This window comes from Ixodes scapularis, unplaced genomic scaffold (assembly GCF_016920785.2).
Source record: "Ixodes scapularis isolate PalLabHiFi unplaced genomic scaffold, ASM1692078v2 PGA_scaffold4__175_contigs__length_147842914, whole genome shotgun sequence".
Lineage (NCBI taxonomy): Eukaryota > Metazoa > Arthropoda > Arachnida > Ixodida > Ixodidae > Ixodes > Ixodes scapularis.
The window spans coordinates 108870114-108939719 of record NW_024609879.1 but is presented as its reverse complement, the minus strand read 5'-3'; the positions used below and the strand labels follow the sequence as shown (position 1 = coordinate 108939719).

The 69606-nt window shown below is 46.1% G+C and overlaps 6 protein-coding genes across 6 annotated transcripts in view; 3 read left to right on the top strand and 3 right to left on the bottom strand.

The window, feature by feature from the left end:
- Positions 1-10105, top strand: part of LOC8027772 (potassium channel subfamily K member 12) — a 167407-nt gene extending 157302 nt beyond the window's left edge. The window contains exons 3-5 of the mRNA XM_042293666.1: positions 2393-2692; positions 4060-4232; positions 9742-10105. Of these exons, the coding sequence (XP_042149600.1) occupies positions 2393-2692; positions 4060-4232; positions 9742-10105 (837 nt within the window). The remainder of the gene's footprint in view (positions 1-2392; positions 2693-4059; positions 4233-9741) is intronic.
- Positions 10106-16374: 6269 nt separating this feature from the next.
- Positions 16375-34027, bottom strand: LOC8027771 (tryptophan--tRNA ligase, cytoplasmic). The gene is made up of 8 exons (XM_002409459.5): positions 33726-34027; positions 33454-33562; positions 32939-33058; positions 31827-32009; positions 29259-29472; positions 27273-27446; positions 24087-24227; positions 16375-16588 (listed from the first exon to the last, which is right to left on the bottom strand). Exons 1-8 carry the CDS (start codon positions 33868-33870, stop codon positions 16427-16429), a joined length of 1248 nt encoding a protein of 415 aa, XP_002409503.3. The 5' UTR covers positions 33871-34027; the 3' UTR covers positions 16375-16426.
- A 278-nt stretch (positions 34028-34305) lies between these two features.
- LOC8027770 (calcineurin subunit B type 2) lies at positions 34306-49016 on the top strand. The gene is made up of 6 exons (XM_029981386.4): positions 34306-34422; positions 35544-35583; positions 39872-40048; positions 41125-41184; positions 45428-45612; positions 45876-49016. The coding sequence occupies exons 1-6, from the start codon at positions 34420-34422 to the stop codon at positions 45921-45923; spliced, it is 513 nt and encodes a 170-aa protein (XP_029837246.1). The 5' UTR covers positions 34306-34419; the 3' UTR covers positions 45924-49016.
- Positions 49017-51645: 2629 nt separating this feature from the next.
- Positions 51646-52820, bottom strand: LOC8027768 (proteasome assembly chaperone 1). The gene has a single exon (XM_002409456.5). The coding sequence runs from the start codon at positions 52639-52641 to the stop codon at positions 51817-51819; it is 825 nt and encodes a 274-aa protein (XP_002409500.3). The 5' UTR covers positions 52642-52820; the 3' UTR covers positions 51646-51816.
- Positions 52821-52852: 32 nt separating this feature from the next.
- Positions 52853-59275, top strand: LOC8027767 (G patch domain-containing protein 11). The gene is made up of 6 exons (XM_002409455.5): positions 52853-53046; positions 54049-54284; positions 55598-55833; positions 56898-57095; positions 58416-58497; positions 58575-59275. Exons 1-6 carry the CDS (start codon positions 52991-52993, stop codon positions 58634-58636), a joined length of 870 nt encoding a protein of 289 aa, XP_002409499.4. The 5' UTR covers positions 52853-52990; the 3' UTR covers positions 58637-59275.
- LOC115321121 (cytochrome c oxidase assembly protein COX20, mitochondrial) lies at positions 59201-61410 on the bottom strand. The gene is made up of 4 exons (XM_029981410.3): positions 61200-61410; positions 60985-61093; positions 59505-59568; positions 59201-59427 (listed from the first exon to the last, which is right to left on the bottom strand). The coding sequence occupies exons 1-4, from the start codon at positions 61269-61271 to the stop codon at positions 59292-59294; spliced, it is 381 nt and encodes a 126-aa protein (XP_029837270.2). The 5' UTR covers positions 61272-61410; the 3' UTR covers positions 59201-59291.
- Between the last annotated feature and the right edge of the window lie 8196 nt (positions 61411-69606).

Genomic DNA, 69606 nt, shown 5'->3' with positions numbered 1-69606 from the left:
ATGAATATGCCCATTTAACATGTAAGAAGATGTGAGTTCATATAAGAACTTACATACGCCTTATATAACTTATTATAACTTCTGGTATGATTATTGCACAAACCGCGTATATGAAATATGTTCTCTTTGATGGGGATTTTTGTTTTTTCTTCGATGGGGATATATTACAGGCGCCTTATATAATTTATATATATAAGTTCTGGTATGATTATTGCAGAAACTGTCTATGAAAGCTTTTTCTCTTAGATGGGGATATATATATATATTTAAAAAGAAAAAAATTACTGATATGATTGGCCCAATAAACATATTATAACTTACATAAATTATGTGAGGCATACATAAGTTCTCAAATCTGATATTGCCGCTTGCAGAGCCGAGAAAGCAACGCTTGGTCACGGTCTTCTAGAAGATTCCCGTTCATTCTCGCACCAGACGTGACTTTCCCTCTGCTTTGTTATTCTCGAAAGTGCCAGTTCATCCTCGCCCCGAGCGCGCGACGCTCGAGCCTTCTTTGCCGAACTTTCGAGATAGTGACGCACGGTAGATCAGCAGCTGCACGCGACCTTGTCGAGTCAGTCTCGCCAGCGCTCTGTAGTGCCGCCGAATCGCCGCCCGCTTTTCTGCTGCCTCGACGCTCTTTCGTTACTTATTTTTGTTTGGCACAAGTTCGCCCATTAAACCTTTATCCTTCAGTTCACTGTTCGGCTTCTCGTCGCCTCAATTCGTGACAATATGATCTGATATTATAATTTATGTTGTATGTTTTTTGGACACACTCACAAAACTCTTCCCTTTTCTTTTTTTTTTTTTTTCGCTGCCGATATTGTTAAGCAGATCGAGACCGATTTCGAACCGAAAATAAAAACAAATTGCTTTGCGACACTACGAGCCTACATCCACCGAGCTATAATATTCATCCAACCATAAAATGACATTCTGGACGCCCATAGCATTCATTTTTTCTGAAAAGAGCTTAGTAAAAAAAAAAATCAATATATTTTGTTTATTAATAAAATCCTTTTTTTTTTTTTTTTTTTTTTTCGCGGAAGTAAATTTTACAGGCGTCCATCAACATTTCTTGGTTCGATGAATATTAGACTTAAAGCTCTGCTATACTCCGACGTTCAGCGCAGCGAACGCAACGCAGCACAGAACGTGCGCCTTTTCATTGGCCGGCCAGCGGGAACTCGATATCTGCGACCAATCAGTATCTGTGTGCGCCAGCGCTACGCCGCGCTTTCGACGCTCGACGCCAGACAGAGCTTTTAGGTGAGAATTGGCCTATTTCATTTAAAATTTTTCTTTGGGTGACTCATGCTCTCGCACTTTCGTTTTCTATCCCTACAGCTATGACTACAGACAGAGCAAGAACGGCAGGGAGGAGTTCCAGTTGCCCCGCCCTCCGGGCGAGCGCAAGTTCGTCTGCTCCTTTTGTGGGGGTTGTGGTGACGTCAGAAAGGCGCCGAGCTCTGATTGGCTCTGATTGAAGGATAGTGGGTAGACCTCAGAGCAAGCTGCCTCGGGGTCTACCCACTATCCTTCAATCACAGCCAATCAGAGCTCGGCGTCGTTCTGACGTCACCAAAACCACCGGCAAAAGAAGCAGACGAACTTGCTCTCCGCATACCTTGGATTATGCGTCGGCGTCTCGCGGGCCTCGAGCGTGCATGCGCAGCCAGAGCACGGCGGAAGGCAACGGGCGCGTGCTAAACGCGAAGCATTTTGAAGAAGAAAAAAAAGAAGGCAACCTAACCGTTTTCGTTCTGTCAGTGATCATAGTGCCACATTCTCGCGAAGTTCCAGCTTCTTTCTGTAGTTTCTTTACGCCAACCAAAAAAAAAAAACGAAAAAAAAAAAACGGGCTTTTTTTTTTTAACGGACCGGGTATTTGGCAGTCTTCTGCACAGAGGTGTTGTATCGTTTTGTGGAGACACTTTTCGTGGACAACTTTGCAAGAACGCACGTTTCGTCCACACTAACGTTTCGGGAACACGGTCGGATTGGATTGGGTTACTGACAATTGATTTCCTCCGCTAGAATCATACCGGAACTAAAGCGGACTCAGCCGAACGGCTCCGACAGGAAACATACGAATTCGCACGGTCACTCATCGCTTCGCTCCGCTCAGAAGAAGAATACAATTTTTTTTATATAATCTCGGACCCCACCTTGCACCGGGCCTTATCGGAACCTCCGAGGATTCGGCGGTTCCGATGAGCGGTGTGCGCGGAAAGACGCTTTCGACGAGACGTCGCTAAGTGTATGTCGACAAAACGAGCGCACGGAAACCTCTCGGTGAAATCAACTGTCGATGAAACGTCGATGAAACGTGGTCGAACGTCGACGAAACGGCCGTTCGAATAAACCGATTTCCACCGCCCCCGCGCAGCTGTCGTTCGACGACCGCCTGGACGACTGGAAGCCCTCGGTGTACTGGGTGATGCTGTGCCTGTTCCTGGCCACCGCCGTGCTGTCCGCCTCGGCGTCGGCCCTGTACGCGAGGGCCGAGCAGTGGTCCTACCCGGAGGCGCTCTACTTCTGCTTCATCGCCTTCTCGACCATCGGCTTCGGGGATCTGGTGCCCAACCAGAAGGCTGCCTACCCGAACCTCGTCTCGGTAGGCGGAAACGCCACGGACTCCGAGGACCGGGACCTCGACGCTGACGACACGGCACTTCTCTACTTCCAGGTTAGCGTCTACGTCGAAACGATCCGTCGACGAAACGACGTTTGACAAACCGATTGCCACCGCTCCCGCGCAGCTCTTTCCACTTTAGCAGAGCGAACGCTGGATTGGAGGCTCTCCAGCGTTCGCTCAGCTAAAGTGGTAAGAGGTGGGAGGAGCTTCCATGTCACTATGATAATTACTTCCCGGTGCCCTAGAGAAATGCACAAAAATTTCACTAAAAGTTTGGAAGCTGATATGTGTTTTAAAACACCGTTCTCTTAACCACCCTAACAAATCACAGATCATCGGCAGTACTTCAATACTTAGGACAAACTTTTCAAAATTTCACACTTTGTCGTTTATGGCTGCTTGAGCGACTGGCTGAAATTTTATATAGGAAAAAAAAATTTGTGATCTATCCCTTACTTGTGATCTATCCTATATCTAAACTAAACTTTTTTCTCGAAATTGACAATTGTTGTTGAATACTAGACCCCTCTCCTGTGACCATGATTACTTCCCGGCCCGGAAACAACTAAACTTTTTTCTCGAAATTGACAATTGTTGTTGAATACTAGACCCCTCTCCTGTGACCATGATTACTTCCCGGCCCGGAAACAACTAAACTTTTTTCTCGAAATTGACAATTGTTGTTGAATACTAGACCCCTCTCCTGTGACCATGATTACTTCCCGGCACATCAGAAATGCAAAATGGTTTTGGTACAAATTCTGGACAGTGGTGCTGTGAAACACTGGTCTCTCAAACGCACCAAAAAATGCCGCCGGTCATGGGAAGTGCATTAAGTGTACAGAGGAGGCCTTTTTACTTCCTTATTTTGTCGTTGATGTCATGCTTGAGCCTAACCTGAAGGAGTGGCTGAAACTTTACTCAGGAGAAAAAGAAACTGTCCTGTTCTATTTAAATCTCATTATAAAATAATTATATTGTACAGAGCACGAACGTCTACTCTGTCTATTCTCCGACGAGAAGACGTACAAAAAGTTACAGAAGTTTTCTACAAAAAAAAAAGGCTTAGAAAAAATTAAAACAAAAAGCTACACTATGTAACCTTTTTGTGACACTCACATCGGCCTCTGAAATACTGCTGATTCCGGTAATACGGTGATGGCACAGTCGAACTAGTGTACATTCATCATTTTCTCAAACACCTGACGCAGGAAACGTCCAAAGTAGAAGAAGAACCAGAGAAAAGGCGTCAGAATCCAACGTTGGTTTCTGTCCTTTCTCTTTCCAACTTTAGTTGCTTCAAGTTTCTCCACCTAGTCTCGGGTCTGGAAAAGAAAAACGCGAATTCCGCCCCCTCCCAAAATAACGTCCGATACATGATTTGAGCCCAAGTTCCGTCGCCCCTTTCTCCTCTGCAGGTGCTGACCTGGTACCGAGCGGCCAACTTTGTCATCATGTCGGTGGGCTGCTGCTGCATCTACAGCCTCTTCAACGTCACCTCGATCGTCATCAAGCAGTTACTCAACTGGCTCATTCGTAGGCTCGACTGCACCTGCAAGCGGAGAAAAGCCAAGGGGCAGAAGCCTACCAGGTGGGCACGCTTCGCTCTTGCGACGTGTTACGTAATCGTTGGATTCGCACGCTTATCCTCCAGGGTCCAAAATATCAACATGACGACGACCCGTTTGAGTCGCAGGCTTGGTTCATGTGAAGCTTGTCATCCAATCAAAGATATTTCAATTCGCGTTTACGGAAATATGGACAGTGCCGCGATAACCAGGCCTCCTAGGGTTTAGAACTTTAGATCGAGAGAATGAAACCCGGTTTTTCAGCCCGTATAAATAAGCTACGCGTCGTAGTGTTAGGGGAAGCACAGATATGCATGCACGTAACATGGGCCGCACCTCTCGAATGGCATGGGCGACCACTGTAACCGTTTCGCGCCGAGCCCGAGAGATGGCGCAACGGCCGCAGACGGGAGCGGTGACGCGGGATGAGGAAGAAGGAGCCGTCGCGCGGAACGCGAGGCTTAGCGAGAGGAGCGATACCGCTGCGCGCGGGTACGCGAAAGAATAAAGGGTTTAAGAGATTTCTTGCGTGTGAGTACGATCGAGGCAACCAGTGACGAGGTACGTCACAGTAGAAAGATGACACTCCGTGAGAACGTGACGCTCGCGGTGGTGATGAAATACCAAAGTTTGAGTACACGACGTTACCTGGGTAAAAACATGCTAAAGACTTTTCCATGATCCGACCAACGTTAGATCCTACGTCCACCTAAGCCTAATATTCCTGAAATCATGAAAATTTAGATTGCAGGCGCACTTAGCATTTATTTCAGTAAAAGAAAAAAAGTAATAAACTTGTCAGTGAGAAAGACGACATAGATTTCTTTCTTGCTGACAATTTTTTTTTCTCTGACATAATTGTTACATGCACCCACAATCTCAAATTTCGGTTTGATGAAGATTAAGCATAGGTAGACGTCAGCTCATAAATAAATTTTGCTTTTCTTTCGTATTTTTTTTTTATCGAGGTAACGTGGCATGCCCAAACTTTCGCATTTTATCACCACGCTAGCGTCACATTCTCACCACCGAATTTCAGCTTCCTGCGATACGTAGTTTATTTTATGCAAGCCAAAAAACCGGGTTTTTTTTTTTTTTTTTTTTTTCTTTCGATCCCACCCTGTATTAAAGTTACTAACAATGTGAGAAGGGCAGGGCGTCACTTTGAACGCCTGGTCTCTCCAGCAGCACTTGTTTCTTTGCCTTCCACCGTGCTTCAACTGCGCGCGAACACAGCTATCAAGCTGCTCGTAAAAGTGGGTGTCGTCAGTTTGACGTCAGTGAATTCTGAACGTCGAAGTATAGTTTCGGGGTGTTATAACATATGGCACGAGGGGTGTAAGTACTCCCAAAGCTTGGCAAATCGCCACGAGAAGCGGGCGCCGAAATGGAAAAGATGGAGCGACAAACAACGGATGAGAGGAGAGCCACGTGAGGGGCGCCCCGCTACGGCGAGACGCCGAAACACATTTTCTCCGGAGCGAACAAGTGTGTTTCGGGTCCTCGCCACTGCAAAAGCTGTGCGCTGACGTCCAGGTTCCCCGAAAAATGTCTCTTTGATGCTCTGTGCTACCGATCCTCGCGCTCCAAATCTGCGACCGGACACTCTATGGCTCCGTCGTCGAACTGCCAGGCTTTGTGAGTATAGAGGACTCTATGGTACTACACTCCCTATTTCTCGGAGTGAACATGGACGACGCGTAGGGAACGCGTAATGACGAGGTGGCCAAGCTGGTGCCATCATTAGTTGATGTCGGGGGGGGGGGGGGGGGGGGGGGGGGGGGAGGGGAGGGGGAGGGGAGGGGAGGGGGGGGGAGGGAGGGAGGGGGAGGGGGAACAAACGCACCTGGGCGCATTTGATGGGTAAACACATGCACGAGAAGCGCAAGGGACATACCAACTTGCACTCTGAATGTTATAGTTACTGGCAAGGTGAGGACGGCAGGCAAGGACTTCAGTTATCCCGCCTCCAGCGCCAGTTACTTGCCTTCGACAATGCTTCGGTGTTTTGTGCATCTCAAGCGCGCGCTGGAGGTTTGGGCGTTCCAAAGACGCGCCATGTCGTTCTCATTCTGTGCGTGACTCTAGTAGGGTGAGGACGTGGCGAATATAGGCAGATGCATAAATATTCAAAGCAAATGCCAACATGTAATTAGTATGTGAATTAAAAAGGAAATGGTTAAAAGCGTCATGAAAGTAGCCTATCTTTGGTGATGATTGAGGGTCCATCTTCTACAACTACTGTCGGTGAAAAACTAAGAATTGAGTATACAACTTTCGCCTCCAGCACGTGATCGTTGTCCTCTGCCGGGCTGCGAGGGCGATGAAGCGTAATCAAACGCAGAAAGCTCGCGCTGGAGCCGGAGCATCCACTGAGTTCTTAAGTTGTCACCGGCTTGGTATATTATTAACTCTCCACCCACAAACACTGGGGAAACTTGCATACATGCTTTGGAGGCTTCAATAAACAGTGCGCGGTACTCCGCTGCATTGGAGCCGGAGTCGAGTTCGATGCCCTCTCGATCGACAGGCGAACGGGGACTAAGTTGATTACTTTATCTATTAGAATACAGGTAGACTTTTAAATGCGCTAGCATTTATTTCCCCGGTACGTGCAGCCGTCTTTGGTTTAAACTGAACTGGTTTAGCGAGGTTGCGGCGCCGTTTCCACCGTGCCCTTTCGCTTCGTTCGCTCGTTACGTCCACTTTCCTTCCTACGTAAGAGGGAAAGGGTCTTTTCGCACGCTTCAAATGACGCGCCGCTGTTGACGCGCCTTCCACCTCCGATGGCACCGGGGCGTAGGCACATGGTTTCGTTTCCCCAGTATATGCACAACGTACGCGACAACGTAAAACCGAGATGCAGCGACGGCGCCGTTTGCGCGAAAACGCCGACCACCCGGGAGGAAAGATTGGCTCCTCTAAGACAACGCTATGCGGACCGTAGGCTGCGATCGCGGGGAAACTGCGGTGGCTGCATCCGAAAGCGCCGACGCCCCGGAGAACAGACTGGTTCTCTGAAAACGACAGTATGCGGGCCGTTGTGAGGTTGTAATTTCCATCCTTCGCCGACTCGGAACCCCTCCGCTAAATGCTGACGCATTTCGTCGAGAGTCAGCGTAGCGACAGCAGCAATTTATGCATCACTTTTTTTTTCTTTTTTTTTTTTTAAGTTGGAGGTTGATTTTTTACGGTAACCAAAGAAAATCGAATAAAAATTTCCGAGCAGCCATCCGAGCCATTCCCCCGAGAAGGGTGCTCCTCCTGACGCACCGGTGCAATGTGGCGAAGCTCGACGCGCGCGCGCCAGAGCGATGCAGTAGAGAACTGAGATACCACGGTGCATGCAGACGAGTCTCCGGGACGCGTTCCAGACACCATAGCGATACCCGAGTGAATACACAACGCCCTCGACACCCGCACGCGCTGCTTTTACTGGCTTCACTCGACCGTTCGGCTTAAAAGTTACAGAATTTTCATCGAACGCAGTTTCGTTTCCAATCCCAATCGTGGTGTACCTGTTCAAATGTCTTTGCTGAAACAGAAGAGGCGGCCCCGAATCTTGATCATTATCACTTTCCGGAGGACGGAGAAGGCGGGTGATGAGGGAAGAAGGGGGATGAGAGAGGCTTAGCGGTGCCGCTGCAATCTACTTTCCTTGCCCTTTCTTGCTTTGCTGCTCTTGGAGCAGGTGTGGCGCAATTCGGCAAAAATGGCACCTCATCGCAGCGCGTTTTCGCCTGGGTGAAGCGTCGGAAAAGTGTACACAGGGTGTTTCTCTTTTTTTAGACTTAACTCATTGGTTTAACAAAAATGTGAAAGCTGCACTAACACGATTTGTGCAGGTGAGCTATACGTCCAGGAGGGATGGGGGGAGGGCAAAATATAGGGAGCTAATTGTCACGACAAATAGGATAATTAACTGAAATTTGTCAATTGTTTATTAGAGGAAAAAAACATGGTTTCAATTAGGAACTGGCCGAGAATCATAAAGATAGCGTTATACGTGTCCGTCTTTTTATTTACTTTCGTCGAAAACTGAGCACCGTTCAGCGTGGATTTTTAAGAGGTCGTTCAGTAGAAATGAACCAATATTCTCTCCTCAATTACACAGTGCCATTTGTTCTTACACGAGGGCAAGCTGATATTCCGTATTTGGACTTATCCGAGGCTTTTGATAGGATAAAACATGAATTACTTATGTATAAGCTCTCTTCATATGGCGTTTCGTCGTCTCTTACAAGCTGGTTTCATAGTTACCCGAGTGATGGGCAGAGCAAGACACAAATCTCAAATAGCTTATCGGATGTACTTACTCCAACTTCGGGTGTCCCTCAGGGCTCAAACTTGGGGCTGCTGCCTTTTCTTGTATTCATCACCGACATAGAATTGCGCATACTAAATGCGAAGTTGCTTTTATTTCCGGACGATATCAAGCTTTATTTGAGAATTCAGTCGGCAGATGATTGTGTTTTTTTTACAAGATGTATCGCGCATCTCAAACTGGTATTCATGTAACCTTTTGCTTGTCAATCCAAATACTAAAACAAAAGTGCTGTCTCTGTGTAGAAAGGGTGAAAGAATTTCTCATTAGTATTTAATTGGCAATAACGCCATCGAACGCGTGGAACAAGTTCGCGACCTGGGTGTTTCTTTTGACAATAACCATTCCTTTTCATATCATGTCACCCAAATTGTTGCTTCTGCCTTTAGAACAATGGGAATGATATCTCGTTTGATGCACGATTTTTCAAATCTAGTGCGCGTAGTTGGCTTATTTTGTTCCTCAGTACAAGTTAGACGAGTTTTGCGATTCGGTCTGGAATTCGCTGACATCGGCCGACGCTGCACGCATCGAAAGAGTTCAGAAACGATTTATATGCCTTGGTTTCGATAGATACTTTGATAGAAAATGCTATTATGATTTTAAATAGCTTCCTAAAAAATTTCATTGCACATTCATATTAATATTTATTTGAGCACAGGAGAGCCGCGGTGCCGCAGGAAGGCAAGTCGCCCATACAATGAAGGCCTGCGGTGCCGTGTGTAATGATGACGCGTCCTGTCAAAAAGAAAGATGACGCGTCCTGTCAAAAATATTTGCTCAACCTTTTATTTTTACACAATGTGGTTCACGGCCGCAGTCGTTATAGGCTCATGTATTTTACACTTTTATTCAAACGAGTGTCCCCTTTGGTTTGAATGTAAATTTGCTCAAATGAATTCCCGCCTCAAGTAGACCTTTTTTTTTTTTTAATTGTGTTGCATTCAAACGACTACTAAATGTAGATATTTTTTTCTCTGATATGTGAAATGGTTTAATTCGGGAGCCATTACAGTTTTACTCTTTTTTTTTTTTTTTTTTGTTCTTTTACGTGTTATTACATTGTGACCGATAAGGTTGTTCTGGGGCATGAAACAAATAAAGGATTATTATTATTATTATTATTATCAGATTTAGAGTGCGTAGGAAACGCGGTGGTTGTGCAAATATACATAAACACGTGCGTCAATGGAAATCTCTTATCCCAGGTCGCGGCGAAACGCACTCACGCCCGCCCAACTCCGAGCCCAAGCCAGGGCCGCCGCCAGATCCTCGAAGAAATCGGCACACAAGGACGACACGGTGTCGGACTCTGACTCGGACGCCGACTCCATGTTCGACTCCGATGGAGAGCGTGGTCACACAGGAGAACTCATCTGCATGTCGGACCTGCTTCGGGCCAACAAGGTGTCCCTGGCAGTCATGCAGAAACAACTCTACGAGACCGCCCAGCGGGGCACGCCGGTGTTGTTGCCACAGAGGGCTCTGCAGGAGAACGACTCGTTCAAGCCCGGTGCCGTTGGCCCGTTGGCCATTGTGTCCGAGAAGTTTGGTGGCGGCCGTCACGCGTGACACGTCATCGACGGCGTGGTCTCAACGTTGTGTGTTTGCCTCGGCGTGTCTACGGTGGTGACGGGTCGGCGTTGCTGCTTTCTTCAAAGTGTGTTCGGGGAGGATGGCAAGATGGCGATTTTTTAGGGTGTCCGCCGAAAACAGCGAGCAAAAACGGCGCCGTATTGCACCCCCGAGCGGCGTAGCCGTAGCAACTGCCGCTGATGACAACCCGTGGCGCGGCATTTGCCCATTTCCTGGCGTCAGTGGCGGTAGCTATAGTTACGCCACTCGGCGGGGCGGTTTCTTGCTCACATGTATTCAACGCTTTTAGATGGAGGCATCTTTTCGTGCATCAAGAGATGCTAGCGCTTGCCAAAGCGGATGCATAAATGAACTTCGGGCGGTCGGAGACCAAGTTCGTCTGCTTCTTACACACGGGTCCAATGATGTCGGAACGCCGAGCTCTTATTGGCTGATTGAAAGAAATAGTGGGTAGACCTCGAGGCATCCGGCGTTGAAGTCTACCCACTATCCTTCTGATCAAAGCCAATCGGCGTTCGGCGTCGTTAGGCGTTCGGCGCAAGAAGCAGACGACTTGCTCTCCGCATACCTTTTAAAAAAAAAAAAAAAAAACACCTTAAAGGGGCCACGAAACGAATTTTGGGCTGGGATAAATGAATTTAGATAGGGATTTTACTAATAGCATATCGTTTAGTGGGCCAAAAGAAAGAAGGCAGAAAGTCAAAAGTCTGATTTTTGGTACGAAAATTTGAAAACACAGCAGACTATTTTGTACCTCCTTCCCTTCGAAACCTCTCTGCCTTTTCGCTGCGATACATCTGCGGTATCTAACGAGAGTCATCCGGTCCAAACGCATGTCCACGACACCGGACCTCACTTACTCCCTTCACTTTTAAGCTAACAGTGAGGTGGAAAGTATGCACGTGCCAAACCAATCAGCCACCTCCCTTTCATCACCTGACCTCATTCTCTGCGCGTACGTCTGCGATAGGGAGATTGATCACGTGGCAAAAGTGTGACTGGCCCAAAGAGCCCATAGCGTCCACAGCACTGTCAGCTTGAGGGTGAACGGGGTGGGGAAAGCAACTTTTGTCCAAGTTTTGAGCGACGGGCTAATCTTTTAGGAGGAGGATGGCGGTGTCCGGGTACACAAACGAGGGTCTCAGCAAGAGGGGAGTTACTTTTTTCTGTCTTCTTGAACTGTTTGGTACAATACGCGATTTGTGAGTTGAGGAGAAAAGCTAAGAAGGAAAAAGTTGAAAAATAATTTCATGGCCCCTTTAAAGGGCTATGAAACGATATCTTAAGTTTTTCCTCCTAAACTCAAAAATCGCGCAGCGTACCAAGCAGTTCAAGAAGAGAAAAAGGAAGCACTCCTCCCTCTCTCAGACCAAATAAGTATTTGCTCAAAAGCTCGTTTGAGTACCAGGACACCGCCATTCTCCCCCTTAGAAGATCAGTCCGTCGCTCAAAATTCGGACAAAGATAGACCGACTTTGACTACGCTGCTGCAATGCATCGAGGGAACTTTAGTCTTTCTGCACGCGAGACAACCTCGCTGGAGCTCTGCACGTGTAGAGCACGAGACAGTACACAATGCTAAGTCAAAGTCGAAAGATAAAGCAAATATGTATAGAAAGGCAAGACCCTCCTCGCGCGTTGGCCGCGACGTCACAGAAACGATGGGAGGCTATTGGATGCGGAGGTGGCAGAGGGATTTATGATTCCCTTTAAAAGGCATTTGCCGCTACGTTCTTGACTTGTAACCTACTGTAGTAAAATCGCAATATAAATTTATTTACCCAGCCCAAAATTTGTTTCGTGGCCCCTTTAAAACGTACTGTCACAGACGTTCCGAGCCACGTTTGCCTATCCGGCGCTCCATGCATGCTACATGACCTCACACTTCAAGCCAGTTCCTCCCAACTGGAAGGTCACGGAATACGCCCCAAGCAATGAATAAGCTTCGGGAGCTTGAAACATCAGTTGCAGTACATCGCACCTCCAAACACCATGATCAATAATTGTGTGGTAAATTGCACAAGATGTCATTAGAAGGGAATTTATATAAGGCACTCAGAACCTACCAGGACCATTTTAAAGACAGTGCTTCATTGTTGTGACAAACCGCGAGTCGCCCAATTTTAATTTAGCCTCCGTCATGAACTCTGTTCTTAAATTGTCGATAAATAAGACTTACACAAAAAGCTCTATGTAAAATTAACTGTCTAAAATAGTAAAAAATGTGTCATTGCCAATGCAGCCAATGAACTCTACCGTTCCACACCAGAGGGAAATCACGGTAGCGTCTTGAGAACCATAAAGTTCACAAGGTCTTGGATAGCAGCGCTAAACAACGCAAGATTATGGAAATAATCCATGAAGAAACTTAGTACTAAAGTGCAAAAAAAAAAAAAAAAAAAAAGAAAGGCAAGGGAAATGAGAGCCAATAATGCTTGCCATGCAATTCACCCTTAATTTGCCATCCTCCCGATATGATCGTTGTGGTAGACACGGGCAGGTAGGGCGAGTTTTGCACGCCAGTTAGCGAAATCTGCGGTAAATACGCGCTCGTGACACGCAAGCTATGGTGCTTCTAGTCGTCCACGACGACGGTTTTCAAGTTTTGTTTTCTTCGGCACTACTACTGACTCTTGTTTGCCGAAGACTCGTGCTCAAAGGCCTAGGTTTTATCTTTGCGAAACGACCGCCGTTTGGACATCTGCTCGGTGCCGACGGCGCATCGAGGGGTGCCAGCAGTGCTGCAGACAAACCTTTAATCGTATCTAGCCCATAGCGTCTTTGTTCATAGTGACTACATGGCGACGCTTGGAACGAGCAACCTAAAAATAGAGCTAGCATCTTCTTTTTCTTTTTTTGACTAGAGCAGAGAGCTCGAAAAAAGAGCAAAAGAATAGCGTCCCTGAATAAAGAATAGAGCGACAATCTTCTATGAAGCCCCACCATCTCCCTCTTCTCTTCGTTTGCATGATGCACGTATCGTTTGATGCCTCTGCTGAAACTCGGTGGGAATGGCGGAGGCAATGAGAGAGGTGTGTGGTGGGCCACAAGTTGCTCAAGTGGCACAGATTTCGGCAAAGCATTGGGCAATGACTGGCGATCATCTTTTGGACAATGGCCAAAGAGTGGTTATTCATCGGCCAATGCTAGGCTGATGGTCATTGGCCAATGGCCAGAGAAAGGCCAGTCATCGGCCAGTGGCAGGCCTTTGTCAGCCATTGGCCACTGATTAGCCAAATCTGTGCAGCTTGACTAGTTACGCATTGGTTACTCGGCCACCATATGCAATTGCGCCAAGTGCAATTGCACCATTGCATTGTGCATGTGCAATTGTGTGCTATTGCTTTTAGAGCTATTGCTCTAAAAGCAATAGCTCTTGCAATCATTTAGCAAATTGACTAAAATTATGGCCATTTCACATCCATTTCATAAAATGTAGGAAATTCAGCTATAGGAATTACGGGAATTTTATACACCGACATGCGGCGCGTGCCGTTTACAAACATGACAGGAGAACTGCGCATGAGCAGGAGGGGTGTAGGCAACAGTGGCTGCTCTCGCCATGTTTTCACCATCGCAATGCGGGCCGTACATTCGCTAACCGAAGCTGCCGAGGCCTTTCTAGCTTTTTTTTTTTTTTTTTCTGTGTCGTATTCTGTTACTAGTTATGTCCGATTATTGGCACTTACTGTCGGAGCCCGAGCAGCAGCGATACAGCAAGAAACTGTGCGTCGACGGCGTCGTCTTTGAGGATCCCAACGCCGTGAGCAAGGAGCGCTGGCGCTCCGGTGTCACGTCGGCAAAGTTGCTGCCGCCAGCCTCAATGGCTGGTCTTTTCGCCGAGCTAATTTACGGCCGACATGGTGTGAGCGTACAAGTCTCTCAAGGCCGACAACTACTTTGAGTCTGGTAAGAACTGCTCGAGCGCTATGCATGCGAATATATCGGGAGTCGTTCGTGTAGGAAATTTAACTGCACTTTTTTACAACACAAGCTTGGTACGAGACTGCAAGCTCTGGATGCCTCAAAGCACTGCGTTGTGCGTCGTCCGAGCCAAGGTAATGCCGTTGCAACGGGCAGCTGCTACACCTTACGGTGCCTGGGTGTAGCGAGCAGCCGAGGAACTCTTGGGCGGCAACTTGTGTCATCTAGACGTCATCTGGATCAGATGACGTCCCTACGCAGAGGAATGCCTCAGTGCTGGAAACAATGATTGCAGTGGAAGCTACGCACTTACCTTCAGTGAAGGCTTACCACACAAGCGGTCGTCCCTGCGAGGCGAACATTTTTTCGATCCACGCAGGTTATCCATTTTCTGCGTCTGTCAGCACCTACCTGGAACTTGTTGAAGCTTATTCCACTACTTTTGCAGTACTTTTCGGTACAATCAACAGCCAAGCAGCTTTGCGGCATGCCGAAAGGTTATGTCGCACGTGCAAAGCACCCGCTGGTTTGCCAACAACTCGCCCGCCTGGCCGATCCGGCGCGATCGCACAGCGCCGCAGCTCAGGGACGTCAGTCCCGCGCGTTGGTGTATAAGCACTTGGTAAGCTGCGAGCATGACTGTAAAAATGTGGGTATGTTACAGTTGTGTCCTGAAATGTGGAAATGCCGGTATCTAACATTTCGCAGGTTGCAAAGAATGATGGTAACATTACGATAATGTAAAACGGCCATAAAGACGTTGGTTAACACCGGTACATAAATACAACAAACGAGAACAAGATGGGTACATACAATTTTTCAAAAATGCACTGGAATAAGCTAAGGTGGAGATAGAGCAACAAATAGACTAGTAAAGAGAAGGCCAACAGAAAATCAGAGAATCAGAGCTGTGGCACTAATGATCCAGGTGGGGAGGCACACAGTTCCCAGCCTTCCAGGAGTGCACAGCACTTTGGGATTTATGCGAGGAGCCTGTGATCTTTCGTGTCAATTTCATTCATTTAATGCAGCTAAAAGAAGCTGGACACACAGGTCTTTTGATAGGAAGGGGTCGCCTGTAAAAAGCTTCTGACAAACTGCAAGAAAAGGTAAGGAAATTCAGTAGTTTTCTAGTGGCTTGAAAAGAGTGCACTGGTACACGTTTACCTATACATGTCACATAAACTTATGGAAAGATATATGCAGGTAGTCATTAAAGCATTAATAAATTAGCAAGCACAGGGCCCTACCCTGACACTATGTTAGAGGGCTTCTATTAATATAACAATAAAAGGGGCCTCAAAATTAGACTGAGAAGGACATCTGCCTCAGAACTTATTTGATGCCAGTTGATTGCACGAAGGTACAACAGTTGTTCATATTCAATAGACTTCCGGTACTGCACTTATTCATTTTTTAATAGTGCACAGCGATGTAATAAAGCTATGTTTCTTTGAGCACTAATAATTGTAATGTGCATGAGATATATGCGAGTGCTTTGAGCAAGTTATCTAAAAGGACGCAAAAGAAAAAAAGAAAGCTGGAAGTGCTGAGGGGTCAACTGAAAGCGGCAGGTAGCAAGCTTGTTTACAAACACTAATGCATAAGTTCGTTGCAGTTCACAATTCCATGCAGCACCTAATAACCGACAATGCTTGTGCGGTCATGCCGCAAAAACAAGCACCAAGTTTGCTTAAAGGCCGACGTACAACCTCGGTTTTCTGCAGGGAAGATAATCCTCTTAGCGCTCCCCTCTCCTAAGCTGCGAGGGGGAGCCAGGCTGGGGCAAGGTAAAAAGTGGAGAGGGTATAGGAAAGGAGGAGGCGGGAAAAAGGGGAAGGCGCGAAGTGTACGTCGGCCTTTAACACAGCCAGGTAAGAAAGCACACATACCGTATTTACTCGAGTAATAGCCACACTGCTGGTATGTATTGGCTGTATATGTGTTCTGCGGGAAAGTAGACACAGGGGCTTTGTTCATAAATAGTGCGGCTATTGCTCGAGTAAATACGGTACGAGCCAGACATAAACCACACAGTAGAAAATAATAAACCAAAAAAACTGATCCAAACCGAAACAGTTCCAACCAGTGCCACGACAAAAGTTCATCTTCAAAAGAGACTGCAATAAAAAAAAAACTAAGAATGTGAAGGAAGCAACTGTCAAAAACCAAACCAGAGAGCTGCGACTGGCTACTTCTTCGGTCAAAGCTCGGAAGAGATGACTAAAAGCTAGCTCCACTGTCCATAGTTTTACACTTGTTCCACTCCACATTCCCTTGAATGTCACCAGCTTTAAAAGTATTTGGCAAAAAGAAACTACTGAAATTCAAAAACTTTATCCCTTGGAAAAGTAAAGCAACATGCCTACAGTTCTACTGCCTCTTGAACTGCAGTGGCCTAGGCGTAGTGAACTTGGCTATGACCTCGTCCGTGACCAACTTCCTGGCTGCCTGGTGGGCCGCAATCCGCTTCTGCAACACCTCTATGAGCTCCTTCTTGAGGAATCCGGTGAGGAGTTCCCCGCTGGTGTAATCCTGGAGAGAAGGTGCACAGCCCTCGGATTTCAACTCTCGCAGAGCAGGAGTAGGGCAGAGTAACTCCCAGAGACCCCAGAGCAATGTTGTGTAGTAACCACGGCAACACCGACAGGAAATGACCATACGACTACTTGCCCCACCCTAATGACCCCTTGCCTGTCGAGTTAAGCAGTCGAGTGTAAAACAAATGTGCAAGTAAGCATTGAGTGCATATTTGAAATGCCTTTTAGGAAGGCATGCTAAACGGGAAAACAATTTTTTTTTATTTACGATAACCAAATGAATCTTTTAAATTATAGTGCTTGATGTCCTTTTTTCTAAATCTGGCATTAGGTATAATATAGCTTGTTTTTTTTTTCTCTCCATGGAATGCACATGCAAAAATCATACCCTTGCAGACCACATAGGGCATGGCAACACATCTAAAAGAGCCTCATAAAATAAACTAATTCACACCACTTAAACCACTGAGTGCAATGAACAACAAAAATAACATGAGAGAGACATAGCTTATTTTAAAACAACAAAAAATCGCAAAAGTTTGTAAGGAGCCAACAAAAGTTTCTTAAATTTTTCATAAATTTAAAATATATTAGGGGTGTGCCAATATCTGAGATTTCAAATATGAATCGAATGTCTTTCGTATTCGATACGAGAATTGGATATTTGGAAATTTTTGAATATTCGGTTGTGGCCGAATATTCGGGCAAGGTATGAATATTTGGCCAAATAGCGAATAATCCACTCAAGGAAAATGTCCTGAACATTCAGAGCTTTCTTAAAAGCTGTGTTCAGTCGCTTAAAATTGCAGGTATCGTAGCCATTTTTTTATGAACCCTTTGATTGATTGATTAATTAGGGGCTTTCTGGCGCAACAGCGACGTGGCCATACTGCGCCAAACTTAAATATTTGCGCAAAGCAAAGGTAGAGTGTGTAGAAGTAAAAGTCAGATACTCGGGCAAAAGACAAAATGCTTAGAAGGACCTAATCACCTGTTGTGATCACATACTAAAGAAAGTGCATGTTGGAAAAGCTAGAACTTGTGCAAAAAATTTTTTCTCAAGGAACATAACAACACATCAAAGGGAATAATCGGCTGCTCACCAAGCACTAGTGCAGGATGAAATGGAATACAATACATTGCGAATTCCGGAAAACAGGAGCGTCTTTCTTGTGCGAGGGCAGAGCAGAGACCGAGAATATGCCAGACCGTCAAGATCTCACCACACTGTTCGCAAGAAGGTGGATCTGCCCCATGCAACAAGTAAGCATGGGTGGCATAAGAATGACCAAGCCTCAAGCGACAGTAATACCTCACGAGACCGGGTTTTATGGGAAGAGCTCTCCCATATCCCTAAAACAGGCTTGAAGGAGTGCAGCTTATTGTCATGCTGGTGGTTTCATTCTGTTTGCCATATTAGGAAAATTGCTGCCCTAAAAATAGGTTTCAGGTATTGATGTGGTAGCTGCAGACGTGTTTCCAGCAAGTTTTTGGAAGAGGCCGCAAGCCTGTCAGCCTTCTCATTGCCACTGAGCCCAACGTGGCTGGGTACCCAGCAAAATATGATGTCATGCCCCTTTCGTAGGCCCCTATTTATTTTTGCACGCACAAGCTGGATGAGATTATGCTTTGAATTTTTTACAGTGCTGATCGCAGTTATAACACTTTGAGAATCAACAAACACGACGGCTTTCAATATGGCTTTCTATAATATAATCCACTGTTGTTAATACACTTTGAAGTTCTGTAGTGAATATACTAGCAACACTGTTCAACCGCTGAACGCTCGCAAATGATTCAGAGTACACAGCAGATCCAACAAAAGAGGAGGTCTTTGCCCCGTCGGAATAAAACTGTGCATTATCTTTGTATTTTTTTAGTACCTCATGAAACTCCTGCTGGATGATTATTGAAGAAATGTTATGTTTGTTGAACCTGGTGAAACACCCACCACAGCTGACTGGCAGCAGGTCCCAAGGCGCAACAGTGTCGGTCCTTTCGAGTAAGCTTATGTCATTCAGTTCGAGACTAAGAGATTGACGGATGTCCTCAAGGCGAAGACTGAGAGGCCGCACAATACTATAGGCTTATTTTGAAAAATAAGGGAAGAACTAAAGTCATGCACACAGCGGTATGTTGGATGGTTAGGGTCAGACAGGACTTTGTAGGTGTAAATCAAGCTAATATATTGCCGTCTTTTTTCCAGCGACATCTGATTTGTCTCTACATATAAACTGAGGATTGGTGATGTCCGAAAAGCCCCTCTGGCAAGTCGAAGGCCAAGGTGGTGACCAGGATCCAACATCTTGAGTGCCGATGACCTTGCCGATCCGTAAACTACTGCTCCGTAATCGAGGCGGGACCTCATGAGAGAGTTATACAGGCGCAGCAGACATTTCCTGTCAGATTCCCATGACCTGTGTGACAAGACTTTAAGGATATTAGCAGACCTTAGGCATTTAAGTTTCAGTTGTTTCAAATGTGAAATAAAATTTAGCTTCCTATCAAAAATGAGTCCTAAGAACTTGTGTTCATTTCGGCTACTTATGGAAGTTCTATTGATCTCCAATGATGGATCAAGCGTTATTCCACGTTTGAGAGAGAATGGTACGCACAGTCTTCTCAGGAGGGAACCGAAAACCATTTTCGTCGGCCCACTTACTTATTTTATTTGTTGCGAGCTGCAGCTGGCGTTCACAGCTGGAGAGATTGCAAGAAGAAACTGATATTTGAACGTCATCAACATACAAGGAGTAAGACACGGTGCGTGGTATTACCTTGGAAAGAGAGTTGATCTTCACGGCAAATAGTGTAACGCTCAAGACCCCCCCCCCCCTTTTGTGGCACCCCATTCTCCTGAATAAAAAGGTCTGAATAGAAGAGTAGTAAGTTGGGCGAGTTGGTAAACGTTGAACATGGTTAAAATCGCGCACAAAGAGACGAGGACAAACGAGGAAGGAACACAGAACACAGACAGGCGCGCACTCACAACTCTAGCATATTAAGTGAAGAAGAGAAAGATGAAGCACTATTTTTTACAGGGGACAACCGTCGGTTGCTTTGAGTGAAAAAGAAGTTGCCTTCTTGAGATCATTTGACTGCGGATGATCTGTTTCCCCCTGGTGACGTTGTCCCCTGTAAAAAATAGTGCTTCATCTTTCTCTTCTTCACTTAATATGCTAGAGTTGTGAGTGTGCGCCTGTCTGTGTTCTGTGTTCCTTCCTCGTTTGTCCCCGTCTCTTTGTGCGCGATTTTAACCATGTTCAAGGTATGAATATGTGGCACCTAGTCTAACTTTGAATGTTCGGTTAGACAGAAAGCTTTTTATAACACAGAGCATGCGACCATGTAAACCACATGCGAACAGGTCCCTAAGTATTCCATACCGCCATGCCGTGTCGTACGCCTTCTCCAAGTCAAAGAAGACTGACACGCAGTGCTGTCTGTTTACAAAAGCGTTACGTATAGTCGTTTCCAGGCGCATTAGGTGGTCAACAGTTGACCGCCCTCCACGAAAACCACACTGGTTCCGATCGAAGAAACCCTGCATTTCAAGAAATTACACCAGACTCCTATTAATCATCCGCTCAAATATTTTGCCAAGACTGCTCGTAAGTGCAATAGGGCAGTAGCTGGATGGAACTGACGAGTCTTTAGCAGGTTTCAACAATGGGACAACATGAGCCTGCTTCCAGGCTTGGGGAAAGTATGCCTGCGTCCACAGATGATTAAAAAACCAAAGAAAAGTTTCCAGAGATTTTGGGGCCAGCTGACGAATCATCTCGTAATGAATCCTGTCAGGGCCAGGGGCCGACTGTTTCTTAAGACTAAGAGCCAACTTAAGTTCATGCATTGTGAAAGGTTTGTTGTATCCGGCAGTATTTCCTCCAGACATACTAATGCGATGGCGTTCTGCACGAGCCTTGAATTGTCTAAACTCTGCCCGGTAGTTATTGGAGCTGCAAACATTGTGGAACTGCTCTTCGAGGACTTTAGCCACATCTCTGAGCGAGGTTGTAGGAGAATGGAAAAGAGGTATCACAAAAACATGATAATCAAGCCTTGATTTTGCGGTATCGATCCCACACTTCCTTGGACGAGACAAAACTATTGACAGAAGAGACATACTTCATCCAAGTTCCTCGTTTAGCTTGTTTCCTCGTCCATCGAGCTTTTGCTTTTCTCCTTTTGAACTCTTTTCTATTGAGAGGAGTAGGGTACCGCCTGAACGTATCCCAGGCTTTATGCTGTTCTTTTCTTGTAGATGCTCAGTCTTTGTTCCACCATGGCTTACACCTCTTCGGCATGTTTTCAGAAGTCTGCGGAATAGCCTCAAAAGCTGCATTAGGAATACTATGTTCGGTGACATATAATGTGGCATCCTCTGGAGACAAACTGGCCAGGAGTGAAGCATCCAGCGTTGCCTTTAATTTAAAAAGCCCCCAATCTGCCTTTTCTAACTTCCACCTAGGAATGCGCTTTAAAATGGTAGGAAGTGCGACATTGCTTTTTAAAATTACCGGAAAGTGGTCGCTCCCAAAAGGTTTCTTTAAAACGTTCCAAGAAAACCATGAGGGTGATGAAATAGACAGGTCGATGGATGTGAAAGAGTTATGAGGTGCACTGTAAAATGTTGGCTCTTTGTTATTTAAAAGACACAAACCTGAAGACAGCAAAAGACGCTCTGTGACCTCGCCACGAGAATCAAGTCGGTCACTGCCCCACATAGGATTGTGAGCATTAAAATCGCCTAAAATTAAGAAGGGTTCTGGCAGCTAATCAACAAGACCTTCGAGTTCATGGATATGAAGTGGAACATGTGGGGGAAGATGTAACGATACAATGGTAATGAGACAGTCAACTAAAACACGAGTTGCAGCAGCTTCAAGTGGTGTACGAAGCACATGCTACTCCTCTCTGTACAACCACAGCAAAGCCACCAGAAGACTGGGCTGACAAACAATCTTTCCTAAAAACACAATGACGACGTAAAATATCAGTGTGAGTGTTCTTAAGATGAGTTTCCTGCAGACAGCGACCTGACTAGTCAAGGGAAATTTCAATTATATTCTTAAAAAAAGGTCACTACCATTCCATTTTTACATGCTATCTAGACATGTGCAGTTTTGTAGACTCTTAATTTTGTCAATTTGTATAACTAATCAGTTGCACCTTTTGCCTGCTTTCATGTACAGTTGACAGGTGACTACTAGTCTATAATAGCTGTGTTACCAGTTGCCTTGTTTTTAGGCTGCCTAGTCAGGCAGTTTCATTTACTTGAATTTGTTGACATCATTTTTGGTTTTGAAGGTAATAAGAAAAGTATTCTCATTTTTTTATTTTTTAGTGGTAGTACATTTATATTTGAAACATATTCGATATTCAAAGCTATAATTTTCAAATATTCATATTCAATTTGTATTTGAAAATTTCAATATTCGCACACCCCTAAAAAATATATATTTAACTGAACCTAGATGGTTGCATCCTACATATTCTAAAGTACATGCATGCCAAATTTGGTTGTGATAGAAGAGTATTTAAGACAGAAATTCTTGCGTGGAAACCGTAAAGATGCCCCCAAAAGAGAAAAGCACGTTCGAATGTTACCAGCAATGTTTTTTCGCGAAGGGGAAAACAACATTTTCTGCACAATTTTCTGTGAGAAATTGAAGCTACAGAAGACTGCAATGGAAAGCAGACAGCTAGGTCTACTTGTAAATGTAAACGCGATGGCAGCCAACATGACAATTTGAAAAACCACGCGCAGAAAAATGGCTCAAATATATGCCGTTCCGGGTTACCAGAAGTCTTCCAATGCATATTCGACTAATTTCGCGGTCATAACTGGCACTGGTTATTTTTATACATAAAATATTTTTAATGCTTCCCTTCATTTTCCGGTCACAGAAAACGCACTCTACAACGATGCAGACGTCACGTGGCGAGAGGTACAAGTCGGGCCCCGTTTAACCAATTCTAAAGCTGGCATGCTCACACAACTCTCCCATTATAGTCACAGACAGGGTTAGAATGGCAGCGAGGGGCTTTCCCACCTCCAGTGCGAACTTCGTACCTTAGACAATGCTTCAACATCTCATGCACCTCTAGAGCATGTGCACAGCCAATGCATGGCGGAAGGCATAAACCAAGTTCTGAAAGTCGGACGTTTGAAAGACATGCCCTGCCATTGCCATCCTGCCAATGACAATAACGTATTTAATTAAATAATTTTAAATAAATGTGGATGGTTACACAAAGTGTGTTGTGATTGACAGCGGTAGCTGCTGCATAGTGAAAAGGAATGTTGAAGGAGATTTCTTCTCAGGCAGTGTGCTGTACAATGTTTGCGGTAGGTTCTTTGCTATCAGAGGAATTGACGTGGAACACGCGTGTGAGGAGATATGAGCTTCGGTGGAAAAGATTGTGCGTGATGTTGCATGCGTTAGAGAAGGACGCAGAGACGCATTTTTTTTTTTTTGGCTGAAACACCCTCGAGGAAGGGGGGTACTCGTGACCGCGCCCGCAGGGGAAGAAGCAAAAGTACGTACGAGGGCTGTTCTGTAGGGGCGCGGAGTGCACACGAGAACGGAACCTGGGGGGCGGCAGTGCGGTGGTGAGGGAGCGCGTGAGCAAGGTACAACTACACGAATGTTTTGCAACGGTGGCAGCCGGAGGGGTGGGGAAGGAAGCAAAAGCGCTCCCCCCGCGATCACGTAGGTTTTTTGAAACAGTGGCAGCCTACAGGGGGGGAAGGGGGCGAGGGGGTCGAAAGATATATCCTTGCCGTATGCGAGGAACAACAGGGAAAGGGGGAGCAGTGCCTTTGCTGTAGAGCGGAATTTTCTGTTTGTACATGAGCATTTTTTGGCCGGGAATGGGCACTAACACCTACCGCTGTAATTTACTGCACATATTTGCAATTCCACCCCCCCCCCCCCCTATTGAATAAGGTACCCCAGGCAGCGTGCCAGAGAGACGCCTAACTTGGCACAAGCTTGGCAATCCTAGGGGCCCTAATACGGTTTCGCTCCAAGGCATTAGTTAGTTCCAGAGCATACTTTTCTTTGGTGTTTCCATGGCTTTCTAATGGCTCGCCAAATAATTGCCAAAGTGCCAGGCTAGGAGATGCCAGATGATAGCAAAACTACCCGCAGTGAAGCCCAACTTTGTCACTCGTTTGGTGCATTAGGGCAAAGACACCCAGGCTCTGGCCAAGGAAGGTCGAGTTTGGCCCTACCTTGATTTCTTTGGGTATTTTAGGGCCTATAACATTACAGACAAAAGAACAAAACTTTGGCCCAAGGAGCTGCGCTACCTAAGAACTGCTCCCCCTGCACTTCAGGCTCGCCTTTTTAAAAAATTTGTCGATGCTCATAGAGCAAATGAACGTCACCTTAGAAGTGCAGAACACAGACTGAGTGTGAATGCACGTTAAACTCGGTTCTTTCGGAAGCCATTTGGCTTCCCTTTGGAAAGGTCAAGGTCAGTACCTGTCGAATCTTTTCTAGCCGCTCGTCGTCCTCGAGGAAGAAACGCAGGTACTGGTAGGAGATGTCGACATCGCAGTTTCCTCCCTTCTCCTTGTGCTCCTCCACCGTGGCGCCACCCCCCGAAAAGGCATACTTGTTGATCTGCGCACGAGGGAGAGAGAAAAGCGATTGCAATGATGCTGCGACTCTTGCGTGACTACAGGCAGGTTTGTAAAGGCTGCCACTGTCAAAGTGATGCTGAACCGAAAGTTGGGATTTCGCAAAACATGGCCGCAGAAACGTCGAACGAGACACTACAAACTCCCAAATATCACTCATGCATCAATATCTCAAACGGATGGCCATATTTTCGGAAAAAAAGGGTGCAACGAGTGAGGAATGTGACGTCGCAATTCTCCTGAACAGTCGAGAATGAGGGAAAGTGGCCTAGCCTCTCTCTTCCTTGCCTCGGTTCACTTGTTTGAGGGGACAAAGCGAAGAGGAGAGGGAACGACAATCGCAACATGACATGTCTCGTTGTACCTCGTCAGCCCCGTTAATCGCATGCTTCTTTTAGGAAAAAAAAATATGGCCATCCGTTAAAGCTGTTGCCGTACGAGCAATGTTTTTGGGGCTTTGCAGTGTCTCCGCCCGTCGCTCCGGCCTTGTTTTGGAAGCTCCAAATTTTGGTTCGGTGTTCCTTTAAGGCACAATCACACAATTGTGTTTGCTTGCGATTGAGGTCTTGTGACCTTTTAGGATGAGAAAACATACTGGCCTTATCTATGAGCTGACCCCGGAACTGCATTTCACTAGACCAAAGGTTTTGCTGTATTCGCGAGATGAGATATATGTACTGTCTACAAGTAATGGTTGTTTATAAAATTGTAAAAAGTTTTTTGAAGTTGTAAGGTACACGGCCGTAAAAAGTCGAGCCGATGCGTGGTTAATAACTGCTTGCACGATGAATCCCAGAATGGCCAACATTTGTAATCGAAAAGGAGAGGAAACACGACTACTGTGCCAGTTCCGTTACTAACACAAAGTGAGAGCACCAGAGTAACGTCACGATTGCCGCCACGCGGGCAAGTCCCACATTGGGTCCTTTTCAAAGTTTGGTCTGGCAACTTTGACCACTATCGTCATCTCGGTGTATGGTATCTTAAAACAAATGGTGACCTTGAAGCTGGCGAAAGAAGAAGTCAAAGACACCAACGAGCGGAGGAATGTAGTATATGAGAATATATGAGGCCTGTACGTTCGAAACTGGTATGAGACGACGCACAAATTAGATACAGCGGTTGCATAAGCGCTCGATTCAGAACGTGGTGCAATCAATCTCTCGGCACAAATTTGGCTTTAAAGCCCTTTGACGGCGGAAATGTAATCGAAGGGCTCATAAGTCTCTGCTTCGTCCTGGTCGCTTCTTACGTTCACACCATTGAAACACGTGCGTAACTTTCAAACTTCAGTCCAACTCTTGTCAAATTTGCGTAAAAAGTTAGAAAGAAGTCTGACACTGTCGAGCTCGAACCTTAAAGGACACATGCAAAGGAAAAAAAAATTTTTTTTTAAACAGGCTAAGTGGAAAAAGAATATCATAAAACGAATTTACAACGAAGAAAGAAAAAATATTAGAGCTATATTTACGGCACAAAACGAATTTGTAGTTAGCGCCGCGAGAACCGCCGCTGGTCACATGGTAGGCCTGTGCGCCGCCACGCTGCGTCACCGCCGCCGCAAAGTCACGCCGCCGCCGCATGCAGAGCGTTGTGCAACACCGCTTCAACGCGTATCTCCACGCCGCCGCCGTCATCTGACTGGCGCACAGGTCTGTCATGTCTGCTTGCGCTTCTTCAGGAGCTTCCTTTGGGCTCTAAAAGTTACTTATTAATCTTAGTTTTTTTTTTTGTTATACTTCAAACAAAGATGGATAAGTTACTTTTGGAGGCCAAAGGAAGCTTCCGAAAGAGCGCAAGCACCACAAGATAAATAAGGGCCAGTCAGGTGATAAATAAGGGCCACTTTTTTGCGGCGCCCGCGGGTGCCAACTACAAATTTGTATAGCGCCGTAAATATAGCTCTAAAACTTTTTTTTCTTTGTTGTAAAATTGTTTAATGACATCCTTTTTCCATCTAAGCTGTTTAAAAAAATGTTTTTTTTCTCTTTGCATGTGTCCTTTAACAGGATCTCGACATCCCCACTCCTACGTTTAGGAAGAGCACACAGGGGTAAAGACGGAAGCGGAATGCGGCAAATCGTAGGCACCAACTTCGACGGCCCCGAGGGGAAAAATGAAAAAGAGAGCGACAGAAAAGCAGAGAAAGAAAGCAGACGGCAAGGTGGGCGTGCTTGCTTTGCTGCAACGTGACGAGGTCATTCGAGTGCCCGTCAACTTTGCTCATTTTTATAGAATGCGCGACGTCTGTTTATTTGTGTAAAATCCTGCTAGAAAAGACACTATATACAGACCAGAGTTGTATGCAACCCCTTACAAATAACGCGTTACTTGTACTTGGTTACATTTTCAGTAATGAAGTAACAACTCGGTTCATATTCTAGAGGAGGGACGAGTGACATATCTTCGTTACTTTTGATGGAGTAGGGAGTAACGGTATCTACTTACTTTTGGAGAGGAACATGTACACCGCAAGTTACAATATGGTTTTCACCCACGACTCACACCTTCGACTTCCACAACAAAATAGTGTCAGACAGACGATTAAAAGACGTGCACGAAGTATGACAGCATAGCAAAATCTATTGCCACCATCAGAATGACCACGAAGGCATATAAAAAGCGAGGTATTATTTACGAAAAAAGGCACTGGAAGGTGACCACTACTTCAGAAAACAAACATTCAGAGTAACGAGAAGGTAGCTCCTTACTTTTGAGCTGAAGTAACGCATTCCTTTTGAATCTCCGTAGAAGTAACATGCTTTGCTACTTTTAGAGCGCTGGCGAGTAACGATGTTTAGTTTCTTTTTGCAAACCTTGCAAGCAATATTTTCCTGCATCTTTGTGGGTATCAAGGTGGCGCCAACGATACGATCTCATGGGGATTGCCAATGTCCGCACCTACGCACTGCCGTCGCGAAGCGGTCGAAATGTATGGGACCTCTCCCTCTAGGTTATTTATTACATTATCTCTATGGCATGGCCGGTCTCTCGCTGTTCTAGGGCATTCGGGCAACCGAAAACTCACCTTATTCTTTATCTGGGCGGGCGTGTCTGTGAGGAAGATGGAAGAGTTAGGGTCGCTGGCACTCATCTTGCTCTGGGCGCCCTGTAGCGCCGGGAAGAATACTGAGTGGAGCAGCGCCGGCTTGGGGAAACCCAGCCGTGGCGCCACATCGCGCGTCATCCGGAAGTAAGGGTCCTGCGCAAAGAAGGTGACGGCACGCTTCCCTTAACGTTTCACGAGACGGCCACGGTGACGGCCACAGTCACGAGCCGTTTTACGGGCTATGCTTTGTGCTTTACACTTTATGGCTTACGGTTTACACTTCACGGTTTATGCTTTACATTTACGATTTCAGTGTTCAAAGTGATGCGCATGCAGGTGGGGGTGTATCTGGTTCCGTGATGATGGCGCAGTTAAAAAATCAAGCTCGAGACTGGGAGACTTTGTGCGGTGCCGTTTGCTGAACTGGAGGTTACGGGGGACTTTCAAAGACCTGTCAAACAGATGCTTAGTTGACTATAATATTATTTGGCTATTGATTGTGACAGATGCCCTTGTGTTCCTGAACTTTAAAAAACACAAATTCTGGGGAATTTAAGAAACAAGATCTCGAAAGAATTGTAAGAATGCAAGGGAGTGACACATGCAAAAGTGCCCCGACAGTTCATTTAACAGATAAAGAATTTGAATTCCTGTTAGAGAAGCCCAATTGGGTCTATAAATAGTTTGTGTTGTTTCAATAAACAGTCAATTGGAAGTAGTGCTTCTGCTCTGTCTCTTACTTTCTGTCCTTGTCTTGTGGCACTTTTGTCAAAAGGAGCAAATGAAACAGTGCCTATCATTAGAACCTTGGTGTATAGGGATTTCACTGTTTTTTGATGCACGAACACTCCATTGTCTCTTTTGTTGTATTAAATGCATAGATAAAATTACCACCACATTATCCTCCACACTTAGAAATATGGCAAAGCATGTTGCATGAATGGGTAACATGCAAGGACTAATTCTCTGGCTATTTAAGAAAAAAAATGTCCACAGATAGCTACTCACTGCATTACCCCAAAATGATGCTCCAGAGAGTAACCCAAATTATCTATCACATTGCGTTCCTTGCACTCCCAAAAAACATTTATTTAGAAACTACCTGGATAGGGTACGGGTCCATATCACATGAGCGAATGACATTTTAGCAAACAGCGACGTTTGAGCGAATCTATGTTTTAGCGAATAACGGGGGCGCGCGTTAACCCATCCACCACGCTGCGCTTTACGCCGCTTCGCCGGCGACAGTCTGTGGCGGCTCATTACAAAAATGTGAACCCATTTGGCCCACCCGAAAACACCGCTTCGCGGCGTCCGACTATTCGCTAAAGTGTAATTCGGTGAAATGTGGGCGTTCGCTAAAACGTCATTCGATCAAGTGAGTGCCTCCCATAGGGTACATATGACACAAAATGCACCTCCCACCCCGAACCCCACCCCTAAAGGGGAGCGGTATGGAAGCGGGGGGGGAGTACAAGGGAGTATTAAAAAATGTTTTTTGGTGCAGTGCAATTTTTTTTTTTAAAGTGGATAGTTTGAGATTATTGAGGAGATCAAACCATTGTGCCCCTTGCAACTAAAATGAAAAATAAACCCATGGGGCGACAACGGCACAAATAATTTCCTCATACTTCTATCGCCGTGCTCGGCTGATGCAGCCAAATCCTGAGTCAGCGTTCGGCTCTGATCGGCGAAACGCCAATACAGCGCAAGTCCCAACTGAGCGCTTTCACAGCACTTGTGCCTAAACTGTGACCCCCATTCGACCGAAGTAGACAGCCTAATAATAATATAGTACACAAGCCTTTTGTTGGGTAAACGGCAAGCTATGTGGAAAACGAGTTCAACAAGGCATCCCCTACAGTTCGATTACCCTGGCAAACAAACCTCCGACGGCTACGTGCTAGAATTCGAAGGGCGTCCCAAGAGGAACCAGAGTCGCTTTTGAACGTCTGTCCACGTCACCTGGTCGATGCCGCAGGGAATGAGGCACGGCACTCTCGACTGCTCCCCGAAGATGAAGGGAAAGGAAGAGGAGAAGGAAGGCGCGGCCTGCACAGCGGGGAAGCCAATCTTCCCGATGCAGTCGCTGTCTCCGAAGCCGAAGATGCCCTTGACCTGGTTGAAGGTCACGCTGCGCCGAATCCTCACTATGTTCTTGTAAAACTCGGGGCACTGCCTGCAGAAACAAGCACAGAGCAGGGCAGGTCAGGTATCAGCGGCTCACAGAGCACGGCAGGCGCCGACCAGACTTGTATGTAATGCGTTACAAATAATGCACAAGTACTGCTATTTAGTTACTTTTTCGGTAACAAAATAAAGACTTAACGTAGCATCCTGAAAGACAGCAGACTCCTATTTCTTACACGATTCCCTTTTTCTTTTTTTTTTAAACACCGAAAGATAGCCTATTTTTTAATAATTGCAGTGCCCTCGCCAATGGTGACCTCTGCCGAAATGAGGTTAGTTACCTACGCAGGGAGACGAGCAAACAATGCTGACTGGAAAGGACAGTTGCCTATACTCCATTGCCTCTCAATGTGATAACAAGCTTGGCAGATCGCAAAATACAAAAACAGCATTTTTTATTTTTTCTCGACTTCTCACCGAAAGTTAGTCCACTCCTCATATTCGTCCAATTTGCTCTCGCTTTTAGATGGGCTATCTCTTGGGATATTACAATGGTTACTTGTAGTTACAGGAACAACTAACGCATTTTCGTTACTTTCTGACGGAACAACGAGTAATGGTAGTATTGAGTAACTTCTGGAGAGGAACTTGTGCGACAAAAGTTACCCTATTTAGACCAGACCCCAGCTCGCGCCCTCAACCTTCATGGGGAAAGAAGAAGAAGAAAAAAAAATGTGTTAGCAAGAAAACAATGAAGATGCCTGCAAACGCGTTAAAAAAGTCGCGCATCGTTAACGACATGAAACGTTAGAAGTCGGTTACCGCTTCGAAGAAACGACGCATCCAGAGTAACGAGAAAAGTTGCGCTTTACTTTCGAGCTGAAGTGACGCATCTCCTTTGGATCTCGGTAATGAGTAATGTACACAATCACTTTCTGAGCAAGCGACAAGCGACGGTATTTAACTACCTTTTTTTCACCGACGCGCACGTGTCGGATGCCAACCTGCTCGGCAGACCCCTGCCGGCTCAACGGTTTGTGGGAGTAGCCCCGGTCACCAAAGGGACGAGAGCGGCTGGGAAGCCCTGCACTCGTACTGCCTCTGGCGCGAGCTTTCTACCTCCGATGATGCTCCAGCGTCTCGCGAGCCTCAAGCGTGCACGCGCAGCCAAAGCATGGTGGAAGGTAAGCACGGCAGAAGGTGAGGCATCCGGAAGACATGGCCTGCTGCCGTCCTCCTGCCAGCAACCGCGGCCACGATAGAGTGAAAAGAATCGGTGCCACTACGATCACCGTCATGACTATCTGAACCGGAAAGGCAGTTTCTTCTTTCGTTATTGGCAAGATTAAGAATGAAGAGGGCGACGCCGCCATGACGTTGCCGGCTGCTTTCTGAAGAGAAAAATTCATGAATAAGCCAAATGGTAGGAGCTAATATCGGATCGATAAATCGAGGCGGAAGTTCCTCTTTCTCTGCCGTCCCTCGCACTTTACGCGCACGGGTTAGTTGCGAGCAGCAAATCGGCAATGATCAGTGTCCCTTTAATGGACACTTTTCAGTGTCGATTAAAAGGAAGAAAACAATATGCTCTCAAACAACCTAGAAAAATTAAAAATATTACAAAATAAATTTTGCACAAAGCTTTTTAAGCTTCGAGTTTAAAGCTTTCAAACGTGCACGCCAAAAAGTGGTACATAACGTCCTATGTACACACCCAGGGCAATATTCTTGTTGGCTAAATCTCCTCCAATTATGTGTGGTGACGTAATGTACCGCTTTTTGGCCTGCGTGTTTGAAAGATGTAAACTAAAACGAGTCTACGCTGTAAATAATTCGACAAAAAAACCTTTTAGCGGAAAATTTATTTTGTAATATATTCATAATTTTTCCAAACTCTTTAAGAAAAAAAATTACTTTTTTCTTTTGATTGTTTTTTTAAAATTTAATAGCTTGGTCTGTGTAGTCAGAAAAAACAAAGGGTTTGTCGCCTCCTGCCCGTTTGTGGACACTGCCGTCGGCTAAAAACGTCCACCCCGATGTCTCTGTAACGCCTTTTAAATAATTTGAAACAATCTCACCTCAAATATACCGCATTTCATGCATTGTAGAATTTTACATATAAAAGTCACTGCCAATTTTTCTTCTAAAGTGGAGTGAATGTAACACAGACGGGTTGGTACAGGCTTTTTGGCAGCCGACGCGTTGGGCGCATGAATTGGCTTCATGCAAACCGACGCCTGAAGCCAAGCCATTAGCGGAAACAAAAACGGTGGCAAAGAGGACACGACTACGGCCGTCGGTACTGTCAGCGATCGTATGAGTACGGAACTTGCGGACAACACCAAGCGATGCGCTAAACCGCACCACAAACAAGCCTGCACAAATTGCATCCAGATTGCCCACCCGGTATACTTGAAGTCGGTGAAGATGAATGTGTTGGCCGGGTCGAATCCACAGGCAACGATGTCGCGGATGTTCTCGTGCGCCATCTTCTCTGCCTCCTCTACAGTCATGTCCTTCCAGAGGAACTTCTCGTCGTCTGTCAGCTGAATGACGAGCGGAACGTCGAACGTGTCCTGCAGCCACCTGCAATCGACAATCCGTAAAAGAACATTTTCTGGCTTGTTTTTTCTTGATCATCAATGATCCAACTGGATAAATAGCAAGCACGGAGCAAGGACCAACGAGGCATCTTTGTGCCGAGAAGTTGTACAGGTAACTGTGATCGGCCGGGCTTCCTTCAAAGGAACTTGCACAAGTAGAGCGATGGCAAGACGTGAACTACACGGGCCAACACCGCATGGTTGGTAGAATGAAATTAGCTTCGAGCTGGCCTTCAGTTTGTCCAGTTCAGTTACCTCAACATTGGGACGCCGTTCGGATTGAGATCACAATCAATCCAGAGGGTGATGGGAGAAATTTAAGTTTGTTTAGGACATACTCACATGAACAGGTTAATTAATCTCAGTAGCAAATAGTCTCAGTCCTTCCTCAGGGCGAGAACATAGGACGGCTCCGAGATTGGCTTCATTTTTGTGCAGTGAATGAGCATACATAGTGGAAGGGACCATAACAGAAAACGCCTAATGTGCAAGTTAAAAAAAAAGAAAAAAAAAAAAAAAAGAAGAAAATGTAAAACAAACTGAATCTTCTACAACTGATTTCCACGAAAAAAAAAATGTACCATAGAATATCGCGCACCCGCCCATTCCACACTAAGCGCCCATACCCAAATATGTAAGATCTGAAAAAAATATGCACAGTAGATTGATATGTAAAATTGATGACCAGACATGCGCCCGTCACTTATCGTTTAGCAATTATCTCTCAATTTTGAGTGGGCGCTTGCCTGGTATTTTACTGTATACCTTTCTGAAAACAGAGCGGCCGTTCCTGTACTTATGATAATGCGGAAACACTTGATAAGGGAGCTATGTCTGGTTTTTGTAATCATAAAATCCGTAAGGACACCTTATGAGCTCAAGAATCTACAATGAATACGAGCAGCACCTTACTTTGTGAAGATGAACGGAATCAAATGGCCGACGTGAAGGGCGTCCGAAGACGGTCCCCGCCCAGTGTAGAGGTAGAACGGCTTCTTCTGCTCGTAGATATTGAGTATCTCGTTGAATTCCCTGAAAATTAGAGCGAGTTGGCGGGTCAAACTCACCGCAGCCGTTTGATCTTGGCCATCAGTCTGTTGCAGGTTTAGAATAGCAGGACAATTAAGCCCCTCCCACAAAGTTCTCTGCTCGCCGTAATATGTTGTTACCTCCGCTCCCCTCTCCTCCAGCGTTCGCTCTGCTAAAGTGGAAAGAGTGAAAGGCTTTCTGGAAGGAGTTTGTCCTACTATTCTTCACATGTAACAGACTCCAGTGCTGACGTCACCACCATGCTCGTGCATTGAGTGCAAGCATACGGATTTTTTTAAGGTGGTCTGTCAGCCAATGCTTTAGACAACTTAGCGAAATGATTTCAACAGCAAAAATCGTAAAGATTACAAGTTGAAGAGAAAGGGGGGTGCGGTTACCTATGCGATACGAAAATTCCTCTCCGTAAAAAGTGATGCGCCTTCTTGCCGGTGAGTGCTTCTACCCGATCCACGAGGTCTTGCGTCATTTTAGACGACCCGAATTTCACTGAAAAGAAATCGGAGAAACAAAAATGCAACGTCGACAGTTATTGCCAAGCCAGCACACCGGCCGGCAACTTCTCCGCGATGTTGACTGCTCACCCAAAATAAAAGTACTAGTCGCATAGATCGTAAAACGAGTGTTGTGACAGGGAAGTACTTGTATGTACCTATGAGCTTGTCGTAGTCGATTCCCGTCGTAGAAGCGCTCACGACGTTCCAAGGATTGACGACGTCGCAGTCGGGCTCCGTGCTTGCGTGGTCGCCACCGTCTTCGAGCGACAGCGCCGACATTTGCTCCAGCGAGGCTGACATCTCGATTCGACCGCCTGCGGCACGTGTGACTGTATACCTATTCGCAAGCGTTATATGTAAACAGGAATCCCAGATTAATTATCGTCTGCGCTTCACTCATTCATCGAGTGCAACCAACGCAACACGCGCTGACGCTTGACGCTACTAAAAATAAAAATAGACATACGAAACTTAGCACTTGGTGGTAATGATGATGATAGTCAAAAACGGTTCAACAAGCTCAAAAATACCTTCAATAAGCGTCAGTAGATTCGAAAAAAACTTATCAATAATTTTAATATATTTTTCCTACGCAACAATCAATTAGAAAAGTCTGTAAATCAAAAAGACTGATCAAAAGTATCTATCCACTAACTTTAAATCAGCCCATTCTAGGTAGCGCAACCTACCGCACAATTGTAAGTAGAACAATTACAATTGGTCTATTCATCCAGGGAGTCGTCTGATCTTGCTCCAAGAGGAAAACCGTAGCAATTTATTTCCTCATAGCGAAAGCCTCGGCGGCCTAGCTATTTCTCGCACCGTAGTGAGCAGACGAGGCCTCCAATCATGGTAAGCCCGAGCACTTGAGCACTCTACAATACTTTTTGTAAAAAAAATGAAAACGGAGAAACCCCACAGTCCGTGCGCATCCCACGGTTCTGTGACCAAATGCACGTAGTGCTTGCACATACGCACAAACATACATACGTCGTCCCCGCTTACCATTTCTCCGTAGAAAACGAGCGCAAATGTTCGTAAGCCTAGGAATCGTTACAGTCTAGTCGTCGAAGCTCGAAGTGTTCCACTAATCTAGGCTGATCCGTTTGCGGTTAATCCTTGTAATCCGGTAACCCGCAGGTTCCTACTACCGCACAGAGACACCGACTGCAAAAGGGCATTGCGGACTGTGTTTGCTTTCTCTTTACTTTTTTTAGGAAATGCGATTTATTTTATCGCGGTTTTCAAAAGGAAAAGGAGATATGCTTGCGGATTTTTATAAACTGAAAGCGAGATCAGTCCAGTGATAGAGAGGGTTACAGATAACAAAGCCTTGAAATTCGGTTTTGGAATCGAAAAACAAAAATGGTGGGCGGGACAGGCGCCTCGCATTTGTTCCTATCTGCACCACTGCTTCGCCGGGTCCTTGAATCCTTACGTTTCATTTAGGATGAGTCGGCGAAAGTCGTGATTAAATTCGTCGAACATTCTCGCATGCGCTTTTGGCAGGCACAGAATCCCGAATAAAAAATTTACATTTCCAACTGTGGCGGTGACCGGAAAATGTGTTTGGTGCCCGCGAATTTCAGCGCTAATCTGGGTTTATAATCAGTCTAGTATGAGCGTTAACGCACGATATTTTATTCGTTGGTATCATTACCACTGTCCAGGAAAATGTGAGCGGCAGTGACCAAAAAATGGGGTCGGGGTATTTTTTTATGGTTTCAAAATGAGTAGGGAGTAAAATTCCTGCACATTTACTGGTCTTTCACGAATGCCGTGCGATTTATGACAGATCGGGAAAATCACCTTGAAAGAGCATTTTGAATGCTTGCTCCCATATCTGGTTATTTCTGCTTGGGAATGGGCTTGTGTAAAAAATGTGTTCTCTTTTTCGGTTCTGTTTAAAGCAGATTTGTGTGTTCCACCTAATCCGACTGCAAGCTTATTTTTCTTTCTCTTCTGGCTTTTAGGGAAACGAAAGCTCCCTTCCGATGGAGATGTGCTCCAACTGTGAGTTTGATTATGCGATAATCTTGCGTCATAACGTAAAAAGTTTCAATGCGAAGAAAAACTAATCACTCGATTGGCAGTTGAGCACTTGGCAACATCATACTCCTTTTAATTCAGTGATGGATACAAGTCATAGTAAAAAACAATACACTAGAAGTATGCCAATTTTGCACTTAAAATTAAACAGAAAAATAAACTGGAAGTGTATTTGAATACAAGGCTGTATACTTTTAATAATACTTTTAGCATATTTTGTGTTTATTGTGGTGCACTGCTTGCATTTACAAACTCTGCCACTTCTGTCGGCCGAGTCCGGCAACAATGGTGTGTTCGCTCGAAGTATATTTCTAGTGTACTGTTAGCTCACTTCAAAACTTTAAGTAGGCTTTCGGAAGTATACTATTTTCTCGCATAAAAGTTTAACTTGGCATACTTTTAGTGTGTTGCTTTTTCTCAAAGCAAGTACATGCTTACTTCCCCTTTCGCTCAGCAGATGCAATCTTTCAAGCGCTAAGAAACATTACTTGCTTGATTGGCAATTCACTACCGGCAGCATCCAAGGCTGCTTAAGGCATTTGCATTGAGTGTGGCTGGCTGTATTATGTCTTCTAATGACGATATAATGCACTGGCACCATCTGTGTGGTGCTCTGGCACTTTCCCTCATTCTTCCACCACGGACTTAAAATAAATCCAACAAATTTATAAGTAGGGTTCCGTGTTTTCAGATAAATCCAATAAAATCCGAAAAACACTCGCCAGTAAAATTTTTGTCAATTTGGATTTATCCGAATGACTCAAAATTTAAATTCCATGATGTCGATTTAAAAAAAAAAAGAGGAAACAATATTTTACAAATAAACTTGGGTTGGTGGCCCTGAGGGAGGCCTCTCCGGTTTCCTCTCAAATCCCGGACTATTGGGTCATAATAAAGGCCACTGTTCTAGTAGTTATCAGTTTGAGCTTTTTACAGGAAGGCAGGGTTGTGTTTCCTGTAAGAGTGAATGCTGTAATCATAGACGACAGCCAAAGGTTTCATCTCGCCGCACAACCGCTGGGTGAAGCGATGGAAAGGAAGCAAGCTTTCCAGAGACTGCGTCAAAATTTTCAGAGAGTTTAAAGGGGCGATGCAACAAGTTGAACTTCGAAATAATTTGCAGTTTTTAATTTTTGCATTGTTTATCTTGCCAAAAAAGGCAGAGAAACCGCTTATCTTGCAATTTGCAGCCGCGAGGTGGCGGCTATGGGAACTAAGGTGTGACACACTCCTGGGCACATTGTAATAAGCTGGCAAGATGTGGCATTATGTGCTCGATATAACACTATATTTTATATTGTCGTTTCAACATGAGTAAATACATCAAAAACCTCATATCATCAACAAAGTTTTGCTATATTCAGTTTTAGTGTTGCCATCTGCCCTAGGTGAAGAAAAGTATTCCCCTCTTGAGCCTTACCCTGCGCTGCTACTGCAGTTCAACTGGCTTACAACAAGGCCGTTGAACAAGGCTCGCACTTGGCCTTCTGCCCCCCTGCCCCCTCTCTCCATATCGCTCAGACAAGGCTAAGACCAACCTTCAGGGTCGCCATGTCAATCGCAAGCGGAGGCCACGTGCGCTGGAGGCTTAGAAAGAGAACCTAGCCGGAGAATGTTCCCCATTGCGCGTCACTGCGCACGTGACTCAGAAGATGGTGTGAGAGTTGAGAGTGGCACGGAGGCACCCAAAATGTTGGTTGTTTGACAATTCCTAAACAAAAAAGAACTAATGCACGCTGCCGAAATTGGTGTTCAGTTCTTTAGTCCAGACGTGATAGGGAACAACTACCGAAGTGCAAGCATTATTGCACGGCCCCTTTAAAGCATTGACCATCACTACACTCTGCGGCTGTGTGGGGTTACGTGGTAAGATGGATTAAAGCAACACTTGTTTGCAAGCTTTGTTGTTGTACGTTTAGTATTAATAATGGTAAGACTGCAAATACCCAAGTTAGTTGAAGGTATGTCATTCGATACGGGTGAGTTCTTAAGAATTTAGGGCAGGTCTGTGTCTGAATAATATTTGTGTTTATGTTGAATTTTGAAAAAATTGGGCTTGCAGCAAAATTTACCTCCAGAGAATCGTGAATCTATCATAAACTCAGATAAACTCTGAATTTTCGGCAAAAAATAACTCGAAAAATGAACCTCCAAGTTTCGCCAGAAATTAACTCCGAAAACACAGAATCTTAATTATGAGCGACCATTGCTCGTAGATAGTGCATAGATCTGACTTCCACAAATAATGCAAAACCTTCAACCTAGTTCAATGCCAGGAGCGTTTCAACTTCCAAATGCTATTTGCACAACGGCGCCGCCTCATTTCAACTCCACACAACCAGTGGTGTCACAAAGGGGGGGGGGGGGGGGGGGCGGGCGGATTGCTTCGGGTGCAGCGTTTAGGGGGGGGGTGTCACGGCAGGCCACAAGAGGGGGGGGGAGTCGCAGAGGGCCGCGCGAGAGCGGGGGGGAGTCGCAGAGGGCGGCGCGAGAGCGGGGGGGAGTCGCAGAGGGACGCGCGAGAGCGGGGGGGGAGTCGCAGAGGGCCGCGCGAGAGCGGGGGGGGGGGGAGTCGCAGAGGGCCGCGCGAGAGCGGGGGGGGAGTCGCAGAGGGCCGCGCGAGAGAGGGGGGGGGGGAGTCGCAGAGGGCCGCGCGAGAGAGGGGGGGGGAGTCGCAGAGGGCCGCGCGAGAGAGGGGGGGGGAGTCGCAGAGGGCCGCGCGAGAGAGGGGGGGGAGTCGCAGAGGGCCGCGCGAGAGAGGGGGGGGGGAGTCGCAGAGGGCCGCGCGAGAGAGCGGGGGGAGTCGCAGAGGGCCGCGCGAGAGAGGGGGGGGAGTCGCAGAGGGCCGCGCGAGAGAGGGGGGGGAGTCGCAGAGGGCCGCGCGAGAGAGGGGGGGGGGGTCGCAGAGGGCCGCGCGAGAGAGGGGGGGGAGTCGCAGAGGGCCGCGCGAGAGAGGGGGGGAGTCGCAGAGGGCCGCGCGAGAGAGGGGGAGGGGGGGGAGTCGGAGAGGGCCACGAAGGAGCAGGGCAGGGAGGGGGGGGGGGGTCACGGCGGCTACCGCCCCGGGTGCCTCTGATCTTGTGACGCCACTGCACACAGCGCTTCGCAGTAAAACATAAGGAGCCCCAAAGCAGTCGGTCATGCTCAAATGCATATGTCTGAACCCATATTATTTCTTTTGATGTTCTAATATGTGCATGTCTGGGCTGATAAAAAAAATAACAAATAAACAGTGTCTTAAGAGTTTATGACCTATTTGGAAATTAGCAAAATGCCAACGAGCATGCACGAATGTTAATAACTCACTGTGCATGCTGGTGCCCAACGTTCTTAGATCTATCAGTTGACAAGCGCTACGGAAAAGCATAGTTTGAAAATGGTTCTTCCCTGTTGCCTGAACGAGAGCAGTTACAGGTGGATAGCATTTCTCAGGCAACGAAGAAGGACCATTTTCGATTGATGCTCTCTTTGCGCAAACTTTATGTTTATCATAAAAAACTCAATAGAATCACTTTTCACTGCAGCTAATGTGCATCAGATATTCCACCAATTCCGCCACTTCTCTCTCTAGGACAGGCTGGAAGCGTAGCGAGCACCACGGAGCAGACGCCCCACGAAAAGGCACTAGGCGTTCAGGAAGCTTGTCAACTGACTTTGATCTAGTATCGTTGCTGGCGCCTGCAGCAGTGACTGTTTTAAAGCAAAAACCCCAAACAAAGGGCACCTTCCACGTGTGTTTGTTGGTGCCTTATTTTGGTTATTTACTTTGAATTCTTGACAAAGCTAATGCAAGCGCATTCAGCATGTGTACCTACGTTCCCAGCATTCTCCTTGATGCTTGGGTACTAGACCCTTTTCGAAATTTAGTCTGGCAACTTTGATCACTATCATAGGTGTATGTCATCTGTGCCCGACTAATGGCGGCTCTCTTGAGGCTGACGAAGGAAGTAGGGGATGCTACCAAGTGGGGAATATACGAGGCCTGTGTGTTGTGTTATGTTCACACCATCGAAACTGAAACAATTCAAGAAAGAATCATGAGATGATCGAAGCACCACTTCTCCTCTGCCGTTGACTTGCAATAGGGGCAGTGCCCCAACAAAATAGTTTCATGTCCGCTATTAGTTTTTCAAAAGGGACTTTGCTTTATGAGCCACCAGATGGCACTGAATTTTGAAGAAAGTCTATTAAGCGTCAACGACCAGATCTAACCGAACTAACACCGAGTGTCCTTGGGGTGGGTTCGGCACAGTCGATGCGGACGAGATAAAGCGGCTGGGCAAACGCTTCAAGAAGCTTGACCTGGACAACTCTGGGTCGCTGAGCATCGACGAATTCATGTCCCTCCCCGAGTTGCAGCAGAACCCGCTGGTGCAGCGTGTCATCGACATCTTCGACACGGACGGCAACGGGGAGGTCGATTTCAAAGGTCTGCCTCCTCCTCCTTGTCTGCCCTACCGTCTGTTTTGTCTAGCCCCCGCGTCTCCGACTGGCGTGCTTGGCGTAGTACATCACCGATGCATCAAAAGTGGTTTTGAAGTGGCAATGAACGGCGTCACGGACGATGGTGTGTTATGTTGTCAGGTGTTGTGATCCTGGCGGTCAGTGCTAGAAGTCCCGGCAAAATGTTTGAATGAACGCATGTGTCGTCGTCGTCATGGGGTCCCGACTGCTGGCCGCCGAAGCTTCTGGGGACTGTCCAGCAAGAAAGCGACCCACCGCAGAACAGGCGTCTGTCACATCTACCACCATTACTGTGACACCACCAGGATCACAGCCGCAGACTTAATGCTTTGTGCAATGTCATCTGGCAGAAATCGAGGGACCACTTTTGAGGACGCGGTAAACAGACCGGTCGGAGACCTACTTGTACCACATGAACCGTAGCTAGTATGGTTCCTGGAACACGTCTTTGACTGGTCCGCGTAGCGTCATATGCGGAGCACAAGTTCGTCTGCTTCTTGCGCAGGAGTTGCAGTGACATCGAAACGCCGAGCTCTGATTGGTTCTGATTGGTAGGATAGTGGGTAGACTGCAATGCTAGCTGCCTTGAGGTCTACCCACTATCCTCTAATCAGAGCCGATCAGAGCTCGGGGATTTTACATCACCGCAACTCCTGCACAAGAAGCACACAAACTTGCGCTCCGCGTTCAATCAATGAGTTCTTAGCTCTCATAGAAACCAGCAGCAGTGCAGGATCACTTCAATGGCACCGTGAATGCTGAAATATTGATGTGGTATTCAATTGACAATCCCTTAGGAATGGCATTCTCGGTACTGAATAACGCCTACAGTGCTCATTAGCTGGGGCAACTTTTTTCTGTTTTCTACCAGGTATCAAATATTTTTACAGTCCTCAACTGTAGCTCGAACCACACACTGTCTTTGAGTGTAAACTGCTTGCTTAAGTTTTCGGCTTTGTAAACTTGAAGTCCCGCGCAAACTTGTGGTTCTCTTTCCGCGTCCATAAAACAACCATTGTATTTTTTTTTTCTGCCCCACAGAATTTATTCAAGGTGTTTCGCAGTTCAGCGTCAAGGGTGACAAGGAATCCAAGCTGAGATGTGAGTCTGGTTTGGCAATGATTAAAGTGGCTCGTTGCACCGTCTTAGCATTCGGTGTTATCTTCTCTGCATTCAGAATGCTGGGGACCGAAAGCATATCATTTGATGTAACAAGGCATTTAGTTGGGCTTGTTGGTACATAATTATAAAGAGGAAAAATGCGGCTAAAATTGATAGACACAGAAAAGAGATTTACACACACAAGGCATATTTTTTTCCTGTTCTTGATTGTCGACCAGACCAAGTTGCCAGTGTGAAAGAAGCCAGCTTCTTCAAAGCTGAAAAAGTGCAACTTGCCGTAAACTTGTGTAATCCAGTCGAGCCGAAATTGTGAAGCATTGACCGGTTCAATCACAGTGCAATCCACTTATAACTATACCACATATAACGATGTACTGCTTATGACAATCGGTTTCTGGACTAGAAACGCTCATTTTCTAGACCAGATACAACAATTATTGGTTATAACGATTGAATTTCTGGGTTTTCTCAATATTGTTTAAGTGGATTGCACTGTGGAAGTTTAGCAAATGGCCAATGCATTCGAGGGATTGGGACAATATTGTCACGAATAATAACATAAACCTGATTAATAAAACTTAAAATGAATGTTTAATGTAGCAAACTTGGGCCGAGGAACATAAAGTGACAAAAACCATACATGCTTTGGCAGCGACAGAAGGACGATTGACTCGGCAGCCATGCGAAGCTCCTATTGTAAGCGTGTGGGAATCTAGAAGTTTCTGAGCTCGAGCAAACAACAAGATTCTCAAGTCATCTGGAACATTCCAGTCATGAAAACAAAAAGAAGATACCGTAGAAAGGACCAGTGCGGGGGGGGGGGGTTAAACCCCAGCCAGTGGTGTGGGAGTCAAGCATGCTGCTGACTCAGCTATTCGCACACCGCATTACTCCGCTCTTGAAATAACGCATCGTTCCGATGCAACACAAAATGAAATTGACAACTTAGAACAAGAGAGCGGCAAACTACAGAGTCGCCTAAAACACAGATCTTCACAGTCCTATCAAGCACAGTTCAGTTCGAGTGGGATGACGTGAATCACTTTTGGGTCGCAGAAGGCGGCGTGACAATGTTTGTGTTCTGTCCGGTAATGGCTTGCAGTTTAGGTCCATCAAGTATCGAAAAGCCTTAAAGGGGCACTGACACCCCACATGTCATGTTTTCTTTTATGTCTAAAAGGATGCAAGTTGTAGTCAAAGAAACGCAAAACAATACCTCATCGCAAAAAAAAAAAAAATTCTATGCGTGCGCACCTTTTTATTTTTGCTGTTTTTTTCTCCCGCACCTCACCTCCACGCTTCTTTTGACTTCTGACGTAAAATAAAATCATGAAATTTAGAAGCTTTTGTAGGCCGCATTTGTATAACATTTAATAACGGCAATCGTGAAACATGTTTTTTGACGCAACTGCAAATGTGCTGCGGCCCTTCTTTTTGAAATGTTAAAACCGAAATCTGTTGTGATGTCGCCTCCTGAATTTTTATCCTCCCTTGGAAAACATGTTGGTGCTCGAAGTATGTAGCAGAGGGTGATCGGTGAGTCGGGAAACCGAATGAAGTGATCAATTTTAGGTGCCCGACGACCTCTCAGACTTCGAAAAGGAAATCGTCAAACAGTCAGAACAATTGGGTTTGGTATCTGTGTATCGTAGTTTCGGTTGTAACACCGCCACGGCAGCGTCGTCTGCTCGAAGCGATAGGCACTATGGCACGCATGCAGGAATCCGGTTTCGTGGTCTGCCGGCGCTCTTCTCTCCTGTTCCTCACCTCATCGCTTCGAGTCGCGGATACACGTTTCGGAGCGGAGGCGCGAAAGAAACTCGACTCGCAGGACCCCCCAATATTTGTCGTCACTCCACTGTTGCGGATCGCGCGGGAACTTCAACTTCGGCATTTGGAAATTGTTTTTTTACTTCACTAATACGGAATTCCGAATTTTTTAATTTTGAGGGTAATGTCCAGGACCAGTTTTCAATCGTTTCGCATAAAAAAAAAAAAAAGATTTTGATGTGTCAGTGCCCCTTTAAGGCCTAAGCACCAGTTTAGCAGTTCCTCTCTGTGATGATGAGTTGGTGTTCAGGTCCACATTTGGTAGCCGGGCTAGAACTGGGCGTCGTGGCAAAAAAGGTTGTACCGGCGATCGTCAGCAACTTGTGCAGCTTGAATCAAAGTGCGGCTGAGCTGGCAAACTTCCTCCGCACGTTAAGTGACGAATTGAGCGTCGTTGTCCTGTTCGTCTTTGTGGTTGACGTCACACTCGTCATTGGTATTGTCGTTGTCAGTCACGCCGTCAAGGTCTACGACACTGTTTGTAGTCAAGTCTGTAGTCGGACTGGTTGTTGTTGTCGTAGTTGGGGTTTGTCTTTAGAAATCATTTTCCATTTCATCGTTGGCATCGAAGTTGGCATCATGTTGTCGTCGAGGTCGTAGCCAGGGACTTGCCGAGTTCATAGTCAGGGTCGTTTTTGAGGCCATAGTGGAAGTCGTCGTTGAAGTCACAGTTGGAGTCATCCTCGGATGTTTTCGGGAACGTTGCCTTCATGGTCATCATCTTCGGAGTTACCGAGTTCACAGGTGGTACACATTGTGGGCATAGATTGCGTTACCCCGCACCTCCACCAAAATGTCACAGATATTAACATAAACTTGATTAATGAAAGTTGAAATCAACGTTCAATGCGGCGAACTAGGACCGAGGAACATAAAGTAACAAAAAATGTACATCTTTGACAGTGATGGAGGACGACAGACTCAAGCAACCATGCATAGCTCCTTTTGTAAGCGTGTGGCTATCTAGCAGTGTCCGAGATTCTCGAGTCATCTGGAACATTCCAGTTATGTAAACAAAAAAGATAAAAAGGACAAGTTCTGGCAGGGATCAAACCCCAGCCCGCAGCGGGGGAGTCGAGCATGCTGCTGACTCGGCTATTCGCACGTGGCAATATTTTGTATCATATATAGTAAAATATCAGTGCTGCATCTGCTGGCTTTGTAGCACACACAACAGCAGTGCAGTGTCTTGTGCCGTGCTGCATAAAGTTTCTGCTAGCTCATTGATTATATTTGCTACCCCAGCCCTTTGCTCGCTCTCGCAGACGATTAAAGAACCAGAGGAGTGGGAATGGTGGCGGAGACGGTGGCAGGGACTATCGTACTAATCGACGTCTTCTTGTATCATGCAGTATTAACGGAAAAGAACTAGTGTGTTAAAATAGGAATGATAGTGTTCCGTTCTGCTATTTCTAAAGATAAACATGCTCATTTTCTTATTGTGAGTCAACATATTCGTCATCTGTGTTATGCTCCTAGAGTGACCGTCTCGTATTAGTAGCCACATAAATTAAGTTTAGCACACTGACCAGCGTCGGCAAGCAGGCGCACATGAAAACATTGAGAATCTATCCCCGTCCCTTCCACCATCTTGGCACTATCGTCCCGCCATCCATATGGCGTTGGAGTTGCGAATACGCTAGATAATCAACTTCTTGCGCGCACATACCTTGGCAAATGAAAAGGAAACTCGTTAGTAAACTATTCATACATGAATGTTACCGTATCTGTCGAGAAATACACATTTCTGAGTTTTTGTTCTTCTTAAATTGGACCATTTAAAATGATCTGCCACGCTCATGAGGGAAGGTACTGAAGAACCAAATACTGAAAGAACTCCATAGCCAGGCCCACTTAGGACAAACCCAATTTTTATGCAAAAGATATTTGTTTTTTCAATACTTCTGAGCAAATTGATATCGGCGCGTGGCGATCCTCGTCAAAACTTTTATGCTATCCCATCTGCGTTCGTCGCGACAGGGTGTTTGTTACGGCGAGGGCCTGCTATGACAAGCGTTTGTTACAATGACCCTTTTGCTTTGACGTGTTTGTGCCAAATTTGCTATGACAGAGTTTTGTCGGAATAGTTGTTTGTTACGTAAATGGGGTCGTTATGAGTGGGTCTGCTTTGCACTCGGGCTCAAATGAGCTCTTCACTGGCGGGACGAGGTTGGCAGGATGGCTCTTCGGTTTTTCCGCCTCTAGTGCGAGCTTCCTACCTTTGATGACACTTTGGCGTCTCGCGACAAAAGGTCACGAGAATGTGCTAAAGACCCGGCATCCAAAAAGACGCCCTGACATTCTCACGCCGTGTGTGACTGAAGTATGTGCGTACAGCACTTTGATAGAGAGCAGTGGACCGGGTGACGAGCGAATGGATGCACCCATGCAGTTGCCTTCCGCATCTACGACATGGACAACGACGGCTTCATCTCCAACGGGGAGCTGTTCCAGGTGCTGAAGATGATGGTGGGCAACAACCTGAAGGAGGCCCAACTGCAGCAGATCGTCGACAAGACCATCCTCTTTGCTGACCGTGACGAGGACGGAAAGATCTCCTTCGACGAATTCTGCTCGGTGGGTGCTTGCCCTCCGGCTGCCCGGTCACACGCCGGAGTTGCGCATTTTGGAGTTGATCTTTGTAGAGTGGCACTTTGTAGAATGGCACTTCATAAAGTTGCTTTTTGTCAAGTGGCACATTTTAGAGTGGCCCTTTATGGAGTTGTGCTTCGTGAAGTCGTAGTCTCTCGAGTTGTGCGTAGGGGAGTTGTGTTGCTCGTAGCAGATGCAATTTAGGTGTTCTAGGTGTCCTCTTCATCATTTTAATTTTTTTCGTGCAGGTTGTTGGCAACACGGATATCCACAAGAAGATGGTGGTGGACGTTTGATGGTCCGGATCCCAGAAGAGGCTCGTCTGTGTTCTCACGCCCCGGTTTCTTTTGCTCCTTTTCTCGGAAAACCCTTCAAACGTGTGCTTCCTCGTTTCCTGCCAGTATCTCTGTGCTGCCGCGGCCGCCGCGGCCGCTGCCTCGTCCCGACGATGGAAGAAACGCAAACGGCAGCTAGCCGTAGCCCTCCGCGTCTCGTTTTTCCTCGCTCGCGCGTAATTTATTTCTCTTGGCGGCCGCGAGATGGCGCCACCGCACTTCCGCCCCCTTCCCCCTTCCTCGTCCAGCTGCATCACAGGCGCGTATTTTGCAGACGCGCCGCGTTTTCGTGCATATTGGCACAACTACTCTACGTTCCTCGCCTCTCTTTTGACGCACTAGCTACAATCTTTTCCTCGTCGACGCTGTAAGTCCGATTGACAAAACAAAAAGCCCCTTCTCTTTCTTGCGTGTTTCAGCGAGTAAGATACCTAAACAATGTAAGCAAACCATGCCAGCACACTGCTCTCGAGGCTTTCTGCAGTATATTTGTGCTCTTGCCTCTTTCTTTTGCGTGTATTGTAGTTTGCAGGTTTGGTCTTTGCTCCCATCTGGCCATGTACTATATGCCTGTAAATATTTTGTTCCCCTCGAAATTGTTACCTCTGCGTTTTAGCTCTCCAGTGTCTTTTTCCTCGTGAGGCTGCACTGAAATCTGAATTCTTTTTTTTTTCTTCCTCGTTTTAATATTATTTTTCTGTTAACCCGAGAGACAGCACTGTGGTATGTCTCTAGTCATAAGAGTCTGCAGTGGAACCAGTTTTTGGATTGTACTTTACTGAGATTGCATAGTCAAGTTCTTGAAGCGTGTTGGGGGCCGCCATTCTTTTTTGTACACCCGATGACTCCCTTAGTTGAGAAAGTGCTGTCTTCACCGTATTGAACTTAAGTCTACAGTTTGGCAACATCAAAGGAAATGTCGAGGCTGTGCATTTTCTTTTTTTAATCCTGGCATGTGCGAATAAGAAGACTGTGCAAGTGTGCATGACAATTTACACCTTCGACTTGCTACTTCTTTTTTTTTTTCGTTGAACATTGAATCTGTTAGGCACTGTCAGATTTTTCGGCTTTGGTGTTCACGCCCGTTTTTTTTTTGTGTGTTGCAGTTTACAAAAGCTTTAGAACTTGCTAAATGTGACAGAGTTGCTCATTATTGTCACCCCCAGACAGGTGTTGCTGCATGTAATGTCCTCTAGTGGTGTATTTGGAAAGTATAGATGCATCTGCCTAAGTTTATAAGATTTTTTTGTCAGATACTGCTTTTTTTTTTTTTTCAGCTCCGATATTTTATGTTTGCTTTGCCTCTTCAAAGCAGAGCATTGAAGGAATTCTTTTTTTCTGGTATGCGTTTCTTGTTGGTTCTGCCACAAGCCCTCCAGAGCGTAAGATGACGATTTTAAATGGGAACACCTTGCCAGCCAGCCACGAGATGGCGTTAGCAACTTGCTGTTATAAGAGTGAAAAAAAAAAAAAAGACAGCAGCTATTGTTACTGCATCACATGTAAAACTCGCACCAATGGTTCGTTTTAGATGTAGATTTTGGAAGGTGTAGTTTTATAATACACTAGTGCAATCTTACTTCACTCGGTACTGTTGTCTGTTCACTTTTGTGCACTGTACAAGACTATGTTTTTGATGCTTGGGCTTAGAAGTCTTGACATGCAGGTGGTAGCACATCATTAATGCCTCAGTTCATGCAAGTATCCGTGGGTGTTCATAGAGGTTCTTGTCATGACTGTTAACATGCGGGTGTCTTGTGTGTCTTAGTGGCCAGGTCAAGCAATTGTGTTCCTCACTTTTATGTGTAGTGCAAGCTGCTGTCACTCGTCTGTTGTCTGTGCATATGGCCAAGTTATGTTGAGCCACTTATATTACTTGCAAATTGTAACAATACAGCCCTTTCAAATACCTTCAGTTTGTTTAATTTGGGGTTTCGGTGTGCAATTTTGTTGTGCCAAGTGTAGTTAACAGTAGACGTTAAAAAAACAGAAGGATGGACGATCTCGTATTGATTTTTGTGTTGTACATAGCCTTCCCAGTGTAAACTTGTCTGGCCCCATTTCCTGATCAAGATTCACTGCAACCCCACTAACAGAGCTAATGTGGCACTGCAATACCTTTCGGTTGGGGCCTTGTAGTACAGGACTTTCGAATCCAGTTTTTTTTTTTTTTTCTTGGAGGGTTGGAATCCCAAATCTGCAACTTTTGGAACTGGAACCTTCAAAACTTGTACTTTAGAAGTGGAACTTTCAAAGGTGAAACTTTCAGGACTGGAACTTTCAAAACCGAAACTTTCAAAACCAAAACTTCCAGGACTAAAACTTCCAAGACTGGAACTTTCTGGAGTGGAACGTTCAAGACTGGAACTTTCTGAACTGGAACTTTCAGGACGGGAACGTTTCAGGACGGGAACTTTTCAGGACTGGAACTTTTCAGGCCTGGAACTTTCAGGCCTGGAACTTTCAGGCCTGAAACTTTCAGGCCTGAAACTTTCAGAACTGGAACTTTCAGAACTGGAACTTCCAACACCGGAACTTTCAGGATCGGAACATCCAGGACGGGAACAATCAGGACTGCCCACTCCCATATCTGAGTACTTCCAGATCTGTGGACTTTCAGAACAGATTTTTAATGCAAGGCGATCAGTGCAATACCTTCAACCGCATGGCCCTTTACTGCAAGGCTTTTCAAAAAGTGCAATGCCTTTCGATAAAAGGCTTCCTAGTGAATAACCCTTCAGTGCTAAGCTTTTCAGAGTAGGTCATGGAGTGCTGGGTCTTTTCAGTGCAATGTCATGGAGCTAAATGAATTGTCTGCACATTCCCCCCTTTTGCAGGTAGGGTGTATCCTTTAATACCCTCTTGGATACCACTGTTCTGCATTAATGGCCTTTGACCTACATTTATTTGAGCATTATGGAGTACCCTGCTTTGTTCTTTCATTGTTTGGGGGATTTTGTGTTGCAGCATCCTCCTGCCTGAAGCTATGCTGGCATGTTGATCACATATCCCCTCTGTAAATTGTTTAAGGAATAAATATTTAAGAAACAAGTGTTCCCAGTCCCTTTTTTTTTTTTTTTTTTCTGTGCGACTTTATGCTAGCATTTTTGAGTTGCAGTGTCATGGAACGAATTCAAACAGTTTTTGTTGTGCTTGCATTTGAGAGGCATCCATGGTGTAGAATTGACAAGATTGATGGATTAAGCTATGTTGATTAGGCTTGGCAGCTATTGGGTTGTTGACAAACTGGCTAGATAAATTTTCGGGAGGGCAGTCAGTCTCTGCTTCCCCAAGTTGAGATGAACTCTTTAAAACTGGATAGGACACATGTCACAAAATAAAGTTTTCCCAAAAGAAAATTGTTTCAGCACGATATCTAATGAATGTTGCAGCATAAATATTGCATTAAAATGATCCAGGTACACCTATAGCATTCTTTATGAGTTGTGAACGCGAAAGCATGCAAGCCGCTCGTCCACTCCTTTTTTCGTCTGCTGCATACTTTTCATCGCCGGTCGGCGCATGTGTTCCCGTGGTGACCTTGAACGCTCCACGCTGATGGACACGCAGCAGCCATGGGGTGAGCGGTCATGGAAACTGACGAACGCAGCGGCCATTGGGAGACCCTTCGACGCGCGCCAACCAATGGAACTGAAGGAAACTAACTGCCGTTTTCGCGTTTCAGACTGATGAAATCGGCTCGCTCCATGAGACAGTTAATGCTTTCGCATTAAAACTTCTGACATGCCCAGGCATTTACCAAAAAAAAGAGAAAGGGGGGTTTGCATTTCTTTATAATTTAACCCTTTAACCACCAAGTTATCCTTAAAAAAAATGTACAAACTTTCCTAAATTTTTTTTTTTTTCACATATTTTTTTTTGTGTGGTTCCGATTTTGCAATTACATTACTTGATTGGTTTCTGATAAGTATTAACACAAAAATCTTAAAAGAAAATGTTGATTTTTATGGAAGCTTTCCCTCGGTGCATGTAAGAGTAAGAATAACACGTGCTGAAATGCGCAGTATTTATTTCAAAATACGCACCATAACAAAAGATCAAGTGCCTAGACGTTTCTCTGTACCAGCGCTAACAAAGTTCCGTAAGTAACGATTCCTTGCAAAATTATTAGCGCAAGGAACACCACCATCTCTTCGCGGTCCACCGGTTTCCATCAAGAACCCCGCGCTGGGAAATGCAGGACCGCATAGCGGTTTGTCTCTGTCACAATGAAGTTGGCAAGGTCCCAATCCAAAAAAAAACAACATTGAACCAGTTGAGAATGTCTTTTTCGTCAGTGGGTCGCCGCCGAATCCCAGGCACTGCACAAAACGGAAACCTCGGAGGTGCTGGTGGCGGGTTTTCAGCATTTACGCATCGCCACACTCGCATTACCCAGCGCGTCATCTTCTTCGTCACTGTGGTCCCTCCTTGCTGTGGTCTGTGGTCGTCATGTTCGACTTACTTTCAGAGACAAATTCGATGTCTTCATCGTCGCTACTGTTCAAACTGCCGCAAGAGAGAGCCCGTTTCCGAGGGCCGTCACCGGCATCACTCAAGCACGCTGCCATCTCTGATCACTGTTGCAAGGCTAGATACGTACCAAAGGCCAAAACACGCAATATTTGCGCAGAGCCTATTTGCATACAGGGGGCTTATATTTGCGCGACTTCTCCTGCCCTCCCGGTGTTGAAAATTGAAACTAAAGCCGATGGACAAACCTGTCTCGTGTTTGGCAGTGAAAACAAACCATCATTTTGGCTGGACAAGTGCGACTCGTCATCAGCGATATTGTACAACCTTCCATGACGAGTACACCTCGGGTTGAGTGGTTAAAGGGTTAATGTGAAACCTCGGCCTTCTCGTGGTTTGTTCCTCCGCAGACTAAGAGTAATGAAAGAAAGATTAGACTAAAGGAACACTGCTTCTTCCTGTTTGGAAAAGTTTAAACTTTTGGGAGACGAGAAAACGAAGGCGGCCGGAGGAGCATACAGCAAAAGTGAAGAGGGCGAGGCGTGCAAAAGTCGCTGGATAAAGCACCAAGTTGATGATGAGATCAATCCCAACTCTTATGATCGCTTGTGCCTGGACCAAGAGTCGTAGTTCATGATCTTGCGAGGCAAAGTAAATAGAAAAAATTGAGGCTATTTCTTTTGAATACTACCTTCTTTTCCTGAATTGCCCATTCGATGTTACCTGTAACAATGTGCCTTTAGGTAACAACAAAACAGTTAATGGAATATACTTATTATTAGCCTTGGTACATTCATTGCATCTGTAACAAAACGAAATTGTGGCATGTTGCTGGAAAGTTGCCCGTTGTTTGTCGGTGTTCCGTCTCGTAATGGTGCCACCGTAGAGCGTCGCAACCTAAAAATTGCAGAGGTGTTCAGTCTTTGAATTCGTCAAAGGAAATCGCATCTGCCACTAAGTCAAAACAACTTTTCCGATGCCGCAGAAGAGAGAGCATTCGTCAGCACCCTTCCAAAAACAGAAGTGTGCCGAATGCCCAATGTGTGTCGGGGCACTAAGCCGACCATTGTTTTGTGGGCAGAGCTTTTCTAAAGTTTTTTTGCTGCAACAAACTACAGCCATGTAACATGCCCCCTCCTTTCCTCCGGAAAAGTCGTCATCGAACAAAATGGTCAGGTGAAAACACCCTATAAAAGCTGGGCAGTAGCACTTCCTTGTAGGCATGGCCATTTATTTTCGAAAAAGAAAAACAAAACTATGGGAACAAACTACACAACAAAGACTAAAGAATATAGATCATGCAGGAACACATTCCATCCCACAGAGTCCTCTCTCTCCGTCTCTCAAAAGAAAGGGAAAAAAACAAACGTGTCCCGCGTTTTTAAAAGTACAAGTTCCCCCGATCAATTCTGGAGTCTCGAACCCTCCGCAGCAGCTCGATCCTGCACGACTCGACGGGCTGGCTCAAGGCCTGGAGGCAGGGCAGCTTCAGCGCGGGTTCGAGGGCCCTCACCACCGACGAGTCCACCTCAGCCGTGTCGCAGTAGAGCACGTACAGCACGCCCGACATGCCGCCGACCTCGCACTCCGTCAACATCGCCGCCGACAGCCCAGACACCGTGTTCGGGGTCTCGAGATCGGGGACCGTCTCTTCGGGGCCGCTCTTGAACGAGCACGTCCGCAGCTGGCGCAGCAGCGGGAACTCCGGCCGTCCTTTTGACTTGTACTCGCTCGCCGGCAGTGCCGTGAACGACACCGACGTGACGTTAGTCGATTTGGAGAGTTGAACGAAGTGACGAGCGATTGCGGCGCAGTTCTCCGGTGGCACCTCTTTCTCGCACACGCAGTAGAGGACGCCGTTCCCGTGGCCCGCGTAGTGGAGCAACTTGCCCAGCGTATCGGGCCGTCGCATGTAATCCAGGCCCCAAACCGCTGAGGAAGAAGGGTCCGATGCGTCGTGACGGGACGCGTTGAGTCGGATGCTGCCGAGGACTTGGTACGAGTCCGGGAGGAGGTAGCATTGCGCGAAGATGTTGGGCGCCGCGCCCGTCGCGACGCAGACGAGGTCGTAGGCCGGTAGGGACGAGACGTCGTCGTACTTAGAGTCCAAGTCGAAGAAGACGCTAGGCGTTTCGACGTTCTCGTCTTCGTTGTCGTCGACGGCGCGGGAATGAATCGGCAAGACTTCGCCGAAGAAGGTGGCCATTTTCGTTTTTCGGGACGACTGATGCGCGATGTCGGTCGCGATGCTGGCGACAGGTCCGAAACATTTTGCCTCTGATAAACTAATAATAAACACTCTAAACACTTATATTTAATAGCTAGTATGTGTTTTCCAGTTAATGTGTTGATCATCGCGTAAATAACCGAAATCCACTGATGTCTGCTAAATAGATAACTCGCTCTATATAATAATCCAGTCCAATCCACTTTAATCCAAAGAGAGAGAGAGAGCGAGGGAGAGGTTCTGTTGGGTCGTGTGCGATATCTTCGTTTAACGATTTAGTACCCAAATATTATTTATATGTAACGTGGGAAGTATTCGGGAAAGAGAGATGTCGAATGATGCAGACGAAGATGACTACATGTCCGCCGATTTCCTAGCTTCTGGGTAAGCTATCTGCGCGCTCACCTGGCGAACTCTCATTTCGTTGGAAAGGCATGTCAATCTCGTTGAATGTGTAACCCGACTCAAAATGCGGTCAAAATCATGTAAACAATTCAGTTGTCTTTCTGGGGCACTGTTCGCACAGCAAACTTAGCAATGAGTGATTGTAATAATTAATTGTTTCAAAATTTCCGCTGGCCGATGCCATCTCGAATGAAAGGTTGTGTTTCGCCACATTAACTCCGTACCTTCGCAATTTGACAAAGCAAACATTCTGAAAGCTTCTAAAATAGAGACGAATACACTAACTGGTTCTCTTAACTAGTACTGCCAGGCTCGGTCAAACATAAGCATATTTCTTAGAATTAAGAAGAAGAAAAAAATGGGTTAATGATCCAGCATAGCACAAGTTGCACTTCATTTTAAGGGCAGTATTCATTTACTCAGTCATAAATCCACTCCACCTTGGCCATTTCCCCTAAATAAAGTTTACATCTAACCGAATACATCAAGTACATTCAACAGCAAAAGCAGCCTAAATTCAATTAATATATTTTTAACAAACTCTCGTCGCTGTACATAAATCCACTAATATGGTCCCTCAAATTGTGCCTAATGACATGGTGGAAGTCTCATGCTGTTGCTTACTATGACCCCAGTGGTGGCACAGCTGCAGAGGTGAATGCAGCCGGCAGATGGTCTGCTGTAGGTTGCTCTCCAGCTGAGAAGTTCACAGAAGTTTTGGCAGCCAGAGGCTGGTATGCTGCAACAACAGCATCAACAGAACCACCTTCCTGCTTCTGTTGTCACCATTACTGATGCCATTCTTTTTTAAGCGCTCTTATTCATTTGCTTACTTTCACTCTTAGCTGAGTGAATTGTCATCTCTTTTGTTCGTTCACTCCCCTCCGTTAAATGTCCTGTATCTCAAAAGTAAAGAGCTAAAAAAAAATATTACGCCGAACGCATTAAAGTTGTGACACAGGATTGCGTCTCTTCTCGCAGCGAGGATCACCGGCCAGGTCTGGTGTTAAACCGTGCTACGAAGCGGAAGTATGAGGCCGAGAAGCGGCACTGGGAGGCAAACCAGCAGAACCGGACCAAGAGCACCAAGCAGCTCATGGAGGACACGCGCAGCGAAGCGTTGAGCAAGCCCCTCGGCGAAGAGAACAAGGGGTTCAACCTTCTACGCAAGATGGGCTTCAAGCCGGGCATGGGGCTCGGTCGAGAGAGCAACGCAGGTGAGGGCGGCGCGGTATGGGGCCTCGAGCGCGTCTCCAACTGGTGTGATTACCGCAGGGTCCTAAAAAGTGGCCCCTCGATTGTCGCTCAATGACATCGCAGAAATGTCGCACCGTCACCGGTTTTAAACAAAAAAAAAGAGTGCTGTACAATTAGTAATTTTTTGCCATTGCTACTAGACCAACTCATTTGGCAAACGTCTGACTTGTCCTCCCTTTGGCTAAGGTTGATTTGTGGGACAATGTTGTCATTTTTCTTCTGGCGTTTACGGCAGAAGTGTCTGGACGGCCACCGTCTCTTGGTAAAAGTGCACAAACCGGGGACTCTAAGCTGGACTCTTGGCAAGAAAGACGGCGACGGTGCCAAGGTCAAGCGCGGCGCTAGCCGATCGCGGCAGTCAACATCTTGCCGTCCTTCTTGCACAGTGGCCAACCTGTCCCAGACCTTTCAATTTCGACTTGGGCAACCAGCATCTCTCCTCTTGGGAAAGGTGCCCATACTGTCCTGGAGGAGAACAACGGGTGCCGATTACTGCTGCCGAGTTGGCCCATTTTTATCTATTGTGCTCTGGAAAGCTTTCGAGCGACTAGAAGCACCGCACCTTTTACGCGCTGCGGCACGAATCGGTAACAGCAGCCGCAGCCTGGTGTCTCAGTCAAAGGGTGATGAACATTGGGAGGGGTTGGGGCATTCAGCCCTCGCAGGCAAGCAGTTCTCCAATTGGCCATTTGATGGTATCTAGCAACGTTTTTTGCTTGTGGCCCACGGCCAAAGACTCCTGCTGAGGCAAAACCTCGTGCAGTAGAACCTGAGGGATTATTCCTGGGTTGCACTTGCGTTCCTTTCCGTTCCAATCTGACGAGTATAGTACCGGCATGTGGTCGTCAAAATCGATACCATGGGGTGTACATAGAACAGCCCAGTTCAGTAGCCGCACTGGCTAGATTTCTTACCTGGGATGAGGGTTCCCAGATTATTTCATCTCGAGAAACCCGCATCCAGCTCCAATGGCAGCAATACATATGCAATACATAAAGCAGTGTTGAAGACTACAGACCTGGTAAACACTAGGGAGTGTTTGATATATACTTCGTTATGCATCCATGGATGGCTCTGATCTAGTCAAATATAGCTTACACTGGGAATGCACCTTACTTAGGGGCCGATTCGGAATCTCAGGGAACCTCTGAAAGTACTCTGCGTGAACCCACGATCTACTTGTAGAGAGTGAACCAGTGCCAGCGTACCTCGGAAGCAGATCAACCTCGCTGTCTACGCGCTCAGTGTCTAACTTTGCTTTACTCTTTCTCAGACAAATCGCTGAAGGAGCCCATCCCCATTGTGGTGCGGACCAGCCGGGGCGGCCTGGGACAGGAAGCCGAAGCCAAGGAACGGATCGAGGCTCGGCTCAAGACGACTTCGGAGGCAGAGTGCAATCGCATGGCTCAAACCTTCCGCGACGCCAAGCGCAGTGAGGCCTTGGTGCGCCAGGCATGGTCCGACTTGGGCAAGAGCCAGAGGGCGTGTCACCAGCTCGATTTGGCACAGGTGCCTGTTTACCACCACTCGCCGCGACTCGTCTGTAAAGGGGATAGCGAAGGCAGTTTCAGACGTTTCGTAATTGAGACGTCTTACGACTGGTAGAGATATTAGAAAGCTGGAGTTCACACGCCGCAGCTCTGAGCACGTGGAGTGAAAGCTCGCTCTGCAGAACCCAGGGATCTTGGGTTTGATCCCCACCTCTGCCCATTTCGATCTGAACAAGCATCGTACCGGCGGGCGTCGTGTATCAGTACTACGTGGTACACGTTAAAGACCCCAGGCTGGCAGTCGTGTCGCACCGGCTAAATTTCTCATCTAAAGCTGCAACACCAGATACCTGTTGAGGCCGAACTTCCGGCTGTCTAAATGTACATGCACAATTATTATTATTTAAGCAGGGTATTTGCATAATTCTCTCATGTAGTCAAGCGGTTGTTACAGAACGTTTTTCAGCAGCACAGAACGCGAGCCAGCGCAGGTTTCCATCAAAACGATAAAGTAATGTCTTGGTAATGCGAGCCCCTTTAATATAAAATCCCCGCTGTATAGAGGACATCTCCAAAAATGAACAGGGCAAATACTCATTTTTGTCTATTATGGACGACTCTTTTAGAAGAACTGAGGTGCCTATAGTGACGAGACATGACTGAGACATGTGTGCTCAAAGCACTTCTTGCATGCTCATCGCTGTGCGTTTGGCAGATCTGCACACGAGCTATCCTTTCTTTGTCTTCACAGCAGTTGGCATCCACTTCCCGCCAGTACTGCACTTACCGGACCCAAGTCGTAGAGTTCCGATGCTGTGGGGCTTATTTCGAAGCACAACCCCATCGGCAGGTCTTGGAAGATACCGTGATCAAATATATCTACTGTTTATCAGATATCTGAAGCTCTCTTCAGTGCCCCTTCGATACAAATTGTACGACATTTACTAGACCACCGTGCATGTTTCGGCACAAATTTACTTTCACAGTCCGGACTATCTGCCAGCGCAGAACACGCAGTCTTTTCATGATAATATACTCGTGTTCATGTGTGCAACAGTGCAAAACTTCACATACTCCTTTCAGGACCTCGAGGACCCGGAGCAGCCTTGGTTCTGGCCCCCTAAGAAACCCAAAGACCAGAGCAACGGCGTTAGGAATGTCGTCTGCTTGGACGAAGAGGTGGCAGAAGACGACGGTCTGTCGGAAGGCGATACGAGGAGAAGACTCGAGGACTCTTCGGACGAAGATGAGGAGGTGGAAGAAGAGAAGGAAGAGGAAGACGTAAGAAAGCCTTAGAACAAAGTATATCCCAACATGTTCTATCTATACTCTTCTCAGCCGTAAGATGACAGTGCAGCAGGAGCTACAGACACGCCGGGCCAATCACCCACCGCCATTTCATCACTTGAGCCCTCTGTGCGTGGGGGGTGTAGGCGGGTGCGTGAAGATGTACGACTCGTCCAACCGGCACAAAGCTTCCACCACACTGTCAGTTTAGGGGTAAACGGAGCATAGCACTTGTCGGAAACTTGCACAAACCTTTAAAAACCTATTTGAGTGAGGTTTGCAGTATGAGGCAATGTGCCGAGCACATCACATGGGATCAGTTTGGTTTTACCTAATTTCGAAGCTTTTAAAGGCTCTCAAGTAAATTGCAGACACATCCAACAGTTCTGCAACCAGACATAAACGCATGTAAATATCAAAAGCAGTTTTCAGCTTCCTAGCGTCGTTTCTAGCTGTTACATTCACGCCCCAATGGACCTCTTCCACGTAGAGTTTTGCACACGCTCACGCTTGTGCACGGAAATGGACAGTTTTGTGCGGCTCACCACCGTTGAAAATGTGCAGAGTAATCCTCTACCCTGGTCACCCCGCACAATTCAAATAATCCTGTTGTGGTCTCCCGAGCAGTTTCACGTATTTGTCACCGAGCGCAACCTTTATGCAGAATGGGTCCATCGACGTCGTAGATGGCGCTGTTCGATGGAAAAGCGACCAATTTTCTGTTGCAGCGGATTGGTCAGGATGCCGAATGTTTGTGCAGACAAAACATGCCAGCAAAAGCACTAACAAGCCCCTGGGCTATTATAATACGAGCAAACAATAATCGGGACACTCGCGCAAAGTCCGTTTTTGGTGCCTGTAACAAGACATCTTTTCCCTGGTTGCGCAACTACTAGGCATATTAGAACTTTAAACTGCTTAGTATGTGTGCTTTTTTAGTCGCCGACAGAGTAAGAGCAGCAAGACATCTCTTTTGGACGCGCGGCCTCTGGCATACACTCATTGCCTTCTGTTGTGCTTTGGCTGCACAATGGATGGTGTCGGGGGCAGGAAAACCGAAAGACCTGTCTGCTCTTACCATCCCGTCAGTGACTATGATAAGTAGAAACCAGCACGACCGAGATGCGCGACAAAGGGTGTTCACTTTAACTTAAACAACCAAACTTATCAGAAAACGTTGGAGATGGTTCCACGTTCGTCTCTTTTACCTTCCCCGAGTCACGGTTGCGTTGCACCATTCAGAGTGCATGCATATGTTTTAGGCCGAGGTGTAAGGGTGCCGGCAAATCGAAACCTTTGTCTGTCATGTTCCAGCCGTGCGAGATGCTGAGAACCTTGACGAGCTACTTGCGCGAGCGGCATCACTACTGCATCTGGTGCGCGATCCACTTCGACGGTAAGGTCATCCGAACAGCGGGCAGCACGCGAAATTCTGGCCCAGGTTCGTCGATTCATTCGCTCGTTCGTTTTCAGGAGACGAAGACATGGCTGGAAACTGTCCAGGACCGACAAGGGAAGAACATGACGAAGACTAGCGGCATGTGGTTCATCATCATCATCATCATCTGTGTGTACCATACTTCGCATTCGTAAAGATGCGGGATATCAGCACTCCAAGAAGGCCGTGCAGACGACAGAGTGGGCGAGCAAGTAGTTTGTTTTGCTTGTCGTGAAAGAAATGGCAGAATTAGGGATGCTAGTTTGAAGTTGCTTCTGCGAGCAGGAGACTAGCCAAGAAACCGTCATCAGACTCGTGATGAAGGGTGTCTTAGCTAATATGGCACCTTGTAATGTTTTAGATTAGGTTGATTAGGCTCTTCAAAATATTTGTTTCAACACTTTGAGTCAATGTCACAGTGTGATACACTGGAACATTCGGTAGTAATTGTTTATCTAATGCAACAAGCAAAATTTTTTTTAAAGTTGTTTTGGACGAAAGAAATTTTAATTATGTTCTTGGGGCCGACGAAGTATGCCCCCATGCCAAATTGAGGCCCGCTCTCTCGTACGACCCACTCGTCGCAGCTCACTGCGATGCCAAACTCTTCTCCTGACGACATCCAGCGCAACCACAAGAGACAACAAATGATCAACCAACGTCACATCTTTCTTGTGGCATTCTTGGGCCCATTCCCAAATCTATGTACATATGAATTAAACCCTAAAATCTCAACAGTTGTTTCACACGCGCTATGCTTCTTTCGGCGTCGTTTCGGCCGTGGTCGGGTCGTGTTTTGTGCCTTCCAGGACTACGGCATGCTTCATGTACTTTTGCAGCTTTTGGTAGTTGAACTTCTGCACCGAATACTGGTAGCGACAGTAGAACCTGCAAAGCAAGATCCATTGTCATTGTGTCATCTGCCTCGTTTTTGCCTGCAGATGACCCGTGAACGTGGAACTCACCAGTAAAAGGTTGTGATGGCGACGAATGAATAGAACCCCGCGTCAGCAGCTCGCTTAGGCCTACCTAGAAAAAAGTATGAGAGTCCGACTGTTATGTGATTTGGATATGACTAGATAAAACTGAATCGAGCCAGAAAATGGGAAGAAGTGGAAACTCTCATCTGATCATTGATCACCCCTGGCAAACCCCCTTCACAGTACAATGCATAACATATTTTAGTGATCCAAATGAATTAGTTCATTGATTCAAAGAATTTCTTACCAAGATGTAATTGGGCATGTCAGTGTATGTACTGCCCTGTCTAGTTAATATTGACCCTATTAATATGAATACCGGACTACGTGGACACTTTTCGGGGACGAACTGGGTAAATGCATGCATTTTTGTCTCGTTACTATGGACAGCTCGTATCATGAATGATTTTGGGAGGGAATGGGGTGTGTTCATATTAATGAAATATAACTGTAATTCAGTTTTAATCCCTTAAGTGCCACATTTTTTTCCCCAAAAGCACCCGAAAAGTGCCATATTTCTTTTATTTTGAATTTTTATTCCTCTAGTGTTACACATATAATTTGAAAAGTTTATTACAAAAAAATCAGCGGAGGTGAAAAAAATATTTGCCAACTAATATGAGTGCTGCAATCTATGATCAGCGCCGCGAAACTACACGGACGAGCCTTGTTCGTCCGTAGAATTGAGGGCTACCGAAAAATCCACTGAACGAGCTGAGCTCGTCCATGGCATTTTTAGCCCAAAAATGGCCGACAAGCTCAGCTCGTCCAAGGCACTTAAGGGGTTAAAGTCAAAGTTGTCTTTTCTGCTTCACTGCCAACATGATATACAGTGAACAGAAAAAAAAATTCATTTATTTGAAAAAGAAAAAAAAAATTACGAGGTCTGCCATACACAGTTAATATGTCGGTTGTTGTCGTGTTCAGATACATGGACACTTGACCTGGAGCCAAGCGGCTACTGATCATTGTTTCAATATTTGCGAAGGCAATGAGACAATGTTTCATAGTCGAAAGGAAAATTGAGACTGTCCAATGGCATCATGAGAAGCCCAAAAAATAATTTGATCAAGTCACATGCAAACTTTGGCTGTTCGGAAAACAGGTAAGAGGTCAGAACCTGAACTGTAATAGATCTTTTGGCCGAACCTGTCCCATTAACGGCTTAAAGGACAAGTGAATTCAAAGACTAAAGAGGGAATAAATTTCAGTAGAGTTAATTGTTGGGCTAGTTGGTTTTGGAACTTGGAATACATTTTAGCGCTCAAAAAACTCTCGTTTCTCGTCTCTTTGTCCTTGTTTTTTGAGCGCTAAAATGTATTCCAAGTAAAGAGGGAAATCGAAGACGATACAGACGGCACAGGCTTTCAACGTGCAATGAAGTTGCATGCCCGTGTTGTCTGTATTGTCTTCTATGTCTCGATTTCGGGAATGATAAAATCCAAGGATAATTCCAGACACTTACTCGTGAACATGAATGTAGCAAGTCCGATGCCCAGCCCACTCGCGATACTCGTCTGAAAAACTGTCTTCAAACAGGGAATTTCCTCCAGATTCCGACCCATAAACATGACCTAAAACAAAATGCGCCGAATAAAAACATGCATTTATTTGCGAAACCGTGGGCTCACGCTTTTTTGGGCATTCGTTCGTTCGTAACTCCAAAGAATCCACACTTACGGGTTTTTTCTGCGGAAGGTCGTCACTTTGCGGCGCATTCTCTTCCATTGCTGCTTTTGTCTTTTCTACCATATAGCGTATATCATGCAGACAGGAGGTTTAGCTTTAAATAGTTAATTATTGTTAAGAAATTAGGCTCCAGTCATAAACTTCCGATCCTGCCATGTGCACGGGGCTCCATTCAGACGAGACAACTCGAGTCGGGACGAAATCAAACTGGCCGGAATTGGCTATTGGCTTGGCTGTTGGCTGACTTCATTTTTGATTCCGACTCGAACTACTGTCGAACTACGTACTCACTGGATTCGACTAGGTTTCGTTTTGCTTGAAGACTTCATTTTCGCGTATTTCGTTAACCGAGAACAAAAACGAACGAGGTTGATTAGAGCATGATTTCACTTTTAATAGTTCTATAAAAATTTATCAAGCGCTTGTCCTGTTTACTTTGTGCCCTGCCTTCCTTTTTTTTCTTGCGCTATTTTATATATTTAACGAATCAATCTTATTAACCTAATTTCTAAAAAATCGTGTTTTTTTGTGTGTTTTTTTATTGGTTATGGGAGTCAGACAAGCCGTCTGCGCGCTTTGCTCTGTGATGACAGCTACATCACTGAAAGGTGCATGGAACGCATCTCCGACTGGTGTGTTTTATTGGTTTACCGCGTCTAGGGGCCTCCCAGGCGAAAATTTCTAACTGGGACCAGTTGGCACCTCAACTGGTTTCAACTGGGACTAACTGGTCCCAACTGGGAATCAACTGGGACTAACTGGTCCCAACTGGGAATCAACTGGGACCAATAGGAGTCCAACTGGGGCCAGCTGAGGGGTCAACTGGTTTGAACCATTCCCAGTTGGGAGTCAACTGGTTTGACTCCCAGTTGGGAATGGAGTGCACTGGAACCAGTTAGGAAAGTAACTGGTTGGAGCGATTCCCAGTCGGACTTCAAATGCCTTTCCCGTTCCCAGTTCACGCTGGGCAACAATTTGGACAAGTTGGGGGTGTATTGACCTTTGCTAATGAAGAAAACTAAAAACACTAACATTTTTAGATTTATACAAATAGGGAATTTTAATTACTGGGGTACATTTATATATTTATAAAAATAATATAAAAATTTTAATTAACTAAATAATTTTTAATTGAAAAATATAATTAGTGACAAAATGTGTTCACCTAAATGAACATTTAGTGCATTATTAAAATATATTAAAACATTTATTTAAATACCTAAAGTATTTTTTTTTCTTTTAATAAATAAATTTATCTTTTGACTAATCAGAGCTAGCCGGCCGCCGTGGCACGCGGGTGCGGATTAGTGGTACGCGCTGTCGACAGATGGCGCTGCCTATGCTGCCTATGCGGACGGACGCGCTAGAGAGGGGTCGCCATCGCCCAAGTTGGTGTCGTTATGAAAATGTCAAAACTACAGCTGCGCTTCTTTGGACCTAACTGTACACACACCACGGTGGCGGCGGTGAACTTCGAGGATGGAAAGATGCAGTTCAGCGATCGGAGGGCACCCAGGAAAGACCGGACGGAAGAAAACACGCCGCGGAGAGCACAATGGCGAAAATGGCGGGAGGCGGACTACCTCGAAAATGTTCGACTGTTGTGACAGAGATTGCAAGGTGGGAGCGCTACCGCATCTTATCAGGACTTCACCTGCGCAACGCAGGATCACGGGTGAGCACCTTTCTTCACGCGATGGGAAGAGAAGCTGAGGACGTCTTCACTAACAGACGCCAGCGGCCGATCTTCCTTCATCTCATGAATACCACCTCTGAAAAAGCGATTCAACCGTCGCAAGCAAGTGGCTAAACCCGGAGCGTGTACGTCACCGAACCTATTTAGTTTCATTCTCCAAGTTTTTGACAATAAAGTATTGTCAACCTTCCATTTTGTGCCGTGTTTCATTGTTGCTGGAGTTGGTACCAACTCCAACTGGGACCAGTTGTAACTGGGACCAATTCCAGCTGGGACCAGTTGCAACTGGGAATTGTTCCATAAACCAGTTGCAACTGGGACCAACTGGGACCAGTTGGACGACTCCAACTGGGACCAGTTGCAACTGGGAATTGTTCCATAAACCAGTTGCAACTGGGACCAACTGGTCCCAGTTGAAAATTTTCGCCTGGGATACCAACCGGGGTGGCAAGGAGGGCGCTTCCCCCTCCCCCCCCCCCCCCCCCGGGCCCTGGGGGGGAGGGGGAGGGGGGGTTCTGTTTCCCCCCCCCCCTCCCCCACACTCAAAAACAAGTTGGTACGCCACTGACCGTGTCCAAATAACTGGTGCCCTGATTCTTGCCTGATGATGTCAGAGAAGTGTCATGTTATCACCGGTCGCGATCCTGGCGGTGTCAAACAGCGGTGATGCCAGGAGCGCTTCGACTGGTGTGTTTAGCGTCCTATATGCTGCCCATACATCAAAAATGCATACGCAGGAGATTACCCGAAGTGGCAACTAATGACGTCACAGAAGCCTAAGTGTCATGCTGTTGCATGTCCTGATCCTGTCTGTTTATAGAAATGCTAACGAAAAGGCTGCGAGTAGCACGACCGAACGCGAGTGTCGCTATCGTCACGGCGTCCCAACTTCTGGCTGCCGAAGCTTCCGTGGACTGCCACGCTGGTAATACTGCAGATTCGGCGAGTTGGTAAAGCGCCGTTCACACACTTGCAACCAAATACGACCGAGAGGGGTACAACTTGCTCCGCAGCAGCACATCCGGTTGCAAGTGTGTCAACGACGCTTTAGGCATAAGTACAAACCAGCGCACAGGTAGACAGTTACTAAAAAATAAAAAATAAATAAAACATTTTACAGCTTTGAATTATCAACTCATCTGTATTTCAAACTTCCTCTCAAAATGAAGGAAAAGTGAAAGACAAGGCAAAAGGAGAAAAGGTAAAAAAAAATTTGTTCAGCCTTTCCACTCTCGTGAAGAAGGAAGACCAGCGGAGCTGTACTCGATACACTGTGTGCTTCTTCTTCGTTGTCGTCTGTTTTTCGCGCTGTTTCCTACGATGAATTCCCACCAACGCGCTCAACTATTGGTTGTGTGCTTGCCGCCGTCGCTTATAGATGGCGGTAGCTGTCCAGGTAGGTTTGTGTCGACATACACGGACACGGTCCTGGGGAACCTAGCCCTTAACAGCTCCGCTGTAAAAAGAAAAGAAAAGAAGCGAAGACTAGAAAAAGGAAAATGGAAGACAAAGAAAGGAGAATAATAATAACACTGCGAGTCCAGGAGTTACAAACATTACAAGAAAAGGAAAAGAAAGGAGAGTAATAATAACACTGCCGAGTCCAAGAGTTACAAATCTTACAAAAATAATTACAAAATTAATCACGAACATATATAAACCAGGTGATATGCATGCTGGTCTACTGTCGAATACCCTCTTAATATAAATAGTCCGTGAGTTACAAAAAGTCCAAGAGTTACAAAAAATAAATAATTACAAAAATAATATCAGAAAATAAAAAAAAGAAACCAGTGGATATATTGGCCTACTGTCGAAACCAGGTTCTGTATAAATAATGCAGTTCTTTTTTTTCCGATAAGGCTAAGGACGGAGTGCTAAAGCACTGGGCATCCCATTGTACAATGTTCTCGGCTTGTATAATTTCTCGAGTGAGCTGGTTTTTACTCTTGGCCAGTGGCGGATCCAAGGAGGGGGGGGGGGGGGGGGGGGGAGCGACGGGGGCGGCCGCCCCCTCCCAAACAAAGTCGACCCCCCTCCCTCCCCTCTTCTCGGAGGGCGATTTGACATGGGTGGACCCCCCTTGCACAAAAAAGAACAGGAGAATAGTATCCTTAAAAATTTTCCCGCCCCCCCCCCCCCCACACAAAAAAAAAACACAAAAAAACGGAGTTCTGGATCTGCCCCTGCTCTTGGCTAACAGAGCACAGTCGCACAGTACAGCCACAATCCCTACAGTGACCAGAGCTGGCATTGGAAACGTTGTTGTTGTGCTCACGCAGGCGGTTATTTAAACACCGCCCAGTCTATCTAATGTATTCTTTTCCACAGGAAAGGGAAAACGAATAGACCACCCCTTTACACATGTGACAAAGCTGGATCTGTGCTTCTTTTGTGCAGCTGACGATGCTGATTGAGGAGGTGTTAACTTTTTTGCAGACGCTGTGAAGTTTGTGTTGTGCTAAAAAAACTCCATTCACATTTGCTTTGTTTGCTATGTCCTTTAGACCATGAGAAAGATTGCGCATATACGGCACGACTACCGGTCTGGTTTTCCTGTCTCTGGCTATTTTTGCTCCTCTACCAAGCTTGATTTCTCTGAGAACCTCTGTTACCGACGACGTCAATACGAGAAGAGGATATCTAGCGGACCTCAGCCTTGATACTTGCCCATTGAAGCTCGTCTGCATTGAATGTAAGCATGACTTGGTACGGCAGTTCCTGAGGCGTGACCTCACTATGCCTATCTTTACAAGCTTGGAATGTGCAGGGTTGAATGGTAGGAGAGGTTTCTTCGCCCTGGGCTCGTATGACCAACAGATATGATAGGGTAGCCCATACAGTCGAAGATCCAGAAATCATAATGATCTTTCGACCGGCAGTTCGTAGGTGAGTTCCGAAGAATTCATGCAGTTCTTAGATTCTAGGGAACCTCTTCCACCCTGAATATGAAATTTGTATCATCTGTAGCTAGAAATATTAAAAAAAAGCATCAACGTATCTACATACTGTGTTTGCCTTTGATGTATCCAACAGTTGTTGTAGAATCCTGTCGTGATGTGCAAGAAAGATTTCACTAAGTAGTGGAGCAATGATCCTATACATACTCCCATCTTTTGTAAGTAGGCATTTCCATCCCAAGCAGCGAAGGTGGACTTCAGATAGATCTTGAGTTTGACACCAAAAGCGTCAATGCTTTCTTCTACACAGTTGTCACAGGTTCGATGAAAAAAGATATCCTATGCAAACAAATTTATAATTTTGATAGGACCGCTGACCGGATGATAGGTCCACGCCCTGGTGACGGGTTCACGGTGAGGGGAAAAGGAACAACACAGACTCCTTTTTAACCAGAAAGATGGTTTACTGAAAATCCGATAGACATAATACAAAACAAACAAAACTCCCGACAGCAAGGCACAACGGACTGCCCCACAGACGAAGCGCTCAGGCGCGACTTATCTTATACAATAATATCTATACATGAAAACAGAGCGCTCATTCAAATAACCTTTTCTGCAATTAAGTTCTTGCACTCAAAGATGAAGAAAAAAACAATTAAAAGGGGGATAAACTATACAAAGTTATATGGGGGTGAGTGGCGCGAACCTGAGTCCGGTGGGTGATGGGGGTGACGCGGCCTCTTGTGATGCCGACCGAACCAGGGAGGTCGATGTGCGCATGGGTGCTGTCGGCGTGGCTCCTCGGCACAGGCACTCACCCACGAACGCACACACACTTGGGCGACCAAAGCAGCGCTTGGACCAGGGAGCCCAAACTCCTCACGCGCTCAGCCTTCCGTCGCTACCACAGTCCCGCCCAAACTTCGCGTTGCGTTCACCCCCCGGCCAAGTCTTCGCGCACACTGCCTTGACTCGGCTCGGAACCAAACCGCGGTCCTCACTTTCCAAATTCCAGCGGCAGGCCCCACTCTCCCTCGCCCCCCCCCCCCCCCCTCCCACGCCCCCCCCCCAAAAAATTGTTTTTCTGCAGTTGCAACAACAAAATACATGTAAAAAAACACACGTCACACTGGCATGCCCCGCAGTGAGCCTACCCTGCAGCTAACCATAATAACGCGCACCCCCACTCGGACATCTGGCTTTCAAGATCTTTCATAACTGTCTTTGAGGCTCCGTTCATAACTGGTAAGGTGTATCGTAAGAGTCCCACAAAAAGAGGGTCATCGTTGCTGAGACGGAACAACCCCACCTTGTTCCGCTTATCATTCGGATTATTTGGGTGAAAGAGCCTAATTTATTTTTGAGTCGTTTAATACGAGGGCTCCAAGTGAGATACCTGTCAACAGTTACATCTAACAAGGTGTATTCAGGAACATAGGGTATCGGTGTTCTGGTTGGAATGATTAGTGAACCTAAAGCTAGTTGTCTCTGTCTCAACTGCAGCCGTCGAACGCGTTAGGCCGCACCACTCGAGAGCCACTAAAGCTTATGTTATACTCCGACGTCTAGCGCAGCGAACGCAGTGTAGCGCAGAACGTGCGCCTTTCATTGGCCGGCGAGCAGGAACTCGCTATCTGCGACCAATCAGTATCTGTGTGTGCTGCGCCACGCCGCGTTCGCTATAAGAGGACGCCACCGAAACATCTCGCCGCTAATAGACCTTTTCCGCTTGCTCTCGCCCCCGACCGCCAAGTAGGCATATCTGGTATGGGCGACGAAAAAATACCAAAACGTTTCAATCTGCAAATAGCAAAAAAAAAAAAAAAAAAAAAAAAAGAAATAGAGGGGAGGCAAAACGAGAATGTGTGACAATTACGTTTATGTCCTAAATGCCTTCTATAAGCGTGGCGACGGCAAAACAATGTTTTCGCCCATACTGGAAGTGACGACAATTCAAAAAGGCGGCGCAGTAATCATTCTCAGCTCGGCGTACTCAAGTCCCCGCGCGCTCTCGTTTCCTCCTCTCTCTCTCTCTCTCTCCCTCTCAGTTTCTTAACGCATAAGAAACAATTCCATGGCTTCGTGCTTATCTCAACTTAAGAACCGCAGTGCGTGGGTTATTAAATGCACGCTTCACGCCCTGCATTTCTTATAACTCGTGAGTGACTAGAATGAGTCGTAATTAAGCCTCATTCTAGCCTCATTCTAAGGACCGGGACATTGCGTTTGGCTGTGATTGGCCCGGTTCGCACCGCTGACTAATCGCAGCAGGCGGCGATTGGCCCGGTCCCTTGGTCTCGCCATGTAGATGAGAACCCCCGGGGTCTTTAACGTGCACCACGCACAAACGCGCGCCCATACGAAACTCATCCAGATCGAAACGGGCAGGGGACGGGAATCGAACCCAGGACCTCCTGCAGCGCAAGCTTTCGCTACAGACGCGTTAACCCACTCAGCCCCTCAGCTGAATGCACTACTTTTTTTTCTCTCTATGTATGTAGGCTCTTATAGTTGCGTGAAACGCAATAGACCATCTGTCTCGTCAGGCCTTTTGCACTGGCCCCTCTTTCAGACCCTGTCCAAAAAAAGAAAAAAGGAAGCGAAAAAAAAAAATATATATGTAATCTTTTTTGTCATATCATCCATCACTCACTTCATAACGTTATAAATGAACATGATTGACCCACATAAAAAAAAAATAAACGAAAATGTAAAAAAAGAAAGCTGAATGATCTTAGCGGGCGAAACGGTGTCGAGACTCAGAGCCTCCTTCGCAGCTCACAAAACAAAACCATTATTCAAATATCGTTACGGAGCGTTTGTCCATCCACAGCCATCATTACGAGTGTAATGCCCTGCCTACTTCTCCCCTATCATAACAACAATAACCACAAGAAAAGTTAATGATCCCAAGAAGGTGGCGCTCGTACCGAACCGCGAACTCCGCAAGCGCAGTTCTTGAAACCTCCGCTAAACGTGGAACGCCATATGAAAGGTCGGTCGCGTCGCTCGAATGAAGGGCGTGACTTCGTCGCATCTGTAGGCGTGAATGGATCAAGAACAAACAGAAGTCTCAACGAGGCCAAGTTCGTGCCAGGTCGCTGAAAACTGTCCGGCCGTTCTCGAATGACGCTAACGTTTACGGACGAGTTCGTTGCTGCCGAGTGCTAGCCGAGGCTGACATTCTTCGACGCTTCCGCTGGGCGTGTTTCACGCCATCAAGTTTATTGTCTTCGCGCACAGTAAGTCTGAGCTCGTTCTGAGCATGCGCCGCAAACCCATGGTTATAACTAATCAGAATGAAAAAATATCGTGTTCATTTTTAAATAAAGTAAATCAGGTTTATTTGATTTAAATCAGATTTACTTGATTTTATTTACTTTAGCAAGAAATATTGGCTCTTTATTACTACACCTTTCTTTAAACATTGTAGATGATTGATCGATCCATCCGATCACTGATAACATTGCGGAAGAAATAGTTATTGTACATTTTTTGCGGGGAAGTTCCGATTTAGGCAAAAAAGGTATGATTCAAATCATGATTAAATCATCATACTTTTTATCCTCAGCTTTAAACTAAAACACAAAAAATATAATTTTTTTAATACTTTTATTAAACACTTTGCTGTGCATGAAACATGAAGCTTCAGTGTGCATACCTTAATTTGCCAGACTGGGTCGTCCGGCGCACCGCACCGCTAAATACGAAGTATATATAATAGCAAGCATGGTGCTAAAAATTTACTTTAAATTCACCTTTTGCTTCATTGAAGTAAAATTATTTTTGTCGATTTTTA

Excerpts from the sequence above, each read along its gene's own strand:
- LOC8027770 (XM_029981386.4), top strand. Across the intron at positions 35,584-39,871 it reads GATGGAGATGTGCTCCAACT|TCGATGCGGACGAGATAAAG; the intron begins GTGAGTTTGATT and ends GGTTCGGCACAG. Across the intron at positions 41,185-45,427 it reads CAAGGAATCCAAGCTGAGAT|TTGCCTTCCGCATCTACGAC; the intron begins GTGAGTCTGGTT and ends GCACCCATGCAG.
- LOC115321121 (XM_029981410.3), bottom strand. The coding sequence starts at position 61,271 with ATGGTAGAAAAGACAAAAGCAGCAATGGAAGAGAATGCGCCGCAAAGT. Across the intron at positions 61,094-61,199 it reads ACCTTCCGCAGAAAAAACCC|GTCATGTTTATGGGTCGGAA; the intron begins GTAAGTGTGGAT and ends ATTTTGTTTTAG. Across the intron at positions 59,428-59,504 it reads GCCATCACAACCTTTTACTG|GTTCTACTGTCGCTACCAGT; the intron begins GTGAGTTCCACG and ends CTTGCTTTGCAG.
- LOC8027768 (XM_002409456.5), bottom strand. The coding sequence starts at position 52,641 with ATGGCCACCTTCTTCGGCGAAGTCTTGCCGATTCATTCCCGCGCCGTC.
- LOC8027771 (XM_002409459.5), bottom strand. The coding sequence starts at position 33,870 with ATGTCAGCCTCGCTGGAGCAAATGTCGGCGCTGTCGCTCGAAGACGGT. Across the intron at positions 33,059-33,453 it reads GGAATTTTCGTATCGCATAG|GGAATTCAACGAGATACTCA; the intron begins GTAACCGCACCC and ends TCTAATTTTCAG. Across the intron at positions 24,228-27,272 it reads CCGCCCAGATAAAGAATAAG|ATCAACAAGTATGCCTTTTC; the intron begins GTGAGTTTTCGG and ends CCTCGTGCGCAG.
- LOC8027767 (XM_002409455.5), top strand. The coding sequence starts at position 52,991 with ATGTCGAATGATGCAGACGAAGATGACTACATGTCCGCCGATTTCCTA. Across the intron at positions 54,285-55,597 it reads CGGTCGAGAGAGCAACGCAG|ACAAATCGCTGAAGGAGCCC; the intron begins GTGAGGGCGGCG and ends ACTCTTTCTCAG. Across the intron at positions 58,498-58,574 it reads GTGCGCGATCCACTTCGACG|GAGACGAAGACATGGCTGGA; the intron begins GTAAGGTCATCC and ends GTTCGTTTTCAG.